This window comes from Taudactylus pleione, unplaced genomic scaffold, assembly GCF_031769625.1.
Source record: "Taudactylus pleione unplaced genomic scaffold, aTauple2 ptg000080l, whole genome shotgun sequence".
NCBI lineage: Eukaryota > Metazoa > Chordata > Amphibia > Anura > Myobatrachidae > Taudactylus > Taudactylus pleione.
Window position 1 is genome coordinate 4,981,187 of NW_028284482.1, and position 72,089 is coordinate 5,053,275.

General features: G+C 45.8%; 1 protein-coding gene across 1 annotated transcript; it reads left to right on the forward strand.

Annotated features, from left to right (window-relative positions):
- The first annotated feature begins 6,838 nt into the window (after nucleotides 1-6,838).
- RASD2 (RASD family member 2) lies at nucleotides 6,839-37,073 on the forward strand. Its single transcript, XM_088468116.1, has 3 exons — nucleotides 6,839-7,022; nucleotides 31,858-32,137; nucleotides 35,136-37,073. The coding sequence occupies exons 2-3, from the start codon at nucleotides 31,867-31,869 to the stop codon at nucleotides 35,663-35,665; spliced, it is 801 nt and encodes a 266-aa protein (XP_088324242.1). The 5' UTR covers nucleotides 6,839-7,022; nucleotides 31,858-31,866; the 3' UTR covers nucleotides 35,666-37,073.
- Nucleotides 37,074-72,089: the final 35,016 nt, after the last annotated feature.

Genomic DNA, 72,089 nt, shown 5'->3' on the forward strand with positions numbered 1-72,089 from the left:
AATGCAAAGAAAAAAAAGAGGTGCAAGATGGAATTGTCCTTGGACCCTCCCACCCACCCTTAGGTTGTATAAATAGGACATGCACACTTTAACAAACCAATCATTTCAGCGCCAGGGTCTGCCATACAACTGTGGCTGAAATGATTGGATCGTTTGGGCCCCCACATAACAAGCTGGCAATTAATCTGACCCTGCACAAACTGGCTCTACGGAGGCAAGATGTCGTCCTCATCCTCCTCATTCACCGATTCCTCACCCTCTTCAGTGTTGTGTACATCCTCATCCTCACAGAGTATTAATTCGTCCCTGCTGGAATCCACCACCACAGGTCCCTCTGTACGTTCTGGAGGCTGGTCTCCCTGGAAAAGTTTATAATTCATTTTTATGAACATCATCTTCTCCACATTTTGTGGAAGCAACCTCCTACGCCTTTTGCTGACAAGGTTCCCGGCTGCACTAAACACTCTTTCGGAGTGCACACTGGAGGGGGGGCAACTCAGGTAAAATAGAGCCAGTTTGTACAGGGGCCTCCAAATTGCCTCTTTTTCCTGCCAGTACATGTACTGACTGTCTGACATGCCTACTTGGATGCTGTCACTGATGTAATCCTTTAACAGACAGACGCACGCTTGTCGCTGCTGCTTTGAGGATCCAGGTGCGGCTACAGCCCACACAATTCACAAAGACAAGAAAAAAAAAGAAGAATTTTTTTATTGTTTGTGGAGCGCACTTTGAGGGTTACACCACCCTTTAACAGACAGACGCACGCTTGTCGCTGCTGCTTTAAGGATGCAGGTGCGGCTACAGCCCACACATTTCACAAAGACAGAAAAAAAAAGAAGAATATTTTTATTGTTTGTGGAGCACACTTTGAGGGTGTCACCACCCTTTAACAGACAGAGGATGCAGGTGGAATCTAGACGGGATTTGGAACCGGGGACACACTACCTCCATCAATTGTCTAAATCCCACTGCACTAATGGCGGATACCGGACGCACGTCTAACACCAACATAGCAGTCAAGGCCTCAGTTATACGTTTTGCTTCAGGATGACTGCTGTCGTACTTCATCCTCATCGCTAGGGACTGTTGGAGGGTCAATTGTTTAGTAAAAGTAGTGGTGTTCCTACTTCCTCTCTGGGATGATGAACAACTCCCAGCAGCAGCAACAGCACTAGGAGGAAGTGGTTCTTGATCTTTCCCTATTTTATTTTTATCGGAGAAAGTTTGGTCCTCCATTTATGTTATATTGATATATACGTGCGGCTAAGGCGCACACAAACACAGAAAATAATTTTTTATTTTTGTTGGAGACTAGTGCACTTTGTGGGTTACACCACCCTTTAAGAAATGAGCCAGCCGGCCCTTTACTTATGGGACACAGGCGCACGCTTGGCGCTGCTCCTTTGTTGATGCACATGCAGCCACAGTGCACACAATTCACAAACACAGAACATTTTTTTTTATTTTGTTTGGACTGCCCTTTGGGGGTTACAGCACCCTTTAGCGGTCAATCCAGCTGGCCTTTTACTTATGGGACACAGGTGCACGCTTGTCACTACTTTGTTGATGCACGTGCGGCTACTGCGCATACAATTCACAAACACAAAAAAAATATATTTTTTTAGCACTTGGGGGGAGCACCCCTGACGGACAGAGCACCCCCTGGACAACACTACAGCACCCCTTTAGGACTGGGACACTGCACAGGACTTTGGAGTGGACACAGCCCCTATGGACAACTGACTGCACAACACAGTCCAGCCAGCCCCTATGGACTTTGAAGTAGTGGACACAGCCCCTATGGACAACAGCAGCACAGCACAACACAGCCAGCCCCTATGGACTTTGAAGTAGTGGACACAGCCCCTATGGACAACAGCAGCACAGCGCAGCACAGCACAGCACAACACTACTCTGCACTACACTACACTACACAGCCCAGCCAGCCCTAACTCCCACCCTCCCTCTTCACTGTCCACAGCCGAGTGAGAAAATGGCGCCGACGTGGGTACCTTATATAGGATCCAAAACCCACGAGACCCGGAAGGCGGGATGATGACGTTTTGCCTCGATTTCAGATCTGAGTCAGGCGGGAAAAGTCGAGCCTGACTCGGATCGGCCTCGGATCGGGGGGGCTCGGGGGGTTCGGATTTCAGAAATCCGAACCCGCTCACCCCTAATATATATATATATATATATATATATATATATATATATATGTGTGTGTGTATATATCTGTATATATGCTATATACACTGCTCGAAAAAATAAAGGGATGACTAAAATAACACATCCTAGATCTGAATGAATGAAATATTCTTATTAAATACTTTGTTCTTTACATAGTTGAATGTGCTGACACCAAAATCACACAATAATTATGATTGGAAATCAAATTTATTAACCCATGGAGGTCTGGTTTTGGAGCCACAATCAAAATTAAATGGAAAAACACACTACAGGCTGCTCCAACTTTGATGTAATGTCCTTAAAACAAGTCAAACTGAGGCTCAGTAGTGTGTGTGGCCTCCATGTGCCTGTATGACCTCCCTACAATGCCTGGGCATGCTCCTGATGAGGTGGCGGATGGTCTCCTGAGGGATCTCCTCCCAGACCTGGACTAAAGCATCTGCCAACTCCTGGACTGTGGTGGAACGTGGCATTGGTGGATGGAGCGAGACATGACGTCCCAGATGTGCTCAATTGGATTCAGGTCTGGGGAACGGGCGGGCCAGTCCATAGCATCAATGCCTTCATCTTGCAGGAACTGCTCACACACTCAAGCCACATGTGGTCTAGCATTGTCTTGCATTAGGAGGAACCCAGGGTCAACCGCACCAGCATATGGTCTCACAAGGGGTCTGAGGATCTCATCTCGGTACCTAATGGCAGTCAGGCTACCTCTAGCAAGCACATGGAGGGCTGTGCAGCCCCCCAAAGAAATGCCACCCCACACCATTACTGACCCACTGCCAAACCGGTCATGCTGGAGGATGTTGCAGGCAGCAGAACGTTCTCCTTGACGTCTCCAGACTCTGTCATGTCTGTCACATGTGCTCAGTGTGAACCTGCTTTCATCTGTGAAGAGCACAGGGCGCCAGTGGCGAATTTGCCAATCTTGGTGTTCTCTGGCAAATATCAAAAAACCTGCACGGTGTTGGGCTGTAAGCAAAACCCCCACCTGTGGACGTCGGGCCCTCATACCACCCTCATGGAGTCTGTTTCTGACTGTATGAGCAGACACATGCACATTTGTGGCCTGCTGGAGGTTATTTTGCAGGGCTCTGGCAGTGCTCCTCCTGTTCCTCCTTGCACAAAGGCGGAGGTAGCAGTCCTGCTGCTGGGTTGTTGCCCTCCTACGGCCTCCTCCACATCTCCTGATGTACTGGCCTATCTCTTGGTAGCGCCTCCAAGCTCAGGACACTACGCTGACAGACACAGCAAACCTTCTTGCCACAGCTCCCATTGATGTGCCATCCTGGATGAGTTGCACTACCTGAGCCACTTGTGTGGGTTGTAGACTCCGTCTCATGCTACCACTAGAGTGAAAGCACCGCCAGCATTCAAAAGTGACCAAAACAACAGCCAAAAAGCATAGCAACTGAGAAGTGGTCTGTGGTCACCACCTGCAGAACCACTCCTTTATTGGGGGTGTCTTGCTAATTGCCTATAATTTCCACCTGTTGTCTATTCCATTTGCACAACAGCATATGAAATTGATTGTCAATCAATGTTGCTTCCTAAGTGGACAGTTTGATTTCACAGAAGTGTGAATGACTTGGAGTTACATTGTGTTGTTTAAGTGTTCCCTTTATTTTTTTGAGCAGTGTATATACAGCGGGTAAAATAAGTATTGAACAGATCAACATTTTTCTCAGTAAAAATGTTTCTAATGGGGCTATTGTAAGGAAATTTTCACCAAATGTCAGCAACAACCCATGCAATCCACACATGCATTGAAATCAAACCATAGATATCCATAAATTAAATTATGTGTAATAATGTGAAATGACACAGGGAAAAAGTATTGAACGCATGAAGAAATGGAGGTGCAAAAAGGCATGGAAAGCCAAGACACTAAAATCTATCAGTAATTAGAAAGCAATCCTGCCCCTTGTCAGTGCAGATTAATATAAGCTGGTTCAGTCCCGACTGATGGCCTATAAAATGGTGTCTCATTACCAAGGTGTAACACAAGAAACATCTCATGATGGATAAAAGCAAGAGCTCTCTCAAGACCTTCGCAACCTTATTATTGCATAAAATACTGATGGCATTGGATACAGAAGGATTTCTAAACTTCTGAATGTTCCAGTGAGCACTGTTGGGGCCATAATCTGGAAGTGGAAAGAACATCATTTCGACATAAACCGGCCACAACCAGGTGTTCCTTGCAAGATTTCTGACAGACTAGTGAAAAAAATTATCAGAAGAGTTGTCCAAGAGCCAAGGACCATTTGTGGAGAGCTTCAGAAAGACTTGGAATTAGCAGGTACAATTGTTTCAAAGAAAACTATAAGTAATGCACTCAACCGCCATGGCCTGTAAGCACGCTCACCATGCAAGACTCCATTGCTGAAGAAAAAGCACTTTGAAGCTTGTTTAAAGTTTGCTGCACAACATTTGGACAAGCCTGTGAAATACTCGGCGAATATAGCCTGGTCAGAATAGACCAAAATGTAACTCTTTGGATGCCATAATACACACCATGTTTGGAGGAGAAATGGCACTGCACATCACCACAAAAACACCATAACAACAGTGAAGTTTGGAGGTGGGAACATCATGGCGTGGGGCTGATTTTCAGCATACAGTAAAGGCATACTTCATATACAGTAACTGAAAAAGGATAAATGCAAAAATGTATCAAGACATTCTTGATAAAAATCTGCTGCCATCTACCAGGATGCTGAAGATGAAACTAGGGTGGACATTTCAGCAAGACAATGATCGCAAACACACAGCCAAGGACACTCTCAATTGGTTTCAGAAAAAGAAAATAAAGCTGCTAGAATGGCTCAGCCAATCACCTGACTTGAATCTAATTGAAAATCTCTGGAAAGAACTAAAAATCAGAGGAGCTCATTCAGACCCGCTCGCTAGATGCGTTCGCTCGCACCCTGCATATCCAGCGCACTCCCAGCAAGGCTGGCGATCACATGGCAAGGCATTAGCACGCCCACTATGTCTTGGCGTGCGATCACTTTGTGTATGCAGACGTCCACCAGCCATTCATAAGACGCCCACTTGCGCACGTCATCTCCTGGAAGTGCTTGAAACCATTGGTACATCGAGCACCATCGGATGTGATTGCAGCGCTTGAGTTTGACCATACCCTGCCACAAGCACTGCGATCACTTCAGTGTGTATTTCAACCAGGTGACGTGTACAATGACGCTGCCTGATAATTATGCACGCCTCTGAAATGACGTTGAAACACTCAGGCACGCCTGCGTTCGCACCTCCACTCCCCCTTTCTAGTGGCCTGCCCCTGTCACCACCCACAAACGGCTTGACCTTTCACTCATTCAGCTGGGCTGTCTATGCTGGGCGAGTGAACGCTTCCCAATCTCTTGCAGTGGTTCGCGCACAATATGATGCATACGCATGCGCAGATTGCAAAAATCGGGCAGCTATGAGCAATCATATCCTAGCGAACGGGTCTGAATCAGCTCCAGAGTTCATAGAAGAGGCCCACGGAACCTTCAAGATTTGAAGACTGTTTGTGTGGAAGAATGGGCCAAAATCACACCTGAGCAATGCATGCGACTAGTTTCTCCATACAGGAAGCGTCTTGAAGCTGTTATTACCAACAACGGCTTTTGTATTAAATAAATTTCAGTAAGCATGTTCAATACCTTTTCACATTATTACATATAACATTAATTTATGGACATTTATGGTTTGATTTCATTGAATGTGTGGTTTGCATGGGTTGTCTGACATTTGGTGAACATTTCATTACAATAGCCCATTACAAATATATTAACTGAGAAAAATGTTGATGTGTTCAATACTTATTTTACCCGCTGTATATGTGTGTGTGTGTGTTAGTGTTTGTTATATTTATGTTTGAGATATATATATATATATATATATACATACATACATACATACAGTATATATTTAAAATTGATACATAGAAAGATAAAACTCCCCCTCCTAATATACATAGCCAATTATTGTTTCAACCTCATTTCAGACAATTGTCCTGTTGCAAATCAAAGCACCTATCTGCAAACTTGTTCACTCTACACTCTTTACACAGTCTTTTGTTGCTGCCCTCTCGTTTTAAACTTTATGTACATTTGTCAGAGAGACAGTATAATACATCACAATAGACGATGTATCATGGCACAGACAGAGATCAGCAGCCACTGTTTGTGATTGGGTGACTTCCAGGAGGAGGTGGGGCAGGAAATTTGCATAAAAAAATACAATTCTTTCTCTCTCTCTTCCCCTATTGCTGAAATATCATCAGAGAGACGATCTGTTGCAGCTGCACCTTGCACTACTCTGGATGGTTGGAACTGTATGCGTTGATTGGGAGGGGAGATGAAAGCGATGTAACAGGCTGCAGTAACTTTGTCTAATCCCAACAGCACAGCTGGAAGATTTATTAGGCTTCATGCGATGGTCGCTCAGGAAAGAAGAGCTGACTTCAGTAATATGTAGACTGGACATACACCAGGTTTATATACAGATATATTACACGTATTAGTAACATACCTTCTTTACTCCCTAAAACTCTGCGAGGCACAATCATTCTAATTACTGGCATAGCTGCACTGATCCTAAACGTTCTAATAGACTGATGATCTCCACGACAGAGCAGAAGAGCCATTAAAGTGTCTAACAGTGACTCTGTAACATCTCACACTTTCCCTGAAGGAGGTACAGTAGCAGCATATGGGGACTTTACTGGAGAAACACAATTTGGAAACGGAAAATTGCTATATCAGAGACCAGGGGAGACTGGAAGCAGCGTATTTTCTCTAATACATTGTACCCAGACAAAGGTAAGATACAGCAATACATCTACTACTACGCAGGAGAATACATGTACTACGCAGGAGATAGCTTCATAACGTTACATTCTGTATGTTACATAGGATACATATCAATAATAGTACAGGATATAGCATAGTAGAGGATATAGCACTCAGGCTATAGTTCCCAAAGCTCATCTCCTGAGCAACAGGATAGTTGCAATACACAACACAGTATAATGCAGATTCTATTTTTCTGTTTTACATTATAGGAAGGCTACTGTAATACAATCTACAACTAACTCCTAATGGGTACCTTAGATAGATACAGTGTGTACTTCAGTCTGCAAAATGTAATTGTAAATAACATGAATGATGTACAAACTGATCAGGAGGGATAGTTTAGAATCCTTAAATACAGGAGTGACTTGGAAAAAAATTATGGGGAACATTTCATTTTAGTATATGATTGCATAGCAATAACCTATAACAATGATCACAGTAACATATACAATATTAACAAAAATGTATGCAATACTATTACAGCATACATGTTTAATCAATATGCAACTTTATTAACTAGAGTGTATGGCGTCATGACACTGAGTGCTGTCAACAAATTTGGCAATATAGTAATCTGGCATAGAAAATATACCGTAATATTCATGTATATTATTACAGTAATATGCATGATAATATGGCAATGTGTATACTGCTGTAATAATATAGTTCATTGTTCTGTTCAGCACTTGGAAATATTGAAAAGGAAAATAACATGCTTATGTTACAGTACAATTATGTTACAAAACAGTATAAAACATAAGACAGCAATGGAAAATACAGTAGTGTAGTAGATTTATAAAAAAAAATATTGTAGAACATGCAAATACATATGTGCTAATCATATGTATTTATTATATTATATTATCATTTCTGTATAGAATACCTACATGTTATGCAGCGCTTTACAGGGACATTATTTAATAAAACTGGATATTAAAATAAATCTGTATTTTTTACTCTTCAAGGTCAAGTTGTGTTACTTGTGTGTTATTATGCAATGTTCTGCATAATTTGTCACAAACTACACAGAACATGCAGTGCAAGTGCATAAAACATACAATGTAGCAAAAATACCAGAAGATTCTGAAGTTGTCTTTGTTGTTATTGAAGAATATATAGCTTAAATATTTAAAACGTCTATTGTGTGTTTATATTATGGGATCTAACAGTAAGGGGCCCTGTTATTAATACACAATGTGATCTGGGAGCGATATTATGTGATCATACCGGATGTATTAAAAATCACATATAGGGAGAGGGGATCCGAAATGCACCCATCCCTGCGATGTGCTGGGAGTGAAGTGACCGTGTCAGTGGTCTCTTCACTTCTGTGCCAGGGATCCTGCTCACGTGCGATCTACTGACCACACATGCACAGCAGCCATTGCTGGGGGATGTTCCTATAGTACTCTCTCCTGGCTAGTAATGCAATGTGCAGGGATCTTTTTCCACTTGGTAAATCTGACAGCATCGCATCCCTCATGGAAAACATATGGGGGTAGCAGCTGCTGGCGGAAATGGAGGGCCAACAGCAGATATCGGACATATCTACTGTGATCCCTACATAATACATTCAGGGGATACTAAATATTTGTGGATATCCCCGAAAACCGGGTGTTTTTGAGGAATAAGCCGCAAATATTTAATGATAAATGGGCCCCTAATACATAGAACATATGCAATTTTTAAACAAACAACAGGTTTCAGACAATACAACTGTTCTCTATTTCTGGTGGTAAAACACAGTCTAAATCCACTCTGTCTTCTATTCTACCATTGGTAAAACCACAAACATTATGTGATTTTTTTTCTTTACATAAATAAACAGATTTCAGTTTAATTTGTTTCTTTTCTTCCCAGTGATGCACGGGCATGTATGGACGATAACGATATCGACCATCGGCCGTACATGCTGCCCTACCTGGACGATATCGTAAAGGATACATAGGGACCCGCCCGTCGTTGGTGGGTTGGTGGTGTGCTGGATGATCGATATAGATCATCCAGCACACCGGGAAGGTACAGGGAGATCAGTCAGCGATATCGTTATCGCTGACTAATCATACAGTGTGTACGCATAGGCAAATGCAGGGGGAGGTTCCGGCTGCCTGGAAACCCCCCTCCCCAGCACACACCATGACCACAGTAGAAATAGTAATATAATAGCATTCTACTAGTGCTACATGTTCTTCTTAGTATCACAAATGAAATAGATAGCACCACCTGTAGATCTTTTAACAGGTATCAGCCAGTAATACAAAAACCTATGCACCAACTAGGAGATCTGGAAAACATGCACTATTAGGGATGCACTGCTATAGAGCCCAATATGTACATATATGTCCAGGGCAGTGCTAGGTTTTGCTCCCCCAAACTTGAAACAATGCTCTGGAATGGTGCCCACATCTAAATTACAAATATTCAGCTCAGGCAGGATGGCCCTACTGCCGCATCTAATGGCTTATTGTGATCCTGTATATGCTGGAATTATGACACACAATACACTTTGTATGACACATATTAAAGCTGGTTAAGTACTAATTCTGCCCTTTTCATGGACTGGCCAAAGTCACTCTAAAATCAAGGATTTGGAAACCCCCTTCTAGAAATCCTGCGTTTGCCACTTGTACGCACCATTATTCATTGTTCTGATATGGTGCTTTGTAGATATTCATTGCCACACTCTAGATTCAAAGCACAGCATTTCTTTCCTTGTCTTGCTGAACTAGTAGATTGAAACCTGTTGTGCATGTGCAGGACGCCATCAATGGTGATATGAAGCCCATGCAGACTACAGACAGCCACCACTACCGCCTCCCATCTTTTTAATGAAATGTCATATGCACTGTTTTGAGGGCAACAAGGATCACTGGAGAATGGGGCTCATTGAGATATGCAGTTATTTAAGGGCCTGTATTGAGGATTGTTACTTTTTATGTGCGACTTTAACTTATATACTGCTCAGCTCCTACTACTGTATGTCAATTCTGCAGTGTCAGTATAATTGGACGCTATTCTCTACCCTTCCCACTCTCTTCACATCCTCCTCTCTGCACATAAGAGCTGTTTACAGTGAGAAAGGGACAACAGGCAGGTGCAAGTATGTGGGGTACATACCTGACTGACCCAACGGCCAGCCAACTGTCCCGCAGACAGAGTGACCAATTTGGTAAGCATACACACTCACCAATAAGTCACTCAATATGTCTGGCCAGACATCACAACTGGGTGGGTATTTGTGTTGCCATTATTGGCGAGTCCTGCAGCCAGCATAATGGGTCAGTTGGTCGCCCGTACACACCGGTAGATGTGCATGATATATCTGCAAGATATATTTAATCTGCTGTGCTGCATAGCCGACGTTATATATCTGTGAATGACGTCGTTCACAGATATATCGTGTATACACACCTGCAGATGTACTGAACGATATATAGTTTGTCAGCTGTACAAATGATATATCGTACAATGTGTACCCAGCATAAGACTCTGATCTTGCCTCTCAAGCTTCAAAGAGTTTAAGTTTAAATATTGTTGGGTGACACTCAACATCTCACATATAATGAGGCAGAGACATATGTTCACCGGGAGATCTATTGGGTCCCGATACTTAGGGAGGGGGGGGGAATTGGTATGATTTACTGGCGGACAGGATGCTGACATTCAGAAGGCCGACAGCGGCATCCCGATGTTGAATATCCTGACGGGCTGGTAAGTAGCATAACCCTCGCCCCCCCCTAACCCTCCCTCAGTGGTGCCTAACCCTAACCTCCACCCAGTGGTGCCTATCCCTAACCTCCCCCTGGTGGTGTCTAAACCTAACCCCCCCTTCCCGCACCCTAAACCTAACCCTCCCAGGGCAGTACCTAACCCTAACCTCCCGCCGGTGGTGCCTAACCCTAATCTCCCCCCAGTGGTGCCTAACCCCAACCCCCCCTTTTCGCAACCTAACCCTAACCCTCCCCGGGCAGTGCCTAACCTTAACCCACCCCGGCAGGTCCCTAAACCTAACCCCCCCATCCCCGGCCTATCCCTAACCGTAATCTGCATACTTACCTTCAGGATGCAGATGTCTGTATTTTAATCCCTTTGGGATGCCAGAGTCGGCATTCTGTCGAGCATCGGGATTCTGGAGTTGGCATACTGACGTCTGGCATCCCATTCCCTGGCATCCTTACTGGATCCCCTTGGGGGCATGCCTAAGTATGTATTGGCATAGCCAAGCACCCCATTGTGAACACCAGTGCCCTCTGCACTGTCCATTGAATAGAGTGTGGTCACACCATATTGGGGTTGTGGTCATATCTCACCTAGCCCCCCTGATTAGGCACAGGCATGGGTATCTGATATCCACTTCCCTTGGTGCTTCCACCAGTAGGATTTAAACTGAGTTTACAGAGAGTCAGAATACTGTGAAGCACACAGAGCAGCCTTAGCTTCATAATAATTACTAGATATGAGCGAAACTGTGTCAAAAATGTCTGCAATGTTATTTTGTGGTAGAATTGCAAACTTCCGGAGATGTAAACTGCATTGGCAAATTTGCATTTTGTTGTTTACAGGGCCTGATTCAGAGATGTTTGCAATGGCGATACTTACGCAGTTTGAGCGATTGTTGTTGCACAGCGTTTAGGGGAGGTAATAGGGGGTGGTTAGGCAAACACGGGCGCATCTGACCGCTTAAACGCCCTTTCCATGGGCGTGCATAAATTAGCCATTGTGATCGCTTTTGCAGCATTAGAGCTCTTAGTGTGTCGGGAGAGCTGCATTGTTTACAGCTGGTCAGACTTGATTTATAAGCTGCGCGACTGGCCGATGTGCGTCGATGTTACCGATGTTTACTCAGGAGTGCGACATTGGACAGATATGAGAAGGCAGCAGTGGGCGTCCCTATGCCAGGGAAAGCTTTGGAAGTATTAGCATATGTTCGCAGCTGCGTTCCATGCGTAATCGCAGCTGTGATTGCATTAGCGTACATCTCTGGACCAGGCCCATGTAGTCTATGAACAGAGCTGGAGTGACAGACAATTTATTCTGCCCTGTGGTATGGTTGTGATTAGGGGTGAGCGGGTTCAGATTTCTGAAATCCGAACCCCCCCGAGCCCCCCCGATCCGAGTCCGATCCGAGTCAGGCTCGACTTTTCCCGCCTGACTCGGATCTGAAATCGAGGCAAAACGTCATCATCCCGCCTTCCGAGTCTCGCGGGTTTTGGATCCTATATAAGGTACCCGCGTCGGCGCCATTTTCTCACTCGGCTGTGGACAGTGAAGAGGGAGGGTGGGAGTTAGGGCTGTGTAGTGTAGTGTAGTGTAGTGCTGCTGTTGTCCACTACTTCAAAGTCCATAGGGGCTGGCTGTGTTGTGCTGTGCTGCTGTTGTTAATAGGGGCTGTGTCCACTACTTCAAAGTCCATAGGGGCTGGCTGGACTGTGTTGTGCAGTCAGTTCTCCATAGGGGCTGTGTCCACTCTAAAGTCCTGTGCAGTGTCCCAGTCCTAAAGGAGTGCTGTAGTGTTGTCCAGGGGGTGCTCTGTCCATCAGGGGTGCTCCCCCCAAGTGCTAAAAAAATAATATATTTTCTGTGTTTGTGAATTGTGTGCGCAGTAGCCGCACGTGCATCAACAAAGTAGTGCCAAGCGTGCGCCTGTGTCATAAGTAAAGGGCCGGCTGGCTTGACCGTTAAAGGGTGCTGTAACCCCCGAAAGTACACTCCAGTCCAAACCAAAAAAAAAATTATTTTCTGTGTTTGTGAATTGTGTGCGCAGTAGCCGCACGTGCATCAACAAAGTAGTGCCAAGCGTGCACCTGTGTCATAAGTAAAGGGCCGGCTGGCTTGACCGTTAAGGGTGCTGTAACCCCCGAAAGTACACTCCAGTCCAAACCAAAAAAAAAATTATTTTCTGTGTTTGTGAATTGTGTGCGCAGTAGCCGCACGTGCATCAACAAAGTAGTGCCAAGCGTGCGCCTGTGTCATAAGTAAAGGGCCGGCTGGCTTGACCGTTAAAGGGTGCTGTAACCCCCAAAGTACACTCCAGTCCAAACCAAAAAAAAAATTATTTTCTGTGTTTGTGAATTGTGTGCGCAGTAGCCGCACGTGCATCAACAAAGTAGTGCCAAGCGTGCGCCTGTGTCATAAGTAAAGGGCCGGCTGGCTTGACCGTTAAAGGGTTCTGTAACCCCCAAAGTACACTCCAAAACAAAAAAATATATATTTTCTGTGTTTGTGACTTGTGTGCACTGTGGCTGCACGTGCATCAACAAATGAGCAGCGCCAAGCGTGCGCCTGTGTCCCATAAGTAAAGAGACGGCTGGCTCATTTCTTAAAGGGTGGTGTAACCCACAAAGTGCACTACTCTCCAGCAAAAATAAAACAATATTTTCTGTGTTTGTGTGCGCTTTAGCCGCACGTATATATCAATATAACATAAATGGAGGACCAAACTTTCTCCGATAAAAATAAAATAGGGAAAGATCAAGAACCACTTCCTCCTAGTGCTGTTGCTGCTGCTGGGAGTTGTTCATCATCCCAGAGAGGAAGTAGGAACATCACTACTTTTACTAAACAATTGACCCTCCAACAGTTCCTAGTGATGAGGATGAAGTACGACAGCAGTCATCCTGAAGCAAAACGTATAACTGAGGCCTTGACTGCTATGTTGGTGTTAGACGTGCGTCCGGTATCCGCCATTAGTGCAGTGGGATTTAGACAATTGATGGAGGTAGTGTGTCCTCGGTTCCAAATCCCGTCTAGATTCCACCTGCATCCTCAAAGCAGCAGCGACAAGCGTGCGTCTGTCTGTTAAAGGGTGGTGACACCCTCAAAGTGTGCTACACAAACAATTAAAATATTGTTCTTTTTTTTTCTGTCTTTGTGAAATGTGTGGGCTGTAGCCGCACCTGCATCCTTAAAGCAGCAGCGACAAGCGTGCATCTGTCTGTTAAAGGGTGGTGACACCCTCAAAGTGTGCTACACAAACAATTAAAATATTGTTCTTTTTTTTTCTGTCTTTGTGAATTGTGTGGGCTGTAGCCGCACTTGCATCCTCAAAGCAGCAGCGACAAGCGTGCGTCTGTCTGTTAAAGGGTGGTGTAACCCTCCAAAGTGCTCCAAAAAATAAAACATTTTTTTTAAGGTGTTTGTGACTTGTGTGCGATGTAGCCGCACTTGCATCCTCAAAGCAGCAGCGACAAGCGTGCGTCTGACTGTTAAAGGGTGGTGACACCCTCAAAGTGTGCTACACAAACAATAAAAATATTCTTCTTCTTTTTTCTGTCTTTGTGAATTGTGTGGGCTGTAGCCGCACCTGCATCCTTAAAGCAGCAGCGACAAGCGTGCGTCTGTCTGTTAAAGGGTGGTGACACCCTCAAAGTGTGCTACACAAACAATTAAAATATTGTTCTTTTTTTTCGGTCTTTGTGAAATGTGTGGGCTGTAGCCGCACCTGCATCCTTAAAGCAGCAGCGACAAGCGTGCGTCTGTCTGTTAAAGGGTGGTGTAACTCTCAAAGTGCTCCAAAAAATAAAAAACTATTTTTTTAATGTGTTTGTGACTTGTGTGCGATGTAGCCGCACTTGCATCCTCAAAGCAGCAGCGACAAGCGTGCGTCTGTCTGTTAAAGGGTGGTGACACCCTCAAAGTGTGCTACACAAACAATTAAAATATTGTTCTTTTTTTTTCTGTCTTTGTGAAATGTGTGGGCTGTAGCCGCACCTGCATCCTTAAAGCAGCAGCGACAAGCGTGCGTCTGTCTGTTAAAGGGTGGTGACACCCTCAAAGTGTGCTACACAAACAATTAAAATATTGTTCTTTTTTTTTCTGTCTTTGTGAATTGTGTGGGCTGTAGCCGCACTTGCATCCTCAAAGCAGCAGCGACAAGCGTGCGTCTGTCTGTTAAAGGGTGGTGTAACCCTCAAAGTGCTCCAAAAAATAAAACATTTTTTTTAAGGTGTTTGTGACTTGTGTGCGATGTAGCCGCACTTGCATCCTCAAAGCAGCAGCGACAAGCGTGCGTCTGACTGTTAAAGGGTGGTGACACCCTCAAAGTGTGCTACACAAACAATAAAAATATTCTTCTTCTTTTTTCTGTCTTTGTGAATTGTGTGGGCTGTAGCCGCACCTGCATCCTTAAAGCAGCAGCGACAAGCGTGCGTCTGTCTGTTAAAGGGTGGTGACACCCTCAAAGTGTGCTACACAAACAATTAAAATATTGTTCTTTTTTTTTCAGTCTTTGTGAAATGTGTGGGCTGTAGCCGCACCTGCATCCTTAAAGCAGCAGCGACAAGCGTGCGTCTGTCTGTTAAAGGGTGGTGACACCCTCAAAGTGTGCTACACAAACAATAAAAATATTCTTCTTCTTTTTTCTGTCTTTGTGAATTGTGTGGGCTGTAGCCGCACTTGCATCCTCAAAGCAGCAGCGACAAGCGTGCGTCTGTCTGTTAAAGGATTACATCGGTGACAGCATCCAAGTAGGCATGTCAGACAGTCCGTACCTGTACTGGCAGGAAAAAGAAGCAATTTGGAGGTCCCTGTACAAACTGGCTCTATTTTACCTGAGTTGCCCCCCCTCCAGTGTGTACTCCAAAAGAGTGTTTAGTGCAGCCGGGAACCTTGTCAGCGAAAGGCGTAGGAGGTTGCTTCCACAAAATGTGGAGAAGATGATGTTCATAAAATGAATTATCAACTCTTCCAGGGAGACCAGCCTCCTGAACATACAGAGGGACCTGTGGTTCCAGCAGGGATGAATTAATACTCTGTGAGGATGAGGATGTACACACTGAAGAGGGTGAGGAATTGGTGGATGAGGAGGATGAGGATGACATCTTGCCTCCGTAGAGCCAGTTTGTGCAGGGCCAGATTAATTGCCAGCTTGTTTTGTGGGGGCCCAAACGAACCAATCATTTCAGCCACAGTTGTGTGGCAGACCCTGGCGCTGAAATGATTGGTTTGTTAAAGTGTGCATGTCCTGTTTATACAACATAAGGGTGGGTGGGAGGGCCCAAGGACAATTCCATCTTGCACCTCTTTTTTTTCTTTGCATTATGTACAGTTTGGGGCCTAGTTTTTCAAACTGCCATCCTGTCTGCCACTGCAGTTTCACGCCTAGATGGGTCACGTGTTTGTGCCACCCACTCGTGTCGCTTAGCATTGTCATCCAGCTACCTCGGTGCAACCTTTTGGACATAAAAACACTATTGTGAGGTGTGAGGTGTTCAGAATAGACTGGAAATGAGTGGAAATTAAGGTTATTGAGGTTAATAATAGCATAGGAGCAGAAAAACCTACAAATTCTGTGATTTTAGCTGTTTTTATGCTTTTTTTCAAAAAAATACAGATCCAAAACACAAAACCCAGAACCCAAAACACGGAAGGGTGGTTTTGGCAAAACCAATCCAGATCCAAAACACGAAGAAAGATCCAGATCCAAAACCAAAACACAAAACACGAAAAGTGGCCGGTGCACACCCCTAGTTGTGATAGGACTGAGCCATGAGCACACTATGGCCCTCATTCAGAGCCGTACGCTCTGAGCAGAGCGCACGCTCTGAATGAGGGCCGTCCTCCATAACTATGGAGCATCCTCCTGGACGCTCGTATAGCTGTGGGTCACCACCCACAGCCTATACGAGCGTGCAGTTTGATGGCCGCGATGGTCGTGACCATCGAAACTGCGAGCCGGAGCCTGCGGTTGAGGTTTTCAACCGCAAGGCCCGGAGTGATTTTGGCTCTATCAGAGCCAAAATCACTCCCACTGACATAACTAGTGATGTCAGTGGGCCGGCTTCTGACGGGAGGCGTTCCCTTGGGAACGCCCCCGTCAGGGAGGCACGCCCCCGGCATGCCCACCAAAGGGGGCGTGCTGTCAATCAACATCGACAGCACGCCCCCTTTGATCAGACACAACAAGCGAAGGAAAGTCCTTCGCTCGTCGCGTCTGGCGCATGCGCACGACGGAGCTCCCTCCGTCGTGCGCATGCGCAGTGCAGACCATCGACCCACATGCGAGCGGACAGCTGCTCGCGAGTGGGTCTGAATCAGGCATTATATTCAGTTTTTCATTTTAGAAATAAAAATCTGATTTTTTTTTTGTACTGTACAAGGATTATTTAGGAGATTGATTGATTGATCATAATGAAAAGTAAATGAGCTATCTGAGAGCCTGTAGGCCTTGACCTTACCATAATAGCAGAATTATAAGGATATCTCACTGAAAGAGTGTATACTATATTTTCTTTTCTTTTGCTTTTTATGGTTTCACTGTACCTAAGAAATCACATTCTCATCTGCCGCCTTGATACTGCATCAGCAGGCTCCAGTTGGCTCCTATTTTCTTCATATGATTTATGAGTTGTGGAGGTAAGAGGGTCTGGGTTCCCCCGGTTTGTGTTGGGTGTCCGATGGCATGGAGTGGGAGCCCTGCGGTACTCCCTCATCCATTATATGAGTAGTGTTCACCTCCCAGGGGTTGGGTTGTAGCCGGGCAGCTGCGTGCACTCCGGGAAAAGAGGGGGGGAATTTCTATACTTAGAACATGGGCAGGGTGGGCTGCAAAAACAGCGCAAAGTGGACACTGTTTACGTTTTATTCATGCTGTCATTCCTGATATAAGGTGGTCATGGTAAATGTCTAATCTAAAGTTGGCCACAATATATGGAAAATATGTAGACTTAAAGAGACATTTACATGTATGTTGAGCTGCATGCATTTTAAGTGTCCGCTGAATGAAGATACATTTATAGCGAATCATTTGCTTTAAGCTTATCATCATGCGGCAGAGACACAAGTCATAATCTTCAAGTTAATGATGATGACTGTCATTTTAATGTTGAATAAAAAAAACAAAAACTTTTATATAAATAGCATGAACCAAAAAAGTGATACCAGCACCAGCTCTTGTAGCCTGGGCCAGTTGTGGTAATTTCGGTTGGGACTTTTATAAAATACAATTTATTAAAGTTTTATATATAATGTGCCACAAATAACATTAAAACTAAGTTCAATAAAGGTGATGTAATGGGGTAATACTGCATGCAGGACCACCTAGGTCCTAGACAGTACTGTACATTGTGTATGAGAGATAGGTAGGAAAGAAACTACTCTCTTTTGTTTGGAGCACAAGATCGGGTGTGATATGTATTACCGCTGGCCGCATGGTTCAATTCCCAACAGCGACTGCCCGACAAAGGAGGAAATCCCGATCGTCCTAAAGGTAAGTATTTACAAACCTAACCTAACCCCCCTAACCCTCCTTAGGGGTGTCTAACCCTAACCTCCCCCCCTGTACCTAACCCTAACCCCCCCTCTAAGTGCCTAAACCTAACCCCACCTTCCCCGCTGCCTAAACCTAAGTCCGCCGGGGGGGTGCCTAACCCTAACCTCCGCCCAGGAGTGCCTAACCCTAATCCTCCCTCCCCCTAGCCTAACCCTAACCTCCTGGGGGGGTGCCTAACCCTAAGTCCCCCCTGGGAGCCCTAAACCTAACCCTCCCCCCCGCGGCTGTCTGCTGCGGCGCCCGGCATCCACTAGATCGGGATGCCAGGCGCCGGTCTCCCAATGTCAGGCAAATTACAGGCGTCTACATTTAGACACCTGTCAATAGGCCCTAGTCGGGATAAAGCAGTCTGGAAGCCGGCGGTCGGCATTTAGACCGTCGGGTTCCAGACTACATCCCACAAGTTCTACCCAGATTACTGTTATAAAATATAACTTTTATTAATTATTATTATTTAAAAAAATGAGTATTATATAGGAAAAAACCCTGGGTATGACAGACAACATGTATCAACATAAAATAAGGCAATAACAGCCTCAGAGATACAGCAAAATATTGAGTGGTCAACGTTACCATGTATTTTTTATTTAAAGATATATTGATATCTCTTATCATGGAGACCACTTATGTCAATTGTGGTCATTCTAATTGTGATATACCAAGGTAAAATATTTGAAGATATGTTCATATAATCAAAGGGATATTGGCCCTGATTCAGACCCGCTCGCGAGCGCTGAGCGCTCGCAAGCTGGTCGATGGTGCCCTAGTGCACATGCGCACGACGGAGGGAGCTCCGTCGTGCGCATGCGCGAGACCCAGATGGCGACAGCCAAGCTGTCGCTCCGGGTCTCGCACCAAAGGGGGCGTGCTGTCAATGTTGAGTGACAGCACGCCCCCTTTGGTGGGCGTGCCGGGGGCATGGCTTTGGTGGGCGTGCCGGGGGCATGGCTTTGGTGGGCGTGCCGGGGGCATGGCTTTGGTGGGCGTGCCGGGGGCATGGCTGCCCCCTTTGGTGGCCGTGCTGGGGGCATGGCGGCCCCACGGACATCACTAGTGATGTCATTGGGAGTGATTTTGGCTCTAATAGAGCCAAAATCACACCAGGGCTTGCGGTGACCGAGACACTACAGCAGGGTCTCATCGCAAGCCCGATGGTCGTGATGGTCTTGACCATCGCGACCATCATCATGGACGCTCGCATAAGCTGGGGGTGGTAACCCATAGCTATGTGAGCATCCAGGAGGACGCTCCAAAAAAAAAAACGCCCTGATTCAGAGCGGGCGCTCGTTCAGAGCGTCCGGCTCTGAATCAGGCCCATTGTCCCTCAATATACACCTGGACACTTTCAACCGCAAACAAAATATACCAATTGTATATTTCATCTGTCTCACTATTATTTCTCTATTAAGATATATTAATCCAATAGTATATCACTGAAAATTGGTTGATAGAGATATTCTAGTATTCACATTATTCAATTATGAGTTCATAAATACCAACAGTAATGATGAAATAGAATTGCATCAGAGTGCTAATCCAGAACAGGTTGTATGAACGTCAGCAATAATCACAGAATTGAAATACACATATATATCAATCAATACCGGTGCCTCTCCGGATCACATAGAGCAGATCCTGCATATGTATCATTACTCATAATCTAAATATTGAAGAGAAGCGAGTTGCATAGATACCAGAGTGATCGTGAAATTGAATTGCATATATATGTCAATCTAATGGCGCACATCCACTAGGCAATATTAATGAACGATTGCGACATCGTAATTGTGCAATCGCTCAATAATCGTGTACAAATCGTGCACTATAATGTCGGAATCTACCAGTGATGCGCGCTCCCGCCGGTCGTTTCCGACATCAATCATCGCCCAAACATGCTGGTCAATCTGCCGATAACGACAGATTGCCCATGTACGGGGATGAGGGAGGATGCCTACACTGAACGACTAATCATTCAGTATAGGCACTGCAGGGGATGGGTAACGACGGTATGATTATGATGTTGTAATCATACTGTCTTTCCCTAGTTGCCTAGTGGATGTGCTGATTAACAGAATGCTACTCCGGAGCAATTTGCATAAATATCGTCAGTAATCATGAAACAAAACTACATTTATCAATTAATACCGGTGCCTCTCCGGATCACATCGAGAAGATACTGCATATATATGTGTCATTCCTCATAATTCTCAATGATGTGCTGGATAACAAGATTACAGATACAAGTTACATAATATGCCATTTGAGAAAACCGCTTCTACCGGTGAAACGCGTTAAGCAATAACTGTCTGACTTTCAACTTTGCACACCTGCACCCCCGGAGCTACTACCTGCCACCCTGAGGATATTGCGCATGTCAAGCGCCCCAAATCTTTTTACAGCCGCTTCACCTGGCATGCCCGACTACGACCCACGCGTCGTTGGAATTCCCCTCTGATCCATACTAACATTTGGCTGCTGGGATACGGCTCCCACAAGTGTGGCACAGGCATAACATCAGTAGTGGACGGACCATGCAACTGACCATAAGATCACAATCCAGCTGGTAGGAACAGCTATCCCACTGTGCTGCCGGAGGATACATTATTCACAGCACTGACAGGTCTGTAAATCCGAGGAGGTGATACTCATGGGTATGTGAACTCTATGTGGACATTGGACCTCATTCAGATTCGCTCGCAAGCGCTATGTGCTCGCAAGCGGGTCGATGGTGAGGGCCTGCGCACGCGCAGCGCTCGCACTGCACGTGTGCAAGCCCTGGAGCGAGGGATAAATGCACTTGCTCCGGGGCTCGCTACAAAAGGGGCGGCTGTCGATGTTGATCGACAGCTCACCCCGTTTTGTAGGCGGGGTGGCCGGACAAACGGAGGCATTCCTGAAGGCACACCTGCCATTTGTAGGCGGCCCTACTGACATCACTGTTAGAGCAGGAAGCTACCTGGGGCTTGCGGTAGACGAGACCCTACCAATGGTTGCGATGGTCTCGACCATTGCGACCATAACCTAGTCACTCGCTAAAGCTGTGGGTGGTAACCCACAGCTTAGCGAGCGGCCAGGAGGCCGCCTTTCAAAAGAAAAGCGTCCGCCCTCATTCAGAGCGAACGCTCACTTTTTGCGAGCGGTTCTGAATGAGGTCCATTGTGTTTCAGGCTATATACAGCCAAGCTATCTCCTGATATACTCAATAGCAGAGGTTACAAGACCTTCTTATTTACATTATTGTCTGCTTTATCTCCATTCAATTATATGGATAATTTCATCGGCTCTACAAGTGACTATATTTTTGTTTAGGATTGTTACTAATTTTCAGCAACATTATTTTTACATTGTTGTTGCAATCTTTGATAAACCAATCAGATTTCTACAAGTGTGTTAATATGTCATTTGTGATATAAGAGCTATAATACTAGATATCTGGACATACACCAGTACATATCCTCATTTATATTATTGTGTATTAAAATGTTTTTTTATTATTAACGATACATCTGATTAATGTGTGTTTGTGCAGCGCTCTTCCACCTTTTTGTCTATATACAAGTTACACAATAAAAGAAATGAAAAAGTGAGAAAAAGACATGAAATTTACATTTATCATATCAGGTATTGGATAGTACAGGAAATATAGGTAGATACCACTCAGTAATAGCAAGGGAATTGGTGTCTGCTGTGTCCCATATACATGAAGTAGTGAATGAGGAATGAGCGGATCTACCACATATACTATGAGGGTATGATGCAGTAAGTGGTATTTGCTGTTCTTCCATGTCACCCACTAGTGGGGAAGAGGAAGAATGAGAGTGGCAGAAAATAGCACAAGGATTACAGAGGTGGGATAGAAGTCTGAATAGATGCTGCTGCGCGGTATACAGGACTATCCTCAGTGAATAGCAATCACCGGCACCCGGGCCCCACCTGAAAGAACATAGTGAGAGTCAGCTGATCCACGTAGTTCACTCTCACCCTACTGATATCGAAGAGACAGCGCAGTGGGAACATTAATGAGGTGGCGCGGGTAGCGTGTCCCAGAATAGTAAAGAATATCTGATTCCAAGTAGTGTATTGCGGCGGCAATGTGTCCCAGATAGAGTCTCCTTGTGCGCATCGGAGACTCTCGTCAAAACCTGCGTTTCTCCAGAGTAAAAGTATAGCTGAAACCTATTGGACAGTATTACCATCTATGTTGACACTGTAAAAAAAGTGCAGTTGGCAAGGCTAGCAAAAACTTTTATGATTTACTTTTCTAGCAAAAAAAAAAAAAAGTTCCTTCAGAAGTTATCTGTATGGCAGGTCTAAACTATAAAGGTAGACAGTCAATAGGCTGACACCAGAAGGTCGACAGACAATAGGTTAATTGGTCGATAGTGATTAAGTCGACAAAGTTAAAAAGGTTGACATAGTTAAAAGGTTGATATTCAAATGGTTGACATAAAATTGGTCGACACATGGTTGTTAATGATTTTTAGGTTTTGGATTAGGCTTAGGTTCAGGCTAAAATAATTTAAAAAAATTCATGTGTCAACATTTTTTGTGTCAACCATATGAATGTCTATATTGACTTCAACCTTCTGGTGTCGGCCTATTGACTGTCTAACTTCTTAATGTTAATTAAGTAATGTTAGTTAATTAATTAATGTTAATTCTTAATTCTTAACTTCTTAATTCTATCAATCCACACCCCTTTAGAATGCTACTTATGAAGTAAATCTTGTCAATACAGCTATTATCTTTAGTAATTTATTTATTATTTATTTATTAACATTTACTTATATAGCATTAGCATATTCCGATGAGCTGTAGAAAAAATGCAGTAATAGAACAGTGATGATGATGAAACAAGACTGGGTAATAACAGACAAAGAGGTAAGAAGAACCTACTCGCAACTTTACAATCTATAGTTATAGTACAGTAAAATAATTATAATTTTATAAAATGAGTAATCTTATTAAACATAATACTTTATATGGACAGAATGTAGGGATCTGAAATGATGTGCAGTGGAGATGAGAGCCCCTGTTTGTCAGGTCGTGGGGGAATTAAATATATGGTGTCACTAAATGTACCACCAGTACATATGACCAGAAGGAACTAATAGGTATAAAAAATACTCTCTAATCCTCTGATGATTGATTGGTATAGAGTGATCAGCACAACTTCCTTACAGTCAACAATCCTACTATACCAACATTGTACATTCTTCCCAAGATACATTAAAATCAAAGTGAATGACCTGGCAGACCAATTGTATCTGGCTTCGGAGGTCATTCTGAAAAGACCAGCATATTCTTAGACATGTATCTCCTGAATATCTTACCACCCTACCATCCTATCTACAAAAACATCCAATGTTCTTTTTAGGTTTAATGATATCAAGTTGGGGGATAATTACTATATTGTCTCTCTTGACACTGAGTCGTAATATACAAGTATTAGCCATAAAGATGGTATTAAAGCTGTACAATATTCTCTTGGTTAAGAGGCCTTCCATGATTTTTTCAATTGAATTGCTTGAATTTGTCCTCACCAACAATAATTTTATCTGCCAGAACCAATACTTACAAATATATGGCACGCACATGGGGGCTGTCTGTGCACCCACTTAAATTTTTATCTTTTTAGGGTGGTGGGAAAGCAAAATTGTACTTTGTGAAGCTAATGAGGGACTTACAAAACACGTGGAAATTTGGCTCTATTATATAGATGACATACTGCTCATTTAGAGCAGCAGTATACAAGAATGGCTTGAATTTCTGAAAATTGTGAACACCGAAGACCTGAACATCAAATTGACATCTGAGATCAACAAGGAGGTTATCCCGTTTCTAGACCTTAAAATTTATAGGGGAACAGGAGGAGAATTAACAACCAACTTATTCAAAAAGAGCACAGCTACCAATAGGCTTTTGCATAGCTCACACTTTCCCCCCACTATTAGAAACCTACCTAAAAGGGAATTCCTACACCTTCACAGAAACTGTTTGGATGATGACAATTTCAAAACCAAGATGATGTACCAGTAGACTTTGTGAAAGGAAATATAGTTAAGAGTATAAAGAAAGCCAGATATATCTCTACTAAAAAAAAAATAGGGAGACCCTAATTTTCCCCAAAACAAGGAACCCACCAATTTTTGTCATGAATGGCAGCTTCTCAAAGATATTATACAAAAACACTGGGATATATTATTAATGTATAAAGAACTAAAAGAAGATCTTGATGATAAAGCCTCTATGAGTTGGAGCAAAGCTAAGAATCTGAGAGATACTGTATGTTAGCGAACAGTCACTTTCATCACTTTCATGCTTGTGGTTCATGTAAGACATGTGAATATATGGTTTAAACCAAATAAGTCACAGACAAACATGGCAAAAGCATACCCATCAATGAATTTAATACTTATTCAAGCAGCATTTTTTTCAGTTTTTATAAAAAATTAATCTGTAGATAAGTAATGTATTATGAGTTAGAAAGAGCTTACTGGTTTGCAATAAAAATACTGTCTGGAACCATTAGAGTATGAGTGTCATTTGTAATGTAGACAAATCTGTTGAATACTTTTGCAAGCCATGTCATTTTCTAGACTACTCTTATAACATATTGTTTACATGTGTTTCTGTGTATTGAGGTATGTGGTGATTATTGAGCTCTGGTGCTGTACTTCATCATCATCCTCAACATGAAAGTGTATACAGCACCACAGATTTTGCCTTGCTGTTCAGACGCAGGAAAACAGTTTAATCAGCATACAAAGTACATGGATGCAATTACTGTACTAACCAAATTGCAAAGCATACAGAAGATCTGCATAATGACATACATGAAAATGAAAGAGAAGCGTAATAAAAAATTAAAGAATGCAATTTTCACCAAATTGCATGGTAGACAGAAAAATGTGACAGAGAACATAGAAGAAATATAAAAGACATGAAAATTAAAGAGTGCATTCAGGAAGGTCAGTGGATGACACTCCATTGACCTCCATGAGTTCAACTTGAGTTGAATGCAAAAAAACCCTCAGTTAATAGCGCCTGAAAAACTGCAATGCTCCTGATTGCAAGCACATATGCAACTGTTTTTGATTACATTTAAATGGATGGGATCCAATGTCATCCCCATGAACATTGGTTGTTCTAGCTTTAATCCATGCAGCACAAAAGTACACAGGTAGGTCACTTGTGTCCTGCATTTAGGGGATTAGAAGAAAATTCACTGAAAAGGTCTTGGATTTTACCTGGCACTGCAGCTACATAAGAAATTAATGAGCATGTGTTATAAAGAGGAGAGTTCACTATTTTAAATGTTGAAAGCTTTTCATTCTACCTAACATTACATAGCAGAAAACCTCAAATCTTACCCGCTACAGGGAATATTGCTATCTCTTTAAAGTGCAGCATCCCCACTTTTAAATTTGTGAGATCCTTTAGCAATTAATATATATTTATTTTTAAAAATAAACTTTTATACCTAGGATTCCATCCTATTTACTTAGATTCAAGATTCTTCTGTGCCACATTGCTTACTTATTTAAAAGTTCAGAGATCACTCTTTTAAACTAGGGGGACTGGGATAATTTATTTCCTTGTGATCACTTGTTTGTATCAAAGAAATGGGAAGTAGTTTGTTGAAAGACAATACAGTATGTCGACGAACTATATGTGGATGGGAGAATGCCGACGCCATGATGCCGACACAGTTGTAATGTTAGTTAAAGCATTTTAACCATATTAAAATTATAACTGTAAACATGATCGTAAACCATCATGTTTATAGTAATAATACCGGCACGGTTAAAATGCCCCCACAGAAAAAAAAACAAGCACATTGGTTCCTACAGGAAAACAAACAAACACATTGGCCTCAATAGGTAATCAAACAAATATAATGGGCCCTACAGGTAGAAATAAAACACAGTGTCTCCCCAAAGGAATAAAAAACACACAGTAGTCCCTACAGGTAAAAAGCACATATTGACCTACACAATAAAATAATAAAACACACTGATTCAATGACTGGTCCCACAGAAAAAAAAATAAAAAAAATAAAATAAAGCAAACATTGATGCCCCCCAGTCCTCTATAGATGACTAACCTCACCTGCTGGGCTGTCACAGATAGCTGCAGAGCTAATTGCAGGAAACCAGCCTTCAGACCAATGAGTGCCCCTAGTTACTCCAGAAAGTCCAGACTAGTGAGTGTTTCTCTCCAGAGTTGGAACTCACGTGGGCCCTCAGCACCTCATCACTGTCCTCAGCCTTCGTCACCTCAGATCCTCATCACTGTCCTTTGCCTTCAGCCTTTCATCACCTTCCTCTGCCTCTCAACACTATCCTCTGCCCCTCACCTCTATCCTCAGCCTCTCATCACCTTCCTCTGCCCCCTCACCACAATCCTCTGCCCCCTCACCACCATCCTTTGCCCCCTCAACACCATCCTCTGCACCTCAGCCCCTCACTACCATTATCAGCACTTCATCACTATCCTCAGCCCTCATCGCCATCCTCTGCCCCTCACCACCATCCTCAGCTCCTAATCACAATCCTCTATGCCTCAGCCCCTAACTACCATCCTCTGCCTCTATCACCATCCTCTGCCCTTCAGCCTTTCACCACCATTCTCAACCCCTTATCCTCAGCCCCTCGCCACCATCCTCAGCCCTTAGCCCCTCATCACCATCCTCAGCCCCTCGCCACTATCCCCAGGCCCTTACCACCATCCTCAGCCCCTTATCACTATCTTCATGCCCTTATCACCTTTCCCAGACCCTCAGAACCATCCTCAGCCCCTCATCACCATCCTCAGCCTTCATCACCATACTTAGCCCCTTATCACCATCCTCAACCTGCAGCCCCTCATAACCTTCCTAAGTGCCTCATCACCATTTTCAGCCCCTCATCACTATATTCAGCCCCACATCACTTTCCTCAGCCCCTCACCACCATCCTCAGCTCCTTATCACCATCCTCTGCCCCTCTGCCTTTCACCACCATCCTCAACCCTCAGTCCTCAGCCCCTCACCACTATCCTCAGGCCCTTCCCACCATCCTCAAGCCCTTTATCACTATCCTCATACCCTTATCACCTTCCCCAGCCCCTCACCACCATCCTCAGCCCCTCAGAATCATCCACAGCTCCTTATCACCATCCTCAGCCTGCAGCACCTCATAACCTTCCCCGGTCCCTCATCACCTTTCTCAGCCCCTCATCACTATATTCAGCCCACAGCCCCTCATCAACATCCTCAGCTCCTCATCAACATCCTAAGCAACTCTTAACATCCTCAGCCCCACATCACCTTTCTCAGCCCCTTATCACCTTCCTCAGCCCTATCACCTTACTCAGGTCCTCCTTAAATCACTGTTCTTGGCTCAGCCCCTCACCTCTTCACTGCAGTCTATCTATCAGGGCCTGTGTGCATACAGAGAAAGATGTGTGGCGATGTGAACTGCCCAGGCTAGGTTACAGGGATGACCAGCACATCAAGCCAGCCTGCACATTACATTATGCCTCTGCTCATGGCTAGCGGCGCACAGAAGTGCCCGCTAGCTGAAGCAGATGACAGCTTCCATTTTGCATTCCACAGTGGAGCGCAAATCCTGGAAGCACAACAGCCAGCTGATGTGAGCCAGCCTGGCTGGCAGTGTAAGCTGGCCCGGCAGAGAGGAATATGGGGCCGGCACAGTGGAAACATTCCCGCAGTCCCAGTGGCCCAATTCGCCCCTGCCTCTGTGACCTGTAAAATTCACTTATCTCATATTTTTCTTTTAAATCTCCCAAAAGTTATACTGTAGTTGCACAATAGTACTCTTGGCAACCTTATCCTGGCATTCTTAGAGGGAGAGCTGTTGCTATTCTTAAAGGTAAAACAATCCTTACATCTCAATTGTGTTCCAGACTGTGGGCCTGATTCAGAGCCGGACGCTATTTGCGCTCGCTCATTCAGAAAAAGGGGCCGGCTATTTAAATTGAGCGCTCGCTCTTTGCGGTCTGTTGACGCCTCTATGTCTGAGCGAGCGAACGAAACATGCGCTCGCTATTTTGTAAAGATGCCCCCTGGCCGCTCGCATCCTACGTCATCTCCGCTATTTATTTGATTATTCAAGTACACCAAAAGGCATCTGAACTACTCGCAGTGACGTGGTCGATGACGCTGCTTTGTTAATTATGCACACCCTTAAAATGCCCGTTTTGACCGTTTGGCACGCCTGCGTTCGGATCACCACTCCCTGTTTTCAAGCACCTTCCCCTGTTACCACCCACAAACGCCTCATCCTGTCAATCAAATTAGCAGGCACTTGCTATTTTGCGAGCGCTCGATTGCCGACCACAATGACTGGTTGGTGCATGCGCATTACGACCCATACGCATGCGCAGATGTGCGAACATCGCTCGGAGCGAACGAGTGGCCGCTTACGAGCGGCTCTGAATCAGGCCCTGTATTTTTTTTTTTTTTTATTATTTTCATTTTTGCAGGATCATGACACTTTAAAGAAACTACTGTGTATTCTAGTAGATACTGGGTAAGGCGCGCTCTCTATATGATGGGGCGGTGTGTAATGTGCTTGGGTCAGAGTGGACTGTATGACAGAGAGACGTAGACGGAGGTGTTGGGTCAAGGTATTTATTAATAAGTAGGCACAATGCTGCTTGAGGGCAAATGACCCAGGGGTAGTGGGGGGTAGAGCAGGATGGGTGCACGGGGGGGAAGGTGGGTGGACCCTTTTAGGGGGCTCCTATTCCGTGCAGTTCTGGACCAGCACGTTGTCCCTGCTGGACCTTTGGTCGACAGTCTTATCGCCCGGCACAGTGATGGTGGAAGTCTGATAGTAGTGGGTACTGTGGCGGCGTCCCGCAATTCATGCAACTTACCTACCGGTAGGTGCCTGTGTATTCTAATCTTGGGTTATAAAGAAATCCAATTTATTTTCTAAAAATGCAAAGTTTTTGGAAAAAAATTAGTTGTAATTTCAGTGAGCATTGCCCAGAAGATATACCATACCTCATAATAGTAGCAGAACCTCAGAAAAGGGGGCATGACCTTGTGTTGAAGAAGACATCGCAGCACGGCATGCCCCCATTTTCATAACTCTGGGGACGAGCCTTGCACTCCCGGAGATGCTGGGCTGCCCCCAGGCTCTCCCTGCACAGTGAAGAGATGCCATGTGCATGTTGTGCAGAGCAGCGGTGAGAGTGATCTCCCCCAACTTCCTCCAACTATGGGGCACTGTGGCCTGCGGGTGGGACGGCAGGACATTTCCTGAATAGCGGGACTGTCAGAAAACACGGGCAAACGCAGGATTTTTATAGGGATGGGTCAATCGGGAGGGGCCGCTGTGGGTGAAGCAGCGCTGTGCTCTGCAATGGGGGACAATGTCCCCCTCAGCAGCTGACTTGGGCTCCCTGCAGAACCCTTCCAACAAGCCTGAGTAATTAGTACCCCACCTCTCTGCGCCCCTGAAAATATCTGTCAAAGCCATGTATATTAAAATCTATTGGTATAAGACTTAATAAACCACAGTCAGCACAGTGGCAGAATGGTTAGCATGGCTTTTCCCGCAGCACTGGGCCATGAGTTATATTCCTAACCAGAACTTATAAGTGTGGAGTTTGTATGTTCTCCCATGTTTGCATGAGTTTCCTCCCACACTCTAAAAACATTCTGGTAGGTTAATTGGAGCCTGACAAAATAAATTTTAGTGTTGGATACAGGGACTTATGTGAATAAGAATTTTTTATCTGCATAAACTAGTGGTACTATATAAATAAATTATAATAAGCAGAACATTTTTATAGGCATTTTATGCATTACTAAAAATACATTAACATGTTAATTTTAGGAGTTTGTTGTACAACATGGTAACTGAAATTAGATTTAATAAAAAATAAAATAGATTACATTCAATAATGCCCATGCCATGGCCAGATACTTCACCCTAAAAACAAAACAGACAATGGCCCTCATTCAGAGCCGTACGCTCTGAGCAGAGCGTACGCTCTGAATGAGGGCCGGCCTCCATGAAAATGGAGCGTCCTCCTGGACGCTCGTATAGCTGTGGGTCACCACCCACAGGCTATACGAGCATGCAGTTTGATGGCCGCGATGGTCTTGACCATCGCGACCATCGAAACTGCGAGCCGGAGCCTGCGGTTGAGGTTTTCAACCGCAAGCTCCGGAGTGATTTTGGCTCTATCAGAGCCAAAATCACCCCCACTGACATCACTAGTGATGTCAGTGGGCCGGCTTCTGACGGGAGGCGTTCCCGTGGGAACGGCCCCGTCAGGGAGGCACGCCTACCAAAGGGGGCGTGCTGTCAATCAACATCGACAGCACACCCCCTTTGATCAGACACAACGAGCGAAGGACTTTCCTTCGCTCGTCGCGTCTGGCGCATGCGCACGACGGAGCTCCCTCCGTCGTGCGCATGCTCAGTCCAGAACATCGACCCACTTGCGAGCGGACAGCCGCTCGCGAGTGGGTCTGAATCAGGCCCAATGTTTTTTATTATTATTATTATTATTATTATTATTATTATTATGGAGTTTATAAAGTTAAAGTCCATCCATTTATACATTTTGTAAAATATACTTTCAATTTTCAAAACACATTTGTCCATGAACTACAATTCCATGTTACAAATGTTTGGGTAAGTCTAATGGTGCGTACGCTTAAAATAGACGATATGAATGATAACAATATCGATCATATCATTATCGTTCATATCGTGCATTTTTCAGCGCCCACCGACCTGCGATGCGCGGGCACGTATGGACGATAACGATATCGTCCATCGCCCATGCATGCAGGCCAACCTGGTCGATATCGACCATGTTACTATAGGGACCCGCGATCTTTGTTCGCGTTGATTGATATCGATCATCCAGTGCACCCGGGAGATCGATCAACGATTTTGTCATCGTTGACGATTGTCTCGTGTGTATGCACCATAAACTATAAAACTACACTCAGAAAAAGTTACTTAGAGATTTGTATGCTCTATCTTTAGTTAGGCAGGGAAACACATACTCAAAAAAAGAAATATAACAGAGACTATTGGTTATTATCTCGAAAGAACAGGAAATGTGCAGCAATCACACTGAAACACACAAACAGAAATGCATTACAGAAATGACAGAAATATAAACAAATGAACTACAAAAAAAAGAAAAACACAGAATGTGTAAGAGTTGAAAACAATGATAGACATAGATGCTAGAACTCACAATTCCCAGCATAACAACAGAAAACAAGAAGCACACAGAGATTAAATATAAATAAAATGCGGTTTATGATATTATCCATATTTTTTCTAGCTGGTGCATTAACAACATAATAATATGAAGAAAGTTGGAAATGTATTTTGCAATTACACCACCAAGATAGCAGACTGCTTTTTCTTAAATAACTGCCTAGGTTTGTTCTAAAAGTATAGAGTTTAGATAAAAATGACTGTATTATAAATAATGGTATAATGGATGCATTACATAACTCTGGTCTGTTATGACTTTTCTGTGTCACAGCTGAAAGCCATGATGAAGACAGTATCTAGTGGTAGCTGCACACTTAGTGTACCTGCCAAGAACTCCTATCGTATGGTAGTCCTTGGAGCTTCAAGGGTTGGCAAAAGTTCTATTGTTTCACGATTCTTGAATGGACGATTTGAAGATCAGTATACTCCAACCATTGAGGATTTTCACCGCAAACTATATAATATCAGAGGAGATATGTACCAGCTAGATATTTTAGATACATCTGGGAATCATCCCTTTCCAGCTATGAGAAGACTCTCCATACTGACAGGTAAGAATGTAAATACTTTAAATGAATGAATCTTATGGTGCATACACACGGTCAGACTTGCTAGATCAACGATGAACGATTTGAACAATTTAAATGATTTTTCCAATGATCTCATGAACGATGAACGATTTCTGACAGTATTTAAATGAATGAAATCGTCCAAATCTGACTGCAAACAGAGTCGATTTCAGATATCGTTATCTGACATGCGGACACGCCCATCGTTCGATGATGCATGTCAAACATGTCAATGATATGAACGATGTAACAGTTTTTACAATCGTTATCATTCATATCTTCCAGAAAATCTGACCGTGTGTACCCTCCATTACTCAGGGCCGGATGTTAAAGGGCCTATACTGAGAAGGGGAGGAGCTATGACAAATGCTGTGTGGGTGTGACCATAGCTACATTGGTGTGTACAGCCCCTAAACTATCTGCTGGTCATCATGATGCTGCCACGATTTAGGGCCTATTTTTATGTGTAGGCCTGGAGTTGTACAGATGTGTCCTCATACATATTTTCTCAAGTCATGCTAGAAAGCCCTTCCAGGAGCACCAGGTCCTGCGAGACTGCTACCGACGGGCAAAATTTTTGCATCTTTTGTTAGCCTAAAATGCATCTAAGTCGCAATGCGATATGTGACACTTGTATAACTGTGTGCAAAATCTGTATACGAAGTGCTACAATGTAGCGGCTGCAGTTTTTTTCATTCCAAGTTTCGTTGTGGTTCACATACAGACTCAGGTGCACACAGATATACGCCACATATCAAATTAATCAGCACAGTCTGCTGGTACGTCCTAGTTGCATCACATTGTGACTTTGGGCAAAAAGGCGTCTGACGCTTGCAGAGTAGCACGGGACCTGATGGCAAGTCACGCTGCATGGCATATTGAGGCTAGATGTATTCTGGACACATCTCTAGGTACATTGCCCCATTGTTAATTTGGCCCTGATCTTACAGTACTTACAGGAGAAACCTTTCCAGCACTTCTCATAGATCATAGTAAACAGCAAGCAAAATAATCTATTGAGAATTACAGTAGATCAAACACAGATCGAAATCAGCAGATTACAGACTCAAATGCAGTCACAGAACAGACTCACATCTTGGAGGGTATATTGGGCCCAATTCAGACCCGTTAGCTAAGCTGTGGACGCATGCTATGGGCGATTATCGCACGTCAAAGTACACATGTGCAAACCAGTCACTGTGTCCGGCAATCGTGCACTCGTAGTACACAGACTGGACGCTATTTTGAGTGACAGCACCATTTGTTGGGTGATAACAGGGGAAGGTGCTTGTGAACGTGGGAGTGGTGCTGCGAACGCAGGCGTGTCTGGGCATCAAAACGGAGTTTTATGTGTGTGCATAATTAGCAAAGAGGCGTCATTGTACACGTCACTTGATTGTATTTCAGCCTGCAGTGATCGCAGTGCTTGCGGCGGGGTAGGGTCTACCTCAAGCGCTGTGTGCATCCGATTAATCTCACACTTCCTGGAGATGACGTGTACTAAGAAAGATAGGTGGGCGGCTTTATACTGGCATGCATTCGCTCTGCCATTGCTCTCTAAGGCATAGAGGGTGTCCTTCCACTAGACAGTGCGATCGTGGCATTTGCATACCTGGTCCCTTTTAGCTGCGCGAGAGTGCAGCTTAGCGTCCGGGTCTGAATCAGCTCCAGAGTTCAATGTATACTGTTTATTTATATATGTTGTATGTATTAAATAAACCATGCTCTGTTTGAGAAGTTAATACATTTTTGGGAAGGGAGGACTGTAGGGAGAGGGGAAAATGAATTACTAGGGAGCTGAAATTTGAAAACTACTGGACAATGGGAAATGTACTGTAACTACATGGGAACAGGATGGTGGGAATAAAATAAAGGGCTGGAGAATTTTGTTACTCAATCCCCCTGTCACCCAAACCCTAGTCCCTCTTGGCTCAGCAGAGGGCAGGGGGCTGGGTTAGGGTATGGATCATGGTGTGCTTTATCATCTAGGCACACCAAACACTGGCAGACATAGTGGGGGCTTCTGAGTACCCAGAAAACTCCCTGACATAGGTTTTTTTTTCCCAATGGCCGTGGCCTGTAATTGGAGCCTCGCTATTCGTGGGTTATTGGAGTGGGGGTGGAGCCAATGTGACGCAATGTCCTCACTCTCTCCTGAAAGATATGCATTTTGCCGTGAGGGGCGGGACCTAATGACATGGTGCAGTATCCTATGGGAACAGTTGAGTAGGTTACGGACATTCCCAGTAAGTTCGAATTAGATAAAAGTGTTTACCTATTGAAGGAGGTTATCCTACTTTTTGTTAGGATGCTGATTCCTCACCGCAGTACTGCAAATCACTGCCTCACTCTGCATGGGGTGGGATTCTAATGACATGATTTGCTGTGAATATCAGGAATACACCTAAATTATTTAGGGGTTTATTTACTAAGCAGTGTTAGGAGACAGAATGAAAAGTGATAAGTGAAAAGGTACCAGCCAATCAGCTCCTAACTGTCATTTTTCAAACACAACCTGTGATTGGCTGGCACATTATCACTTTTTTTTTTTAACACTGCTTAGTAAATAGACCCCTTGGGCCCATAACATAAAATATGAGGCACATTCCTGAAATTTGTTGAAAATAGTGTCATCATGACCTCACCCCATGCTTAGTGTGACTAGGAGGTCTATTTACTAAGCTGTGTTAGGAGATAAAGGCAGCGGTGATAAGGTACCAGCCAATCAGCTCCTAACTGCCACATCACAGGCTGTGTTTGAAAAATTGCAGTTATGAGCTGATTCGCTGGTACCTTATCACCGTTCACTTTATCTCCTAACACAGCTTAGTAAATAGACCCCTAACAGTTTTAAAATTGTTTTAAAACTTTGCACTTTACCCTTTATCTTCATATTTAAAAAAATAAATAAAAATAAACATAGTGTTATTTGCTAACCATATAAACAGCATATTAACAGTTACATCTTTTCATCCTACAGGTGATGTGTTCATACTTGTCTTCAGCATTGACAGCAGAGACTCATTTGATGAAGTGAAAAGACTGAGAAAACAGATCCTAGAAGTAAAGTCGTGTGTCAAGAATAAAACAAAAGAAACTGGAGAATTTCCCATGATGATCTGCGGAAACAAAAGTGATTTTGGGGAGCACCACCGCAAGGTGCGAGCTGAAGAAGCGGAGCGCCTTGCTTCCGGTGATGAAAACTGTGCTTACTTTGAAATCTCTGCAAAGAAGAATCTAAATGTGGACAAAATGTTCCAAATTCTATTCAGTATGGCGAAGCTCCCCAATGAGATGAGTCCAGCTCTTCATCGTAAAATTTCTATGCAGTATGGGGATGCCTTTCAACAGAAGTCTTTCAGACTAAGAAGGCTTAAGGAAATGGATGCCTATGGGATGGTCTCGCCTTCTGCTAGACGTCCCAGTGTCAACAGTGATCTCAAATACATTAAAGCAAAAGTACTTGGAGAAGGACAGGGGCGTGACAGAGAGAAGTGCATTATCCAGTGAGGAATTTTGTAGGCATGGGGCCTCTCAAAGTGCCTTGGGCTTGATAGGATCCAGGAGATGCCGGATTAAAAGCTCATATTCTGCTCTATGTTGGGAAAATGTGTCTTTGGAAGGTTTCGTATGAAGTTACTCAGACTTGATGAACTTTGAGAGCTGAGATATTTGTGATGGAATATAATTGTGGACAGAAAAATATATACCAAATAATAGAAAGAAGACAATTATATCAATGTACGTTTCCAACTGCTGTGAACATAAGAGTATATAAATTGGCAAATTTGATAACTTCAGGAAAATAATGCCCACTTTGGTCTTTTTGTGCCATCTTTTCATTAAATAATAAGGAATAATTTAATGGTTATAAAGTGTTTAGTGGGCATACAGGAGATTGTGTCACTTCTGTTAAACTGGAGAACTGCCAGTGTACTATAATGAATGCACCCACTTTGCTAATATTTTATTTGCAACTTTGAAATGTTTGTTCCAATGGAAAAATATTCAATTAACGGACAATGCTAAGAACATACAGCACATTTATAGATTCTTTTATTTGGGAAATCAATATGGCCTTTATTACTTTAGTGGTTTTAAATGCTTTAGTAGTTTCTGCTCACATATTTACAGTCAACTGCATGTTGCTAGTTAGTGAATGTGTATATATTTTATACAGTATCCTGTCGGTGTCAAGATGTTCTCACAAATAATTTTGATATATGTGTTATGTCATTTATGCTTATTGGATTGTAAGCAGTTGTTTATTATCTTGCATTGTACAGTTTATTTTATGAGAACCATTACCAGTAAGCCATGGGCGTAACTACCATAGGTGCATAGGTGCAAGGAGTGCAGCTGCTATGGGACCCAGAGCTTTGGGGGGCCATCTTCCTTGTCAAAGTTACATTTGTTCTATACATTTTTCACCATTGGGTGGTACATAGGGGCCCCTACAAACTTTTGCTACGGGGCCTAAAAATACCTAGTTACTCCCCTGTAGTAAGCCCTTTTCAGAGTAATTTGTACTGTAGTATAGACTTGCTACTGTACATCATTTTGAGAAGGAGTGCGCTACAGTATGCATATCAATTTAATGGTGAAATGTAATATCAAGATCAGAATTAGCAAATGGTCTTGACATTGCACATTTGTGAAACTAATTCTAAACATACATTATAGTGTCCTCTTACAATAAAAACATTAGGTTCCTTTATTTAATTAGATTAATCAATTTTGTTTCACTATATAGAATGTTTTCGGTCTTCCAGAAAATATTAGAACTAACATAACATGGTGATATTCTAAATTCCACAGTTCAGATAGATGCATGCATACATACATACATACATACATACATACATACAGTCAGGTCCATAAATATTGGGACATTGACATAATTTTCATATTTTGGCCTCTATTCACCACCACAATGGCTTTGAAATGAAACAAACAAGATGTGCTTTAACTGCAGACTTTCAGATTTAATCTGAGGGTAATTACATCCAAATCAGGTGAACGGTGTAGGAATTACAGCGGTTTCCATATGTGCCTCCCACTTTTTAAGGGGCCAAAAGTAATGGGACAAACTAAACAATCCTAAATCTAACTTTCTCTTTTTAATACTTTGTTGCAAATCCTTTGCAGGCAATTACAGCCTGAAGTCTGGAATGCATAGACATCACCAGACGCTGGGTTTCATCCCTGGTGATGCTCTGCCAGGCCTCTACTGCAAATGTCTTCAGTTCCTGCATGTTCTTGGGGCATTTTCCCTTCAGTTTTGTCTTCATCAAGTGAAATGCATGCTCAATCGGATTCAGGTCAGGGGATTGACTTGGCCATTGCATAACATTCCACTTTTTAGCCTTAAACTCTTTGGTTGCTTTTGCAGTATGCTTCGGGTCATTGTCCATCTGCACTGTGAAGCGCTGTCCAATGAGTTCTGAAGCATGTGACTGAATATGAGCATATTATATTGCCCGAAACACTTCAGAATTCATTCTGCTGCTTTTGTCAGCAGTCACATCATCAATAAATACAAGTGAACCAGTTCCATTGGCAGCCATACATGCCCACGCCATGACACTACCACCACCATGCTTCACTGATGAGGTGGTATGTTTTGGATCATGAGCAGTTCCTTTCCTTCTCTTCTCTTCCCATCACTCTGGTACAAGATGATCTTTGTCTCATCTGTCAATAGGATGTTGTTCCAGAACTGTAATGGCTTTTTTAGATGTTGTTTGGCAAACTCTAATCTGGTCTTCCTGTTTTTGTGGCTCACCAATGGTTTACATCTTGTGGTGAACCCTCTATATTCACTCTTGTGAAGTGTTCTCTTGATTGTTGACTTTGACACACATACATCTACCTCCTGGAGAGTGTTCTTGATTTGGCCAACTGTTGTGAAGGGGTTTTTCTTCACCAGGGAAATAATTATTTTGTCATCCACCACAGTTGTTTTCCGTGGTCTTCTGGGTCTTTTGGTGTTGCTGAGCTCTACGGTGCGTTCTTTCTTTTTAAAAATGTTCCAAACAGTTGATTTGGCCACACCTAATGTTTTTGCTATCTCTCTGATGGGTTTGTTTTGATTTTTCAGCCTAATGATGGCTTGCTTCACTGATAGTGACAGCTCTTTGGATCTCATATTGAAAGTTGACAGCAACTGATTCGAAATGCAAATGTCACACCTAGAATCAACTCCAGACCTTTTACCTGCTTAATTGATAATGAAATAATGAGGGAATACCTGTCCATGAAATAGCTTTTGAGTTGATAGTCCCATTACTTTTGGCCCCTTAAAAAGTGGGAGGCACATATTGATACTGTTGTAATTCCTACACCGTTCACCCGATTTGGATGTAATTACCCTCAAATTAAATCTGAAAGTCTGCAGTTAAAGCACATCTTGTTTGTTTCATTTCAAAACCATTGTGGTGTTAATAGAGGCCAAAATCTGAAAATTCTGTCAATGTCCCAATATTTATGGACCTGACTGTACATACATACGGGAAGGAAGCTGATGGATGGAATCCAAACCGCCAGCTTCCCAACTGTATAATCCTGGCAAGGGTTAAATAACAGGCGTCGAAATCCCAGCGCCTGTCATTTTCCGTACGCCGGGAGCCCGACACTCGGCTTACCGATCGAAGGTAAACCGGGCGACGGGCGCGGACAGCCGCGGAGGGGGGAGGGTTAGGTTTAGGGTTCCCGGGGGGGACTTAGGCTTAGGCACCCCCCCGGGTGGTTAGGGTTAGGCACCCCCCCGGGGGACTTAGGTTTACGTGGCGGGGAAGGGGGGGTTAGGTTTAGGCACTTAGAGGGGGGATTAGGGTTAGGCACTTAGGGGGGAGGTTGGGGTTAGGCACCCCTAAGGGAGGGTTAGGGTTAGGGGGTAGAATAGGTTAGAGAATACTTACCTGGGGACGATCAGGATTTTCAGTGCAGCCGGCGGTAAATCATACTGAATACATACATACATACTGGCCCTCATTCAGAGCCGCTCGTTAGCGGCAGTACGCTCGTTCCGAGCGATGTTTGCACATCTGCGCATGCGTACGCTTTTTAGTACGCATGCGCGAACCAGTCAGTGCGGCCGAAAATCGTTTGTTCGCTATATAGCGAGTGCCTGCTACTTTGAGTGACAGAATGAGGCGTATGTGGGTGGTAACAGGGGAAGGTGCTTGAAAATGGGGAGTGGAGATCCGAACGCAGGCGTGCTTAAAGGTCAAAGCGGGCGTTTTATGGGTGTGTATATTTAAAACAGCAGCGTCATTGACCACGTCACTGGGTTATTTTATAGCCAGAACTGCACGCAAATTTGTGGTAGCAAACACCAACCACAAGAATAGCGAGCAGTTCATACGCTGGTCGATGTACTCGATTAATCTAATAAATAGCGGACATGACGTAGGATGCGTGCGGCCAGGGGGCGTTTTTAACAAATAAACGAGCGTATGTTTTGCTCGTTCGTTCAGACTTAGAGGTGTGAACAGACTGCAATGTGCGTACGGATCATTTGAATAGCCACCCCTTGTTTTTAAACGAACGACCGCAAATAGCGTACGGCTCTGAATGAGGGCCACTGTATCTAAAGACTTCTAGACCCTGGTGCAAAATATGAACCAGAGGCTGCTTTTAGACACATAGTCATTGCAGAGAGAGACACTGGCAGAAGGGTGGGATAATGATAAACAGAAAAGACAAACAAAAACACTTCCCAATGTTTGCTAAGGAATGGGGACAACAAAGGCAGTAAGTTCACGTCTTATTATGGTGTATACCATATTCTTTTGACCTAGAATTTTTGAAACATAAGAGTGTCCCCAACACAAAACATTTCCTGAAAATCAAACACACCCGAACTTTGGGGTTCCGAGTCAAATCAAGTCCCGGCTTGGATCACTTTTGGGTTCTGGAACTCAGATTTAACAAACGTATCTCGGTTTTTCGATTGCATGTAAACAGGTCCAAATCATATTATTTTAGCTGTTTTTATCAATTTGAAAGCAATCTAAAACCAAAGCCGAATCCGAACCAAAACACTTGAGGGTGGCTTTGCCAAGATCAAAACCATAACATTTGAGGGTGGTTTTGCCAAAACACAGGGGTCCACGCACATCTCTAGTAAACAGGTCCAAATTATGTGATTTTGCTATTTTCATCAATTTTAAAGAAACCCAAAACCAAATCCATACCAAAACAGTTGAGGGTCGTTTTGCAAAAACTAAACCGTGCACATCCCTACTTATTGCTCTATGTACCAGTAAGAAATACACACCTCCCAACAATACCAGTGCTGTGGATGGCAGGACTGTCCCTTAGAATTTGAGCTGGCCATGCTACGTTGTGATAGTTGAAAGATATGTAAATATGTCGACATGATATGGACAGACAGACAGATCAAGGAGAGGCTGACAGGAGATAGCAATCAGAGATACAGTCCTAACTTTATCACATTGCCTAGGGCCAAGTTTCCAATAAAAGCTTCTATCCCCAGAGCAGTGGAGGTCAGATAATACAAGCCCTACTCCTGTAATTATTGAAATCACAAGCCAGTAAATCCATGAGTGTGTAGAGCAGCTTCACAGGTATCTGCTAACTATGACCACATCCAAACAGACCCCGATAACTTCTGTATATTGGTACAGTATTTTACTATTTACTCTGACCTCTTGGGGACCATAGCCTGTGCACAAACACAACTGCTATAACCTATTTTCCTTTGCTTCATGGCAATGTATACTGTACTGACTGCAAGGGAAATCCTGTTTTTATGTCTAGCAGTGAGTGTTCGGTAAGTTCTGTTGATGAACATCTAGCTGCAATAGATCTTGAAATACAAACTATGGGGTCTATTTACTAAGCTGTGTTAGGAGGTAAAGTGAACAGTGATATGGTACCAGCCAATCAGCTCCTAACTGCCATTTCAAAGGTTATGTTTGAAAAATGGCAGTTAGGAGCTGATTGGCTGGTACCTTATCACCGTTCACTTTATCTCCTAACACAGGTAGTAAATAGACATCTATATATAGTTATATAGTACTATCTAGTACTATAAGTTAAAACTGTATAATGAATATTTTCTCATTTAAATTAATTTCTGTTTCTTCTACTGTATATAACCCCAAACACATTTGTACAGTTCACATATGCATTTAATGTTATATTATTGATTAAATAGTATCTCTTTTTGAAATATTGATTTTGTCTATTTCTATATTTTGTTTGAACAAGAAATAAATCAGTATAAGAGCATGAAATTATTATTTGGACCGACATTGCATCTCTAAACACAGAATAATACACTAGCCTACTACTGTAAATAATATTTCATTTTGGATGTAATAGAATAAAATGCAGTTTTTTCCCTGAACATTGAATGCAAAAAAAATTCTTTGTTTTCTATATGTCACATCCTCTGGCATTGCATGTCAATCATAAAAAAGCTAGTGCCTCTCTCTGCAGTGCCTCTTAATCCATGGACATAAATGCATAAGATAACCATAATATACATGTGTTCCTTACCAATCTCTTTCCAGATATGTCTGTATAAGTGTTTAAGTGTAGTTTATATAAGTACACACACAAAGTGGGGGGGTGACATTTGGGTCCTGGTGTCTGGGACCTTCACTAAATTCATAATAAAGCACACAAAATGTTGAATTTCATGAGCATATTGCACAACATTGTATCTTATATCATGGCTGTTGGGATTTGGCTTGAGATGTAAACAGTAACATACTCATAGAGCTTATCATTTGGCCCAATTTTATAGGACTTTTTTTTATGTATTTAAGGTAGCTAGAAGCACCAGGTTAAAAGACACCATAGGGTAAATTTACTTTACTGGCTTTTTGGGGGATATTTAGGGGGGATTTTGCAAATGATACTTTAGAACATCAGACCAACAATCGACAAGAATAGGATCTGCAGATTTACTAATGGTGAGTTTTAAAAATGACTAAACACTGACCACAAACTGACAGTAAACCCACCCAAACAATAGACCTGCGTGCGGCAGGAGAGTTTGGGAAAACCACTGCACAAATCAGTATGATCTCTGCAGGCTATGTTAGATATAACAGCATAGCGAGAGAGTAAATTTTTTTACAAAATGCATGGGGTCCCCCAAAATCCATAGCCAGTCCCAGCCCTCTCAGCCTGGGCTTGTATGGGAAAATATGGAAAAAAAAGGCATGGGGTTCCCCCTATTTTCCAATAACCAGCACTGAGCTGAACCAGCCGAGGGGATAATGTTATAACAGTGTGGGGTCCCCCTGCCATAACATTAACCAGCCCCAAACTGGTCAGCCCAGGGTTTTTCTCAGAAAAATTGGACCCCCCAAAAAATTGGCTCCCAGGCTGAAAGCTCGAGGCTATTCCCTGCACAAATAGATCATACAGTAATATTGTCCTTAACAGGTGGACTACAGGTACCATCAAGCCTGACCCATAAAGCTGGGATTTGTAGAACGTCCCAGCATGCCCAGACATTAAGGGCCACTGGTACCCACCTGTAGTTCACCAGCAAAGAAAATCTTAAAATGAACACAGTACATAATGTATTCACATTAAGGGACATGACTTAGCCACAAGGGAGCGTGGTTCCCAGGTGAGTTGGCTCTCAATTTATATATATTAATGTATGTACTGTTATCATGTCAGCTGATGGACTTTCCTGGCTTCTCCCTCTCATCTGCAGTGGCCGGCTGCGTGACCCCATGGGTCACCTTAGTCGAAGTCTAATCAGGCCCTAAGATCACTGTATTTCTTTTATCATGCAGTATTCAAGTCTAATTGCTGGTCCTGCTGGGGGAACATTTTTCCTTTTTACTGTCTTGATTAACACCTCCCTTTTCATGCACCTGTGAAGCGCCATTAAGCTGATTTGAGCAATCACGTTTTATAATAAAGTTATGCAAATGACGCAGCCCCTGACTTTTGCATAGAGATGCCCACCACCAGCTTTTCAGATCCACTGCTTGCCTTTGAATATGCTCAGAATATGTGTCACAACTAGGGGTGAGCGGGTTCGGATTTCTGAAATCCGAACCCCACCGAGCCCCCCCGATCCGAGGCCGATCCGACTCAGGCTCGACTTTTCCCGCCTGACTCGGATCTGAAATCGAGGCAAAACGTCATCATCCCGCCTTCCGAGTCTCGCGGGTTTTGGATCCTATATAAGGTACCCGCGTCGGCGCCATTTTCTCACTCGGCTGTGGACAGTGAAGAGGAAGGGTGGGAGTTAGGGCTGGCTGGGCTGTGTAGTGTAGTGCAGAGTAGTGTGCTGTGCTGTGCTGCGCTGTGCTGCTGTTGTCCATAGGGGCTGTGTCCACTACTTCAAAGTCCATAGGGGCTGGCTGGACTGTGTTGTACAGTCAGTTGTCCATAGGGGCTGTGTCCACTCCAAAGTCCTGTGCAGTGTCCCAGTCCTAAAGGGGTGCTGTAGTGTTGTCCAGGGGGTGCTCTGTCCATCAGGGGTGCTCCCGCCAAGTGCTAAAAAAATATATATTTTTTCTGTGTTTGTGAATTGTGTGCGCAGTAGCCGCACGTGCATCAACAAAGTAGTGCCAAGCGTGCGCCTGTGTCATAAGTAAAGGGCCGGCTGGCTTGACCGTTAAAGGGTGCTGTAACCCCCAAAGTACACTCCAAACAAAATAAAAAATATTTTCTGTGTTTGTGAATTGTATGCACTGTGGCTGCACGTGCATCAACAAAGGAGCAGCGCCAAGCGTGCGCCTGTGTCCCATAAGTAAAGAGCCGGCTGGCTCATTTCTTAAAGGGTGGTGTAACCCACAAAGTGCACTACTCTCCAGCAAAAATAAAAAAATATTTTCTGTGTTTGTGTGCGCCTTAGCCGCACGTATATATCAATATAACATAAATGGAGGACCAAACTTTCTCCGATAAAAATAAAATAGGGAAAGATCAAGAACCACTTCCTCCTAGTGCAGAAGCTGCTGCCACTAGTCATGACATAGACGATAGCATGCCATCAACGTCGTCTGCCAAGGCCGATGCCCAATGTCATAGTAGAGGGCACATACAATCCCAAATGACAAAGTTCAGGAAAATGACCTTGAAAAAAACATTTAAATCATCTGAAGAGAAACGGAAACTTGCCAATATGCCATTTACGACACGGAGTGGCAAGGAACGGCTAAGGTCTTTCCCTATGTTCATGACTAGTGGTTCAGCTTCACATGACGATGGAAGCCCTCCTCCCGCTAAAAAAATCAAATGAGTTAAGCTGGCAAAAGCACAGCGAAGAACTGTGCGTTCTAAGAAGATATCACAAATCCCCAAGGGGAGTACAAGTGTGGTGGCGGTTGCGATGCCTGACCTTCCCAGCACTGGACGGGAAGAGGTGGCTCTTTCCACCATTTGCACGCCCCCTGCAAGTGCTGAAAGGAGCACCCACAGTCCACTTGCTGATATGCAAATTAAATATATCACTGTTGAAGTACAACAGGATGAGGATACTGGTGTAGCTGGCACTGAGGAGGAAGTTGGCGAGGAGGATTCTGATGGTGTTGTGGTTTGTTTAAATCAGGCTCCGGGGGAGACAGTTGTTGTCCGTGGGATGAAAAAGCCCATCACGGTCATGCCTGGCAGAAGACCAAACATTCCACCTCTTTGGTCTGGCCAAATCCGGACAACAACTGTCTTGCCATATGTACCATATGTAAAGGTGAAATAAGTAGGGGTAGGGACGTTAACCACCTAGGAACATCCTCCCTTATACGGCACCTGCAGCGCGTTCATAAAAAGTTACTGTCAAGTTCAGAAACTTTGGCTAAGACCGTAAGCAGTCCAGGGACACCTAAATCCCTTTTTCCTGTTTTATCCAAGGAATCGGTGGATGAGGAGGATGAGGACGACATCTTGCCTCCGTAGAGCCAGTTTGTGCAGGGACACATTAATTGCCAGCTTGTTTTGTGGGGGCCCAAACGAACCAATCATTTCAGCCACAGTCATGTGGCAGACCCTGGCGCTGAAATGATTGGTTTGTTAAAGTGTGCATGTCCTATTTATACAACATAAGGGTGGGTGGGAGGGCCCAAGGACAATTCCATCTTGCACCTCTTTTTTTTCTTTGCAGTATGTACTGTTTGGGGCCTAGTTTTTCAAACTGCCATCCTGTCTGCCACTGCAGTGTCACTCCTAGATGGGCCACGTGTTTGTGCCGCCCACTCGTGTCGCTTAGCATAGTCATCCAGCTACCTTGGTGCAATCTTTTGGCCATAAAAACAATATTGTGAGGTGTGAGGTGTTCAGAATAGACTGGAAATGAGTGGAAATGAAGGTTATTGAGGTTAATAATTGCATAGGAGCAGAAAAACCCACAAATTCTGTGATTTAAGCTGTTTTTATGCTTTTTTTTAAAAAAATACAGATCCAAAACACAAAACCCAGAACCCAAAACACGGAAGGGTGGTTTTGGCAAAACCAATCCAGATCCAAAACACGAAGAAAGATCCAGATCCAAAACCAAAACACAAAACACGAAAAGTGGCCGGTGCACACCCCTAGTCACAACTAGACAATGCATCCAACGACACAGTCGCTGACTGCGATATGCCCCTGAAACGGTAGCAACACATCTGGATTCTGGTCACCACTCCCCCAATACCTCCCCTAAATGGTTATCTGTCAATAGACTTGCGCCCTAATTCACATTGCGACCATCATCGCAGGACCTGCAGTTTCTGCATAATTTTATGTATCGATCATTTGTACTAATAGCACAATGCAGGAGATTTCACAGAAATCTCCAGCAAAGTATTAATTAACACTTCAGATCGCAGTCCCCATTATTATCAATTGGGACTACTATCTGACCCCTATGTACTAAACTCCAAAAAGTGAAGCTTTTCTGAATTTAGGCCCTCATTCAGAGCCGTACGCTCTGAGCAGAGCGCACGCTCTGAATGAGGGCCGCCCTCCATGAAAATGGAGCGTCCTCCTGGACGCTCGTATAGCTGTGGGTCACCACCCACAGGCTATACGAGCGTGCAGTTTGATGGCCGCAATGGTCGTGACCATCGCGACCATCGAAACTGCGAGCCGGAGCCTGCGGTTGCGGTTTTCAACCGCAAGCTCCGGAGTGATTTTGGCTCTATCAGAGCCAAAATCACTCCCACTGACATCACTAGTGATGTCAGTGGGCCGGCTTCTGACGGGAGGCGTTCCCGTGGGAACGCCCCCGTCAGGGAGGCACGCCCCCGGCACGCCTACCAAAGGGGGCGTGCTGGCATTCAACATCGACAGCACGCCCCCTTTGATCAGACACAACGAGCGAAGGACTTTCCTTCGCTCGTCGCGTCTGGCGCATGCGCATGACGGAGCTCCCTCCGTCGTGGGCATGCTCAGTCCAGAACATCGACCCACTTGCGAGCGGACAGCCGCTCGCGAGTGGGTCTGAATCAGGCCCCTAGTTTGCACATTTTCAGATGGTGTAAACTACTGTTTGTCTATGGAGTCTAATGAGACAGGAGAGAAATCTTTCGATCTTTCTCTCGCAGCCCCTGGCCGGCCCTGGAAGCTGGCACTGTGCGCATGCACAGTGTCAGCATCCCCCGGGGAATTCTTGCACTTCAGTGAAAGACTTCTCTGAAATGCCGGGGATATAACTCGCGGGGACAGCGGTTACCACAACAGATGTCCCTGTGAGTTCCCGGTAATACATAGCCAGGACATTTCTAATAAAAAATTTAAATATTCCAGACGAGTTGGACCGGTAATGATCGCAGCAGTACCGCAATTATTAATACATAGGCCCCCCAATTTCCTCAGAACAGCTACTTTCATTAGTTCCCATTAGTGAAAGACACAATCTTCTCAGGGTAAAAACTCTTACCATCAGTAGTAAATTTAGGGGTATATTTATCAAAGTTCAATTTTACATTCAATTTGAAGTTCGATTTAACTCAGCTCAAATCAAATCAAATCGAATGTACAAATCCCTCATCAAATCCCATATTTACTAAAATTCAATTTTAGAAGACTTTTCTAAATTTAATTCAATTTGGTTCAATTTTAAACAGTGATTTGATGTTCGATTTTGCATGCACATGTACAATACAAGACTTTCTATTCCTGTTCTTGCCTTTGGGCCCATTATCTACTGCCGTATCTCTATCTCTTCACATCTTTACATGAGGAGGCCCTGGCTCAAACCATCCAAGTTCATTCACGACTTGTGTACAAAGACTCATTATCAGACACACACAGTTGCATCATCAATCTTCTGAGCAACCCTATAGTTGTACAGAATGTCCGTTGGAAATAAGCCGCCAAGGCCAGTGCAACTGTGTGCAATTGTGTACATAGACACAGTTGCTGGCTGTGATACGCCTATGAAACAGTCGTGATACGTCTGCATTTGACTAGCCATTCCCCATTACCTCCCATAAATGCACGTTGACAGTCAATCACTCTGCCTATTGACAGTCAATCATTCAAATTCTAATCGCAACGCATATTCAGTGCGACTCAGACACATGCGAAATATCAAAAGCATTGCTCAACTGTGCAAATATCGGCATAGTGTCCACCTCTAAATCATGCCCAGTGTATGGTAGTGAGAGAGCTAAGCTGGGAATATGCATTATGGATGGCAACTATTGATGGTTTGCCACCAATGGTTGATGGTATTTCCACTGATGTGCCCCCACCCACACAAAATAATAAAAACAATTTTTTAGATAGCCTTCAAGCACTGGTAGTGATTAGTTGAGTAGAGTGGAACGTAATGAGTGCACAGCAATGCAATCCAACAATACTACAATACAAAAAGAAAAAGAAAAACATGAATGCAAACAAGGGCAGGGAGGGGCAAGGTTAAGCAAGAATAAGTGCATATAAGGAACGGAAACACAGAACATGAATGAATGCTCATATGTACCTCTCCTTAATACAAATCAGGAAAATACAATGTCCTTGAAAGCTACCTTGAGAAATAAGAATAAATTAACCGTGAGGGAAAAGGATGAGATGATGACGGAATACATGTGCATGGAAAACATGTTGGAAATTATTCTATAACTACTTAACCATTTTATAAAGCCAGGGTCTTACAATTCGGTCTACACTACTGTAAAATAAATTTCCTTCATGTGCTGTTTATATTCCAGCTAAATGATGATCTTTTATGAAGACGTTCCTCACAGATCTCAACTATCTCATCATTAATAAACTTATTTAAAGTTGAAACCATCTCAGACAATCAGATTTTAACTGGCTGAACTAAACTTTAAAATGTCCTGCTTATGCCTTTTTTATTAGTCTCGGGATTTTCATAGTTTTTTTTATTTGTTATAAAAAACATTGTGTCAGTACAAGTGCATAAAAGGAATAATAATCATAACGGCAACAAACAAGTAAATATATAATAGCGAGGAAGATACAATTATGCAAAATTGAAATAGAGCTCCAGCAGACTCTAGGCTTGGGAGCGCTGACTATAAAATGCAATTTGACTATTAACTACTACAACTAATTACAGATTTGTCTACAAATCTGTGAGCAGGTTGTCCCAGTTTGCAGTTACTGCATAGTAGCAGTGGCAATGCCCAGTAGAAGGACAAATACATGTTAGAAAAAAAGGGTTGGTTAAAGCTAATGAGTGAAAGAACAGTGAAGCAAAGCACAGATGACGCCACACAGAAGAGGCGACCCAAAGGGTAAAAAAATCCAAGGTGCTGGAAGACAGAAGACCGGAAGAGGAGTCAGAAGGAAGATAGAAGACACCAGGTGAAGTCAGAAGACTTCAGGACATCTAAGTTCTGGTGGCAAGGGGTTCTTGCAAAAGAGCTTATACTGGTCCCTTTCTGATAAGATGAGGATAACATTTTGTGTTTGCCAAAGTCAGGCCCGTCAAGAGCCGTGCTGGGTCCCGATAAAAAAGGGGGCGTGACCAAATCACGGGAGACGTGGCCACGCCCCCTTAGGTTAAAAAAAAGTTTTGCAATTGAGCCCCCTTAGCCCGGCGCATAACCAATGGGGGCACGATTAGCTTGATTGCTCCCCCTACAGGCATAGGAGACTGCTGTGCTGCTTCTTAGCAGCCGGAAGCAGTCTCCCAGTGCAGACCAGCACACAGCAGCGTGTGCTGGGCTGCTGTGATGTAAGAGGGGGGGGGAGCAGTGCCAGACCCGGGCCCCTCCTGCAAGCCCGGGCCCGGGTAATTTCTACCCGCTTCCCACACTCTCAGCGCGCCTGAGCAGAGTATGTAAGGTCCTAGTGGGGTGCCCTTCCCTCCTATTACCACCCTAGACTACCAGGGTGTCAGGCACTAGGCCTGTGGGTCATACTTCGGTGTTAGGCCAATAGGTGTACCAGCCATAATCTTGCCAAGGGAACCCAGGGCAATGCCAGCCCTGAAGCAAAGTATAGGATAACATGTTCCTATTTGGAAATGGCCCTCGGTCCTCATAGATCAGTAGAGACTTCACTTGGTCTCAGCATGCAAGACTATGAGGATATTGTCAAGTTTCAAAGCGTTTGTGCCCAAATTTGCACACATAAAATACATTTTCTAAAGAACCACAAATACATGCATATATGAAGTTGCAAAAATCGGAAGGTGTATACAGGTCCCTATCAGCCAGGACCATATTTAATATGATATGCACCCCAGCACTACATCTTGGGCCCCCGTTCCCTAACTAGTTTACCCAGAGCTCTCAGCTCTTATATCTGACATCCATATAAAATTCCATGCAGCACCATGCTGATTGCAGAATTCCTTCACACAGAGACATCTTTGTAGAAACAGCCAGGCATTACCGTGGCCAGTGCTGGCTTGGCTCACACACCATTATCCCTGCCCCACTCTCTTACACCCTCCTTCTCAGGCTGTTCACTTCATGGAGTGGGCAACAGAGGCACTGTCGGATTTGTTTCACTGCACCCTCCTGCCCTCCTACTCAGAGTAATCAGAGTATCTGTAGAGGTCACTACCATCAGCAGCATATGCACCTTGTTTACATCACATATAGGTCAGAAACACTTACACACAGGTTTTAAAACATTTGCTATTAGGTTTGGAGTAAAAAAAAATATGTAAAACTCCTCCTCATGAATGAACAAAAAGAAAAAGAAGTTAGCTAAAATACTCACTCAAAATCATATAATAGATATACAGGCAAAGGAAAAAAGCAACTATAGGCTTAAGAGATGACTCTACAAGTGCTGGTGAACCAGGGGCGTATCTATAATGGGTGCAGGGTGTGTGGGGAACACAGGCCCCTGGGTCCAGGGGGGCCCGCACCGCACACCCTGCGCCCATAATATTACTTACTTCTCCGAAGTCCCACATCAGAGCAGGGGTCCGGCACTGTAGAACGACTGGAAAATAGCCGCAGCGGCCATTTTCCCGTCGTTTACGCATGCGCAGTACAGGGAAAATGGCTGCCGCAGCCATTTTCCCGGTGACCTGTGCATACATTATAGACTCTGCCCAGAGTCTATAACTACGGCGCTGGCCGCGCACAGCTCAGTGCGCTGCCGGCCGCTGGGTGGAGAGGAGGGGGCCCGTGTCGGAGACTGCACACGGGCCCCCTCCTCTCTAGAAACGCCCCTGTGGTGAACGTGATCATCATCATCATCATCATATTCATCAATGTGCATTTGCACCTGCAGTTGATATGGTTTTGGCAGACACATATGCATCTCTATAAAAGACTCCATCTGTTAGCCCTTACTATCCTTGGTCTATGTTAGAGGGGGTTTCCCACTTTGCCACACCTCTCCAGTCACAATTTGCATATTTTACACTACCCAGGGACACCCTGGATATCGTATGATTGCCGGTACACACTACAGTGATGTAATGAAAGATGAAATGATCACTAATCATTAATATGCACGGCGCCGCATGCAATTTCATCCGGTTGGCCATGCAGCATGCCCGATCAGACGATATCGCATGTGACTGCGCAAACGTGCAAATCAGGCACACACACTGAGCACTATGCCAGATTCTGCTTTGGCCAAATCGTCCAAATCGGAATGACATTGCTCCAGTGTGTACCCAGTATTAATCTCCTTCTCTAACTCTAACCCCCTTGTCCATCTACCTGTCAGCTCCTCCTAAGGAGATATCATCACCTCTTCTGGCTCCAGTACCAACTATATGCTGCCTCACCTCAGCTGTAATCACCTCTTCCCACTCCCAACGCCAAGATTTTTACCATGCTGTCAATCATAATTTCTGCCAGCCCCCACAACTTCCAACAAGCTGTAAAGACTCTCTACTTCATACAAGCCTATCAGCAATCATAACTCTCCACTCAGTACCACTAATTGCCTACCTACCTTGTCTCTAAATACACCCTCCTGGTTACCTCCTTCCTCATAGACTAAAAGCCCTCATAGGTAGGGCCCACTTCCCATTTTCTCTATTCCTATCACTATCTCTGTCACTAGTGGTCATGTGTTCCCCTGTTTCCATTTTTCTTGCCAGAGTCTGACCATGTCTGTCTTCCAACTTGTGGGTACAGAGTCTGTACTACAGACTAATTCAGTAATGTTTACTCCCTACTCCCCCTGTGCGACCCATCATTACTATTGCAAACTTTAATAAGTCTCTCTATTCTATACTCTAATCCCCTATCCCCCTTCCTATTGTTTTTGGTTATGCATTGTCTTTTTGCAATATATATGTGACTAGCAATTATGCCTAATGCCTGATGCTTTTTTTCTTCTTTTGCTTCTGCTCTGTCCCATATATGTTTCTCTATCCCTTATCTCTCTCTCTCTCTCTCTTGCTATACCCCATATATGTTCATGTTTCTCTATCCATATATATAGCTTTCTCTATGCTCTCCCCTGCCTCATATCTCTCTCTCTCCACATCTCATCTGAGTCTTGGTTTCTTCCCAATATTTTGGAACCAACAGTCCCTGAATTTAAATGAAATACAGTTTGGAGTGAAAACAATAGGTGAGTGCAGAGCCTGTTCAATTTAAATGGTATGGTCACATACTAGTACCTCAGGCACCGCAGATGGTTGTGCCCTGGAATAACGCCTATTGTTTAGGCTTTTGTGATACCTGGTGGCAAATGATGCAGAGCAATTCTCATGTTTTGTGAGTCAGTGTAATGTCTGACCAGAAGGGGAGACTTTGAAGCAGCTGGCCGGCTTGACAAATTATTGCAATATATTGGAACTAACATTCCCTGAATTAAAAGAAATACAGTTTAGCATACAAATTAGGTGAGTGCAGAGCCTGTTTTTTTTTTTATTTAAATGGTGTGGCACTGCAGATGGTTGAGTGCCGCAGATTAAAGTGTATTGCTATACACTTTACACACACACACAGTGCATACACACACACACACAGTGCATCCGGAAAGTATTCACAACACTTCACTTTTTCCACATTTAATTATGTTACAGCCTTATTCCAAAATGGAATAAATTCATTTTTGTCTTCAAAATTCTACACACAATACCCCATAATGACAACGTTTAAAAAGTTTTAATTGAGATTTTTGTAAATTTATAAAAAAAAAAAAATCACATGTACATAAGTATTCACAACCTTTACTCAATACTTTGTTGATGCACCTTTGGCAGCAATTACAGCCTCAGGTCTTTTTGAATATGATGCCACAAGCTTGGCAAACCTATCTTTGGCCAGTTTTGCCCATCCCTTTTTGCAGCGCCTCTCAAGCTCCATCAGGTTGGATGGGGAGCGTCGGTGCACAGCCATTTTCAGATCTCTCCAGAGATGTTCAACTGGATTCAAGTCTGGGCTCTGGCTGGACCACTCAAGGATATTCACAGAGTTGTCCTGAAGCCACTCCTTTGATATCTTGGTTGTGTGCTTAGGGTCATTGTCCTACTGAAAGATGAACCATCACCCCAGTCTAAGGTCAAGAGCACTCTGGAGCAGGTTTTCATCCAGGATGTCTCTAGGGAATCATTTGGTCTGGTCCTCTCAGCTTTTCTCTGCTAGCCTCATCTGGCTAGCAGGGTGCCTAGAATGGCACACTGCAACTAGAATCTATGCAGTAGTGCCGCCTGGAGCGTCTTTAGGACACTTCAGATGGTCACACTGCTCCCTTACAGCTAGTTAGGGTGCTCCGGGCACTGTTGTAATCACCGGCGATTGTGGCCATGCCACAGTGTGACATCACACAGAGGGGGCGTGGCCTGCACCGGGATATGTATCAAAATGGCCCTCATCAAAAAAAAGGTTCCCCACCCAATATAGATAGATAGATATAGGGCGGGATGTATTAAGCATCGCTTCCACATTGCTGTACATCCCGCCTGTCTTTGGGTATATGCAGTAGTTGATTACCATGGTATGTATCTAGAATATCGCAAAGGACAGCTGTCCCGATAAAAGCTGTCCATTGCGATGGCTCCGGGTTTAACACACAGAAGTCCCTCTGTCCCGGGGGGGGGGGGTTTGGGGGTGCTGGGAGGGATCCGATTGGATCCCTCCCAGGAAGGGTGTCCCGAAAAGAAGCAGGCCCACAGGCTTCTATTGGGCAACGCCACCTGAACATGGCCTTACCCATTGTGACGAAGTGCATTCTGGTGCTTTGTACATATGGGGAATGCAGTAAAAAGCAGTATTTTCTGGGGGGGTTACCGCATTTTTCCCTTTACTACATCCCGCATTTAGATAGATAGAGCTTAAGGAGAACTTTCTAAATAGAGGTTATCCCTCTGAACTGGCAAAAGCCCATGCCGAGACAATACATCTGTCTAAGTCCAATACTATTGTCCCTCCTGCCATTTCTAATACTGAGGCAGTAGGAACCCCAGATTCTATACAGAAGATTATGTCTAATCAATCAACAAAACTAGTTTCTAAAAAATCTGTGAAAAGAGATACTTCATTGTTGTTCATTTCTCAATTCAACAATGAATCCAAAAAGATCAAATCCATTATAAATAAAAATTATGAAATTTTACATTTTGACCAAGTGCTTTTGATTAACATTGCTCCTAAACCATTTATAGTCTTCAAAAAGAATAGAAATTTGAAAAGTCTTTTCTAATACTAATACTAATGACTCAGTAGGAATGAAAACCTGGCTTCCTTCTAAACCCAAAGGGTGTTATTCGTGTAACCACGTATAACCAACAAGAGTAACAAATTCTCCTCAGTTAATACTGGTGCTGTTTTTGACATTAGTAATTTCATTAATTGTGAATCCACCTATGTGGTGTATGTCCTTAGTTGTGGTTGCCCTATACAGTACGTAGGTCGTACTACGAGGAAACTAAAAGAACGGTTCCGTGAACATAGACTAAATAGAGTCAAAGGTCTGGAGACACATAGTGTCTCCAGACACTTCTCTGAGATCCACCAAAATAACCCTATATGCCTGAGAATAACTGGGGTAGAGATTATAAGTAGAACGATAAGAGGTGGTGACAGATTTAAAAAATTATGTGAAGCCGAATCCAAGTGGATTTTCAGACTTCAAACACTCTGTCCAGATAGCCTTAATGAAGCTATGGAATTTAATGAGTAGACCTCTTTGTGGAGGTGTGGGCCGATTGCGCTCCATATGTACTGTCGGTCAATGGAGCGGCCTCGCCCCCCTCCACATACCGCTCTATTACTACTCTATACATATGCTCTGGTATGTCTTGTGCTATAATTCTGCTCATATCCCTAAGCTCCTTGTTCTCTATTTGATAGATATTCCTACTGGCTCTTTAGCTCTTGCCTTTGGTTTCATGTATTAGTAATACCTCTAATTTTTATCCAGTTATTCATTGATTTTTATTTTTGGACTAGAGCTTTGAAGCCTCCTCTCATCCTGTGATCTAGATTAGAATTACTAGATTTATTGGGTTAATATTTTTGTCTCTTTCCTTTACAGTTATTTAGTTTAGTTTATCCATTTGTGTATTTCCATCCATGTTTTAGACTATTAATAGATTCATTAATTAATCTGTCATATTTTTTGCTGGGACACTAGGCTGTAATTATACTACATAATAATATATATATTCTAATGCTTATTTGTATTTATTATTATTTTCTTGAATGATGCTAGACTGCCTGTATTTTTTCATTTTTATTTCATTTTATTGTATTTTATTTGCATTATAGATTAATATAGTGCAAATACTGCATAATGTTATATTGAAGTGACAGACATCATCCGTTTAAAATATGAACTGATCTAAACTGAAGCTCTATTATATGGTTTATATATGAATGTAATGGGTTGATAGCCTCTCCAGCCTGAATGCTTTTAGCAGCCAATTTGACTAATTAATTGATTAATTACATCTGCTCCTGGGCCTTTTAAACTGCCATTGAATTGAGGCGAGCACTAAGATTGAAAAAGGCTATATTAGCCATAACGCATTGCTGCTTCCTCCGTTTGGACATCTGAGAACACTTGAGAATTTCCCTGCCTCCAACGCTCAGCCACACACCCTCTACCATCAGGCAACCTGACTATCTTTTATCTTTGCCTGCTGAGGTGGCCACAGGGTGAGGACAGTGTGCAATCGGGAGTCGTGAATCACGCTAGCACTGTCTCCAGCTGGTGCTATATGCGGACCTCCCACCGCGCCACTTCAGTTGTTGACACAGGAGCCGCCTGCCTTGCAGTATTTCATCTGCAGCTTAACTTCTTCCACACTCAGACAGCCACCACTTTGCGACAGTGACAGTGTGGAGTTAGGAGTCGTCTCACATCGGCGCTGATACTGGTAAGAGCCACAGCTAATTTCTCCTCCACACTGTGGCGGGCAGCTAGGCATAGGAGTTGTCTGCCACATATGCCTTATTGCATCTCAGCTTCTCCTTGCACCGTGTCTAGACTGTCAATTTAAGTTTATACAGACTGCTTGTATTAACAACACCAGCCAACTACTTGTGTGTCAATTCACATTCCTGCAGGATTTATTCATCAAAAGGCTTCAGGACTGTCTAATTACAGATTCATCTTATATACATTGGCTGAACGGTTACTAAATTTGATGTCAGGCCATTCCCTATCTATAGGGATTCATACCTAAAGGAAAGCCAGTGTGCTTTATTTGCAGAGGAATCTCTAGGGAAACTACACTGAATTCAATGCAACACAGTGGCTATTTTGTAACAATTCAATCACAGTCTGGAATGTTTACAGTGTATCAGTTGCACAACTGATACACTGTAAACATTCCAGACTGTGATTGAATTGTTACAAATTGTTATATTACCTAGTAAAGAACCCAAGATGAATCTTCCAGATCGATCCTCTGGAGATCGGAGTCAGTTCTTTAATTTTCATGCGGCATGCAAGCTATACTTTTGAATAGGACCACACTCCTCCGGATCAGAGTTCCAAAGAGTGGGGATTGTTATCTCATTGCTCTAAGGTGACCCGCAGACCTGGGCATTCGGTCTGTCTGCAGAACATCCAGCCCGTCAGTCAGTCAATGCCTTTTTTGCTGACGCCGGTAAGGACCGGACCCCGCATTGCCGGGCGCGCCCACGTGTTGGGGCGCGTCATCACCCGGCGGCGCGGCGGGCCAATGAGGGCCCGCCGCGTCATCCAGCCCAGGAGCCCGCGTGGCGGGGTATTTAAAATCCCCGCATGCGGCCAGGAGGGGAGAGAGCGGAGGAGTCGTCGGAGCAGGCGGATCATCGCTGGAGGGAGTCCCGAACGCGAGTTGGCAGATCAGGTAAGCCCTCAGTGAGGCCCTTGTATCTTGGTATTAGACCACTGTACCATTGTGTTAGGTTGTTGTGTACCCACTGTACCACCACCGTCCGGCGCTAGGCCGAGACCACTGTACCATTTGTATCCACTGTACCACCACCGTGCGGCGCTAGGCCGAGACCACTGTCCCACTGTGTTAGGTTATTGTGTACCCACTGTACCCCCAACGTGCGGCGCTAGGCCGAGGCCATTGTACCCCTGTGTTAGGTTGTTGTGTACCCACTGTACCACCACCATGCGGCGCTAGGCCGAGACCACTGTACCATTTGCACCCACTGTACCACCACCGTGCGGCGCTAGGCCGAGACCCCTGTACCATTTGTACCCACTGTACCACCACCGTGCGGCGCTAGGCCGAGACCACTGTACCATTTGTACCCACTGTACCACCACCGTGCGGCGCTAGGCCGAGACCACTGTCCCACTGTGTTAGGTTATTGTGTACCCACTGTACCACCACCGTGCGGCGCTAGGCTGAGGCCATTGTACCCCTGTGTTAGGTTGTTGTGTACCCACTGTACCACCACCGTGTGGCGCTAGGCCGAGACCACTGTACCATTGTGTTAGGTTGTTGTGTACCCACTGTACCACCACCGTGCGGCGCTAGGCCGAGACCACTGTACCTGTGCTAGGTTACCGCATATCCACTGCACCATCACCGTGCGGTGTCAGGCTGCAGGTATTGTTCTAGCGCGGCGCCAGGCAGCCGTGCTCTCTTATAGGAGCAGAGACCAGGACTACTCGCCCAGCAAAGAGACAAGGGGCATACCCGGTGAGCGCATTCTGTGTTTGTGTGTCGTATCATTGTTTGTGTGTCGTCCCCTCTTCCCTTTCCCCTTTTCGGGTGTTTCCGTTCGGGTTGCACCCATGTGCCTGGCATGCTGGTGCAAACCAGTCTGAGGCCACAAGTGCCAATGATGACCATCCTCTAGTCCCCGCACCCCTGTCCGTCAGTCCGTCCTGTGGCACCAAGGTCCGGCCCATAGGTTCAGCGTGTCCGACCTATCTTACAGGTTAGACCGTCCCCGGCTGTGTCGAACCGGAAAGACCCAGGACCGTCGGTGGGAGAAACCAAGGCGGCCTGAAGGTGAGAGCCACGGGGTGTGAGAGGTAAGTCCCCCGCCACACCTGCACGGCAGCAGGCGCACACAGCAGTCCACCCCTTGCCCCTCTTACATTTGGCGTAGCCGGCAGGATCCCTTGACGCCAGCCGGAGCCAGCGAGCGGGACCACCATCCGAGACGACAGACCCGATTTTTGACCGGCGGGTCAACCCGGCCATCGGAGCCACTGTACAACTCATCCAGAAGTACGATGGACAGAACATGGAACTGGACGACTGGATGGACCAGGTGGAGTCGGTGATCCGTCTGTAACACCTCCCCGCGCCGGTACAGGTAGACTTGGTGCTGCAGGTCATCCTGAGGGAAGCAAAAAAATCTGTCATCAACCGCCCTCTCGGGCAGAGGAAGGACCTCCAGGGGGTGTTCAAAATCTTGAAGGCCACTTACGGAGACCGGTCCACACCGACCAACCTCCGGAAACGGCTGTTCGTCCGGATCCAGCGCGAGGAGGAGTTGATCTCCCATTTTGCCAACGCCCTCCAAAGTTGCGTCGATCGGATACGGGCTCGGCAGGACGCAGACTGGTTGGCCGGAAACCCAGACTTGGTCTTACGAGACCTATTCGTGGCAGGTCTGAAGAGTAGGCCCCTACTCCACCATTTCCAAGACAAGATCGAAGGGGACCCCCGCCTTCTGTTCCACGAGGTGCTGGAAAAGGCATTGGCCAAGGATCAGGACGAGGAGTTTGGCTCCTGCTTTGTGTCCCTCCAACCGACACACCCACACTCCCGCACCCCCAACCCACCCCTAAACCCACTGGAGAATTGTGTCAAGGAGTTGACCAATGCGCTCCTGCTGGTCCAGCAGGAAGTATCCCAGCTAAAGCAGCGAGTGGAGCAGGCAGAAGACCGGCGGGCCGGGGTGGAGACCCGTGCAGAAGGAGAGAGGGCCGAGGCCCCACGTCGGAAGCCTCACGAGCAAGACCCGCCCCGGCGCTGGGAGTCAGCAGGAACACGCCGACGGGACACCAGGGGTTCAGTCTGCTGGGAGTGCGATCGACCTGGCCATTTCGCCCGCGAATGTCCTGAGGTACGACCCAGTCGAGACACCCGCCGTAGACCTTTAAACTAGCATCCCTCGCGGTTGCGGGCCAAACCGCGAGGAGGGGAGATGACCAGGTGGACATTACCCACTCGTCGGATCTCATTGGAGAGTGCCCCACAGTAATAGCCCAGCTGGCGGGAAAGAGCCAGCACTGTCGTCTGGATACCGGCTCCCAAGTGTCAACCATGTCCCAGCGATGCTTCTAGGAGAACTACGCCCACCTGCAGCGGACCAACGTGGGAGATTGGATAACCCTCATGGCCGCAAACAACCTGCCGATTCCCATCCTGGGTGTGGTTTGGGTCGAGGTGGAGCTGTACGCCCAGTCCCTGGGGAAGAAAGGCATCATGGTTGTCGCAGGGGAGGACTTGAAGCATGGGCCTGTCATCTTGGGGATGAATATACTCCGCTGCTTGGACCAAGCCCTAGTCCTGGAGAAGGGCCCCCGGTACTGGAGACACCTAGGGGTGCAGAAGCCCGTACAGTAGGCCCTGCAACGGGTGATGCGGCTGTGCGAGGGACCATCTCCAGCCGCTGACACAGGCCCCCTGGGACGGGTCAAGACAGGCCATAACCAACGGGTGAGGATTCCCGCCAGGCAAGAGGTGGTCGTGGATCTGCCCGTGCGGGTGCAACGGCCCCTGGAGGGTAGGGAAGTCATGATAGAACCCTGCTGGTTTGGCCAAACTGATGCTGGATTGATCGTGGCTCGGGCCTTGGCAGTAGTCAAGCATGGGGTGGTGCCCATCCGGATCTGTAACCTGGGGGACGCCCCAGCCCAGGTTCCCCCCAGGACCATCTTGGCACAGGTAGAGGCTGTGCCCGAGGGCGGTGTCGAGTCAGGACAAAACGTCCTCCTAGAGCCCGACATGCGGAAACCATGGACGCTGGCCGTGAGGGTGGAGGAGCGGGTAGAGCCCACAGAAGACTGGAATGGGCAAATAATACTCAAGCAAATGGACGTGCCCCTAGGTGAACTCGGCCCTGCCGAGGTCAAGAAGCTGGAACGGCTTCTGTGGAGGAGACAACAGGCATTCTCCCACAGCGAGGAAGACTTCGGTTACACCCGGGCATTAGAACACGAGATCAACACCGGGGACCAGCCCCCCATCCGGGAGCGATACCGACCCATTCAGCCAAAATTGTACCAGGAAGTGAAGGCCATGATCCGCCAGATGCTGGATAACCACGTCATCAAAGAGAGCAAAAGCCCGTGGGTGGCGCCGATTGTCCTAGTTAAGAAGAAAGATGGGGCCCTACGCTTCTGTGTGGACTATCGGAAGCTGAACAACTGTACTGTGCGAGATGCATACCCTCTCCCCCGCATCGAAGAATCATTGGCAGCCCTGGGGAAGTCACGATTCTTCTCCACCTTGGACCTGGCCAGCGGCTATTGGCAAGTGCCGGTGGCCGAATGGGACCAAGCCAAGACGGCCTTCATCACCCCCATGGGCCTATTCGATTTCTGCCGGATGCCCTTTGGGCTCTCCAATGTGCCAGCTACCTTCCAACGACTCATGGAACGTTGCCTAGGGGATCTAAACTTCGACTCGATTTTGATCTATCTGGATGATATCATCGTGTTCGCCCCAAAGCTGGATGAGCATTTCCGCAGGCTGGATCAAGTACTACAGCGTTTGGAGCAATACGGGCTCAAACTGAAGCCAAGGAAGTGCCACCTCCTCCAACCCAGCCTTGAGTACTTGGGACACGTAGTATCCCAAGATGGGGTGAAACCTACACCCAACAAAATCGCCGCAATTCAGGGATGGAAAACACCCACCACCGTGACGGAGGTACGAGCCTTTCTTGGACTAGTCGGCTAATGCCGCTGGTTCATTCGGGGTTTTGCTAAGATAGCCGGACCTCTGCATGAGCTGCTGAGAGGTGTGGCAACGGATGCACGAAAGAGGACTGTGGCGTGGGGCCAAGCCCAAGACGACTCCTTCAACCAGCTGAAAGACGCCCTCAACCAAGCCCCGGTACTCGCCTCGCTGACTTCGACAAGCCCTTCCTGGTCTACACCGACGGCAGTCACAAAGGGCTGGGGGCAGTCCTTTCCCAGATCCAGGGGGGCAGGAACGGGTGATTGCCTATGGGAGCCGGAGTCTGCGGGACTCTGAGAGGAACCCCAAAAACTACAGCTCCTTCAAACTCGAGCTGTTAGCAATGGTGTGGGCCGTGACGGAGAAGTTTGCCGAGTACTTAACTGCAACGGAGTTCGAGATCATCACAGACAACAACCCTCTGGCGCACCTGGACACTGCCAGGGGCCCTGGAGCAGCGTTGGGTTGCCCGGCTGGCGAAATTTTCCCCCAAGATCAAATATCGTCCGGGGAAATACAACACCAACGCCGACGCCCTGTCCCGTTTTCCCGTGGAGGCACCCAAGGGCCCCTCCGACGAGGACCAGGAAGGCTTAGAAATCCCTGATCTTGCCAAGGTTAGACCACCACCCAGACCCCTGGAAGCCACCAGTTGCGGCAGCAGAAACAAGACCCAGACCTGAGGGCTATCCACAGCTGGAAGGAACAGGGACATTGGCCCTCCACCCGCGAGAGGGGCCGACTCGGCGGGGTGGGCCAGAGGATGCTTCACCAATGGGATCGGCTGACTGTCCACAATGGGGTGTTGTGCCGATGCACCTACCTGGAACAAGAACTCCGCGAAGTCAGGCAGGTCGTGCTCCCGGAAGGCTTGGCCCGAGGCTTGGTAGTGGAGGCCCATGAGGAAGGGGCCCACCTCGGGGTGGCCAAGACGCTCCAGTGGATACGCCGTCAGTACTTCTTTCCAGGACTACAAGAGTTGGTAAAGGCCGTGTGTCGGGCATGCCCGACGTGCGGCGTCACCAAGCCCACCGAACAGAGAGCCCCGGTGCAGACCATCCAGACCAGGCGAGCCTTGGAGCTGTTGATGGTGGACTATGTGCTAATAGGGGAGTCGACGAGCGGGCACCAGTACACCCTAGTGATGACGGACCACTTCACTAAGTTCACTGCGGTGGTGCCTCCCCGTGACCAGACAGCGGAAACAGCCGCCAAGGCCATCGTGGAACACTTCATCCGAAGGTATGGCTGCCCCGAGCGCATCCACTCAGACCAAGGAGCATGTTTCCAGGGCCGCATGATGGAACGACTTTGTCAGACCTACGGCATGCAAAAATCCCGGACCACGCCCTACCATCCCCAGGGGAATGGGGCCTGCGAACGATTCAATCGGACCCTGTTACAAATGCTGAGAACCTTGAAAGCCGAAAAGAAACGCCATTGGCCAGCATTCGTCCAAGAACTGGTGTGGGTGTACAACAACCGCGTGCACCGGACCACGGGCTCGTCGCCCTACTTCCTACTGTTTGGTAGAGCAGGGAGGGAACTGCAGGACCTCGACCTCTCTCTACCCCAGGGGGAAGATGAGTGGACCCATGGTGGGTGGGTCGAGGAGCAAAGGCGACAGCTGAGGACTGCAGCGGAGGTGGCGGAGCGCAACATCAGGACCACCAGGCACCCCCAGCCCGGGGGGGCCGTGGGGGAGCCCATCCCAGTTGGACAAAGAGTATTTGTACGTGAGAGGCGCCCAAAGAACAAGCTAAGCCCGCGATGGGAGGTGTTGCCCTACATCGTACAGCGACAAGTTTCGCCCAACAACCCAGTATACGAGGTGCGTGCCGAGGATGACAGCGGTCACACTCGCACCCTGCACCGAGACAAGTTGCGACCCTGGGAGTCGGGAGACCCATCGGAGGCACAGGAGCCGTGCTGCAGCATGAAGCCTGGTGGACAGAGCAGGGAGCCCCCAAATGCCCTGGCAGGACCGGGGACCCCGGGGTTCACCCCATTCACTTGGTGGGCACCGCCCTCCCGGGCGCACAGCCCCCTCGTCGTCCCCGAGGAATCGGCTGGGACCGAACTACCTCTACCCATCAACACGGGCGTCAGGAACACCACCGCCCGGACCCCAAGACAGCCCACCACTGGCCGAACCAGCCACCCTGTCCCTCGAGGCTCCAGTCCGGAGATCCGTGAGGTCGACCTTGGGAGTGCCACCACCACGGTTCCCAGACCCCGACTTTGAGTGGTCGTGCCACCCGGTCTTTGTGGGGACCACAAAAGGAAAAGAAGGGGAGAGTGTGGGAGGTCCGGGGCCATGCGCCCCCCCTCCCACGAAGACGCCGGTAAGGACCGGACCCCACATTGCCGGGCGCGCCCACGTGTTGGGGCGCGTCATCACCCGGCGGCGCGGCGGGCCAATGAGGGCCTGCCGCGTCATCCAGCCCAGGAGCCCGCGCGGCGGGGTATTTAAAATCCCCGCATGCGGCCAGGAGGGGAGAGAGCGGAGGAGTCGTCGGAGCAGGCGGATCGTCGCTGGAGGGAGTCCCGAACGCGAGTTGGCAGTTCAGGTAAGCCCTCAGTGAGGCCCTTGTATCTTGGTATTAGACCACTGTACCACCACCGTGCGGCGCTAGGCCGAGACCACTGTACCATTTGTACCCACTGTACCACCACCGTGCGGTGCTAGGCCGAGACCACTGTCCCACTGTGTTAGGTTATTGTGTACCCACTGTACCCCCACTGTGCGGCGCTAGGCCGAGGCCATTTTACCTCTGTGTTAGGTTGTTGTGTACCCACTGTACCACCACCGTGCGGCGCTAGGCCGAGACCACTGTACCATTTGTACCCACTGTACCACCACCATGCGGCGCTAGGCCGAGACCACTGTCCCACTGTGTTAGGTTATTGTGTACCCACTGTACCACCACCTTGCGGCGCTAGGCCGAGGCCATTGTACCCCTGTGTTAGGTTGTTGTGTACCCACTGTACCACCACCGTGCGGCGCTAGGCCGAGACCACTGTACCTGTGCTAGGTTACCGCATATCCACTGCACCATCACCGTGCGGTGTTAGGCTGCAGGTATTGTTCTAGCGCGGCGCCAGGCAGCCGTGCTCTCTTATAGGAGCAGAGACCAGGACTACACGCCCAGCAAAGAGACAAGGGGCATACCCGGTGAGCGCATTCTGTGTTTGTGTGTCGTATCATTGTTTGTGTGTCGTCCCCTCTTCCCTTTCCCCTTTTCGGGCGTTTCCGTTCGGGTTGCACCCATGTGCCTGGCATGCGGGTGCAAACCAGTCTGAGGCCACAAGTGCCAATGATGACCATCCTCTAGTCCCCGCACCCCTGTCCGTCAGTCCGTCCTGTGGCACCAAGGTCCGGCCCATAGGTTCGGCATGTCCGACCTATCTTACAGGTTAGACCGTCCCCGGCTGTGTCGAACCGGAAAGACCCAGGACCGTCGGTGGGAGAAACCAAGGCGGCCTGAAGGTGAGAGCCACGGGGTGTGAGAGGTAAGTGCCCCGCCACACCTGCACGGCAGCAGGCGCACACAGCAGTCCACCCCTTGCCCCTCTTACACAGTATCCGTCACCGAGCTCCTTGGATGCTTTCATACAGTTGGCCATATGGATAGATCGACGCATCAGAGAATGAAGGATGGAGAAGGAGGGTCCATCCCCACTTTCCCATACTTTTGTCAACAGGTCACTTGTGGAAGGTCTGGAGCCCATGCAGATAGGGGCTTTCCGCTTGCCAGCTTAGGACAAGACATGTAGATGGACCCTGGGTCTGTGTCTCTACTGCACTGGCAAGGGGCACCAAGCACGTTCCTGTCCTCAGAAGTCAGGAAACAACAGAGCCTAAGTGAGATCCACTTAGGCCTGTCAGCTATGTCAGCGGCAAATTCCATCCTCATTTCAATGCGCATATTAGGTGAGGTAAGTAGGTCAAGGACAATGAAGCTGCAGAACATTTCTTGGACCTTGCCTATGCCCAGTCTGTTGGCATTCATGGCTTGGCTGAGCGCTCGCAACCAGGTCGATGGTGGCCCAGAGCACATGCGCATGATGGAGCCGGCTCCATTGTGCACATGCGCGAGACCCGGATAGCGACAGGCAATCCATCGCTCCGGGTCTCGTACCAAAGGGGGCGTGCTGTCAATGTTGAGTGACAGCACGCCTCCTTTGGTGGGCGGGCCAGGGGGTGGCTGCCCAAACGGAGGCGTTCCCATGTGAACGCCTCCGTTTGGGGCCGGCCCCACTGACATCACGAGTGATGTCAGTGGGAGAGATTTCGGCTCTGTTAGAGCCAAAATCTCTCTGGGGCTTGTGGCAACGAGACCCTACCACAAGGGTCTCGTCGCAAGCCCGATGGTCTTGACCATAGTGACCATCTTCTTGGCCGCTCGCTATAGCTGTGGGTGGTCACCCACAGCTATGCGAGTGGCCAGGAGGCCGTTCTAAAAACAAAAAAAAAGACCGGCCCTGATTCAGAGCGAGCGCTCTGTCAGAGCGTCCAGCTCTGAATCAGGGCCTAAGTGTCTAGCGAATGCAAGAGCACTATTCTAATACTCTTCGTGGTGGCAGGTTTAGTAAAACCCACATCACAACCGCCCATCTGCGTCAGGTTGGGATGCGGTGTTGTGACACCATGCACTGTATGTCATTGTTATGGTCTTCTGCTCTGCATATGCCCAGCTGTATCTGTTCCCAGTTTACTACGTTCTTGTGGAACTTTAATTAATGTTCTATCAAAAGCAATCTTCCTTGCACAAGTGCACGCGTGTGTGTGTGTATGTGTATATATATATATATATATATATATTATACAAACACACTGTTGGATTCTGTGCTGCTGCTACAAATGCAAGTCTTGCTGTGTGGACTGTTGCTGTCTGCTAAATCACCTGTTTGCTATCCAGACTAACTGTCCTTACCAAGACAATTTAGATGTCTCCTCCAAGCAGAAAGTGGATACTCTACCTCTGCATGGTTCATATGACTGCGCCATCGAGCTAGTTACCGGAGCCAAGCATCCCAAAGGGAAGTTATACGACCTCTCCATTCCAGAGTCTGAGGCCATGGAGGACTATTTCAAATAGAACCTTGCTAAGGGATTCATCTATCTTTCCAATACCCCAGTGGGTGCAGGATTCTTCTTTGTAGGCAAAAAAGATGGAACTTTGCGACCCTGGAATCATTATGGAGAGCTCAGCAGGGTCACCATTAAGAATTCTTATCCTTTATGACTTATTTCTGTCCTGTTTGATCAGCTCCGGGATGCCACCATCTTCTCCAAGATTGATCTGCGTGGTGCTTATAATCTCATCTGGATCAAAGATGGAGATGAATGGAAGAAAGCATTTAACATGCACTCTGGACACTACGAGTACCTTGTAATGCCATTCGATCTGGCTAATGCTCCTGCTGTCTTCCAAGACATATTAATGACGTCCTCCGAGAGTTCCTGGGTCATTTTGTGGTTGTCTACCTAGATGACATCATGATCTATTCACCTTCTTTATACACACACCATGCCCATGTCCGCAAGGTACTGCAAAAGTTATGGGACAACCACCTCTATGTCAAACTTGAGAAGTGTGAATTTGAAAAGACCGAAGTATCATTCCTGTCATCAATCCCAGTGGGTTTGCCATGGACCGCAGTAAACTGAAGGTGGTACTGGAGTGGACTCAACCCACCAATCTGAGGGCCATTCAGTGCTTCCTTGGTTTTGCCAACTATTACCGCAGATTTATCCAGTCAATAGCAGCCATTGTAGATCCCATTGTGCAGTTAACAAAGAAAGGCGTAGACGCTGTCCATTGGTCTCCAGCAGCTAATGAGCCCTTCCACAACATCAAGGCAGCCTTCACATCAGCATCAGTCCTTCGGCACCCAGACCCAGCATAGCCATTTGTGGTGGAGGTTGATGCTTCTGAGATTGGAGTGGGCGCTGTCCTATCTCAAAAGGAACCACGAGACTCTAGACTTCATCCATGTGCCTTTTTATACAGAAATTTCTCCCCAGCAGAGGCTAATTATGATGTTGGCAATTGAGGGATTTTAGCCATTAAATGGGCCTTTGAAGACTGGTGACATTGGTTGAAGGGTGTCCGACACCCCATCACTGTCTACACAAACCACAAAATTCCTAGGCAGATGCGGTGGGTGCTATTTTTTGCCATATTCAATTTTATTAATTCCTACAGACCAGGATCAAAGAATGTCAAGGCAGATGCTCTGTCACACAGCTTTCAGTCAGTCCAAACTGCAGTGACACCAGTGGAATCTATTATTCCATTCACTATTATCCATTCTGGTTTGGCCCAAGACCTCGCAGCCCAGATCCATGCTTTTCAAGACCAAGCACCGCCTGAGACTCTTATTCCACAAAATCTTGGGGAAACAGTTCTCTCACAGTTCCATGTCAATAGTGCCTCGGGTAGTTGTGGGTCATTTCAGTAAGATGGCCCACTTCATTCCACTGACAGGATTACCCTCAGTTAAAGATTTCAATTTGTGGCGGCATTTTGGAGATCTTTTTGTGCAGCTCTCAAGGTCACTGTGAGTCTATCTTCTGGGTATCACCCACAATCCAATGGGCAGACCAAGCAGGTAAATCAATCACTGGAGCAATACCTCCTATGTTATGTCTCCAAGTATCACAACAACTGCACTGAGTATTTTGTTTGCATACAATGCTTGCCACTATGCTACATCACTCTCTCCATTCTTCTGTGTTACTGAAATCCATCCGAGGGCTGATTCCTTTGAACCACTACAACAAGCTTCCAAATCCTTGCCTCCGTTCGTTAGACTATGTGCCATCTGGAAGGGAGTTCATCAGGCTCTCCTAAGGGAATCTAATCATGCCTGTGTTTCTGCTGACCAGTGATGAAGACCGTGTGACTTCAAGGTGGGCCAATTGGTTTGGTTGTACACACTAAACATCAAACTCGGTCAGCCATCGCAGAAACTAGGTCCCAGGTACATTGGTGCTTTCAGAATTATGAAACAGATTAATGCAGTGGCATTCTGCTTGAAATTACCAACTTCCCTTAAGATTAACAGTACTTTCCACTGTCTTCTGCTCAAGCCAGTCATGCTCTACGACTGGTTCCGGGTCCGGGCACTTAGAAAACCAGCTCGTCTTGATACGGGGTCAGCAAGAATATGAAGTGGATAAGGTTCTAGACCTGGTGGGTGAGAGGTCGGTTTCAGTTCCTGGTACACTCGAAGGAATACAGGGCCTGATTCAGACCTGGTCGCAAGCGCTGAGCGCTCGCAACCGGGTCGATGGTGGCCCACAGCGCATGCGCATTATGCAGCCGGCTCCGTCATGCGCATGCGCGAGACCCGGCTAGCGACGGACAATCCGTCGCTCCGGGTCTCGCACCAAAGGGGGCGAGCTGTTGATGTTGAGTGACAGCTCGCCCCCTTTGGTGGGCAGGTCCGGTGGGTGGCTGCCCAAACTGAGGTGTTCCCGAGGGAACGCTTGCCGTTTGGGGGCCGCCCCACAGACATCTGGGTCTTGTGATGAACAAGACCCTACCACAAGGGTCTCGTCGCAAGCCTGATGGTCGCAATGGTCTTGACCATCGCGACCATCATCATGGCCACTTGCTATAGCTGTGGGTGGTAACCCACAGCTATGCGAGCGGCCAAGAGGCCGCTCCAAAAAAAAAGCCCGGCCCTGATTCAGAGCGAGTGCTTTGTCAGAGCGAGCGGCTCTGAATCAGGCCCACAGTCTGGAGGAGTGGGTTTCATAGAGGTTTGTTCTTGCCCCCAAACTCAAAAGAGCATTTTTTTCAGCAGTTACTTAGTAAGCCAAGTGCTAGGGGACCCTTGGTCTCTCTTCAAGGGGGGGATGGTACTGTTACTATACGCTACCAGGATTTCTGACAGACTTTGCAGTTTCTAGTCCTGGCTGTTGCTAGGCAGCAGGGAAGCTGTCAGTAAATAAAGACTCCAGACCTAGAACCTGTGGTTCCAAAGCACAAAGTATTATTCAAGTAAAACTACAGCAGTTATACGCTATGATCCTCATATAATCTCAGCACAAAGAGATTATACAGACCCAAGTACAATTATACATACACAGCGCTCTCTGGTCCAGATGTTAGGCATCAGCAATAAACCCCACGTCAATCAGCATTCAGCATGAAGACTAGGAACCCAGGGTCAGAGCACACATATTTAAACCCCCCAGAAATAAACAACACAATAGAGAAGTTTGTTGCTAATACCATTGGTCCTAAAGGAGAGGGCATATGTTACAAGGCATTTAACAGGATGGTTCAAATAGACATGATCCAGCCTCTAACAACTGGTGGTCTCTGGTTTCCCGCCTCATGTAAATCCTAACAGTTGTTCATATAATGTACATTTTTTGGCTTGAAGTCTCTGCGGTCCATAAGTTGAGAATGCATGTTGCGATCTCTCCATCGATATTACCAGAATACTGTTGAGAGAGTATGCATTAGTACAATACCAAACATGGCTTACTTATCACGTATAAAACCTTAGTTATGAAATAATCTTTATTTCCTAACAATTATAATAAATGTGCATACTTGAATCTTATACCTTAAAGCTTATGGAATCTTGTATGTGAATATGTAATGTGTGAGTATGTGGGGTTTGATGTAAAGATGCTAGTTAACTTGGGGCAGATGAGTGTGCGTGAAGCTAAATATTCAGCGTTTTCATACAAGGTCTTATGCATTCGCTAATATGCGACTAGTTAACAGCGCAATTGTGCGTATTAATGTGTGTATGAGAAATGGTGCACTTAAATTCACAGTGATCACGCAATTATAGCATGAGCCTCTACAGGCACGTGAATTCATTAGAGCACAGAGATAACGCTGATCTGAAGTCTTAGAGAATCTGTGTGGAGGGAGACCACCATAGACCGACATGGGGAGCACTTCTTCGCTCTCAGCTATCTCGAGAAGTGAACACCTAGCAGTGTGGAATGCTGAGCATTATAGTTCCAAGACTTGCTCATGCCCCAGCAGCCCCCACCCTTTTCAGGCTCCAAAATACTGGTCTTTGTTCTCCCAGGGTCTGTGTAGATGCAAATTAGCACAGCTACAAGACCCAAACCTCAGATAACACTCTTGGCTTTGAAGGTATTTTATTGTAGGAAGCCTGCTAATGTAAGGTGCTACAAACGACCCTCTTGCTGTATTCGATCAGGGCCACCTGGAGTGAGAGCAGACATTATGTCCATGAAGCTTGTCTTCACAGGCTAGTTGTCACGTAGCCATTTGCTCTTTTTAGCTAATGCAATCCAATTTTGACATACTGTACAGCCATTTCTGAAATATATCCTTTAGGGGAATTATAATAATATACACACTTTATCCAGAGCACCCAAACTATGTAAAGTCATGAAATGGGCTTTTGATGAATCGCCGTAACTTATGGCGATGGTCACAGATGCAATCGCATGATGCTAATAGTAATATCGCCACGTACTAAAGTGTGAGTTTCTCTAAAAAGGCGCTTAGGCGGCCATTCGCAAAATGGCGTCTTGCGGTCTCATTTTAAACTGATCTTGCCAATTATCCAGCTTCGACACTACACAGTGAATATCTGCTTAACAAACATACACTGACATTGTGAATACCATTTCAGCCGTATTGTTTCTGCTAATACAAATATGTGTCTTTTACAAGTGTGTACATTATTTATATATATATATATATATATATATATATATACACTGTATATATATTATAAGGGCACAGTCGTTAAGGCTGAATCGGAAAAAATGAATTCTCCATAGAGAATTCCTGAGTGGGGGGGCATGGTGTTTAAGGGGCTACACATCAAAAGCTATTAGAGGTACCAAACTGATTTTGGCACAGCAGGTAGAACTGTCGCTCGGTGCTGCATGCCAAATTTCAAGGCAAAAAAATTAGAATTTGGGAGTAATCTAAAGTTCCTTTTCTGACACTCTGTTAGGACCATTTTCTGCTGTTCCTATGGGGGATTTTTGGGAAGGCATAAGTAGGGTAGGGGGCAAATTTAGACTTGGGGTTTGTTTTGTTAGGTAGCTATTGTTCCAGGGTAGGTGTTTTTGGTTTTGGGATTCTGGTAAATTTGAAAGTTAGTTTTTAAACTATTACCTCACAAATGCACAATTACAGAGATAGGAAGCTTCGATTTGTTGTGCAGCCTCAGTTGGTGCCTTCAGCAGGTGTACTCACTGTGGCTTCACTTCTTTCAAATGCACCATATTACACAATTAACCTGGCACCCACCGCCCAGGGGTGCTGGGGATAGCCCACTGGAGTGCCCAGTCTGGTGCTGGTTCTGGACAATACAGGGGAACCCTATACATTTTTTTCCCCTGTATTTCCAGAATCAGGACCAGCTCAGAGCCCAGTGCTGGTTGCGCTGAATACAGGGAACCCCTATTTCATTTGTCCCCTGTATTTTGGCAACCAGGACTGGTTCTGATTAGCCCAGTGCTGGTTGTGTTAAATACAGGGGACCCCTATGTAATTTTCCCTTTATTTTCACAACCAGGACTAACAGTAAAGAGCCCAGGGCTGTTTGTGCTTTAAAGGGAGGGAGCCACTTTACATAATTAACCTGGCACCCACAGCCCAGGAGTGCCAGGGATAGCAGATCACTTTTGTGGGGGAGTCCTCTGCTCTACAGGGATTCCTGGCTTGGGCTGACTAGCGGTCAAGGTTAATGCTTTAGCCAGGGGACCCGGGGGAAGGGTTCCCATGGCTGTGGCATTACCCCCCTGCCAGAAAGAGCTCAGTGCTGGTTATGGAAAATACAGGGGACCCCTTATGCTTTTTGTCCCCTGTACAGTATTTCCAAAACCAAGACCGGCTTGGCTGAGCCCAGTACTGGTTGTGCTAAATATAGGGACCCCTATGTCTTTTGTCCCATGTATTTTGACAACCAGGCTGGTTCTAAAAATCCCAGTTCTGGTTGTGCAAAGTGCAGGGAACCCCTATGCTTTTTGTCCTCTGTATTTTCACAACCATGACTGGCAGTGAAAAGCAAGGGGCTGGTTGTGCTTTGGGGGCGGATGTCCTTTTTTTTATTTACACATATTAAATTTTTATCATAGATGCATTGATGGATTTCACTGATACATCCATGCATCTGTCTTATTGATTTTATTTTTTCAGAAGCATGCCCAGCGCCAGTGAGACCCTCTGTTGCCCACTGATGCCCCTGTGCACTGCCCCACTTCTCTGCACT

Coding starts and splice junctions, on each gene's coding strand:
- RASD2 (XM_088468116.1), top strand. CDS start 31,867: ATGATGAAGACAGTATCTAGTGGTAGCTGCACACTTAGTGTACCTGCC. Junction 32,138..35,135: donor AAGACTCTCCATACTGACAG/GTAAGAATGTAA, acceptor TTCATCCTACAG/GTGATGTGTTCATACTTGTC.